Source organism: Scyliorhinus torazame, chromosome 5 (assembly GCF_047496885.1).
Source record: "Scyliorhinus torazame isolate Kashiwa2021f chromosome 5, sScyTor2.1, whole genome shotgun sequence".
Classification (NCBI taxonomy): domain Eukaryota; kingdom Metazoa; phylum Chordata; class Chondrichthyes; order Carcharhiniformes; family Scyliorhinidae; genus Scyliorhinus; species Scyliorhinus torazame.
In genome coordinates, this window is record NC_092711.1 from 132,882,792 (window position 1) to 132,934,351 (window position 51,560).

Here is a 51,560-nt window from a genome sequence, read left to right on the forward strand (position 1 = left end):
CACCCACTCTCTGACATCACTGATAAACACCCACTTCTTAAAGGTACATTTCTTAAACACCCATTTCTTAAAGGTACCCTCACATGACATGTGGGGGAATCGAGAACTGTGGGGGGGGGGAAGAGGTCACTGGGGCGGGGGTTAGAAATAAGGGGGCACCCATTTGAGACAGACATGAGGAGAAATATTTTCTCTCAGAGAGATGTGAGTTTCTGGAACTCTCTTCCTCAAATGGCGGTGGATATTTGAATATTTTAATTTGAATATTTTTAAGGCAGAGCTGGATAGATTCTTGATAAGCAAGGGAGTGAAATGTCATCGGAGGGGAAAGTGGAGCTGTAGTTACAATCACATCAACTGCGACCAATGTAGGAATTTCAGATGCATACTGTATTATATGTATCTGGTGCAATAATAGTCAACGGTCTGGGTTAATGTGCGTGTATGTCTCTACTGCAGTAAGGGTTTTAAATATCCTGGTTTAAAAGGCAAACAGACACTGGGGCTACAGAAGGGGTAATTAAAGCATCGTAAAAGGAAGATCATCATTCACTTCAACCATGTACAATATTTACCAAAATGGGGCTAATGGAATTTTGCATATAGAAAGAAGGTTCCCCAGGGTTTCGATCATTGTCAGGTTCTGGTTAGCCTTTGTATGATAGTCATAATCCAGTCAGCGGAATAGAGATGATGTTGTTAATAGGAGGAGCCAGGGACTGAAGCAGTCAGGTGTCCAGTTTCAGTCTAGATTTTGCTGTGAACAGAATGGGAGCTCTTTTGCCAAATGCTGGGAAGTCAAACAGTAGTTTGACGCAGGCAAGAAACTGCAGGCTGTTTTCTGAAGGGCCTCTCTCTCTCTCAAAGCAGTTTCTCCAACACATCTCTGTAAGGTGAGTATTCACGTGTTTGTTAACCGTATTTAAAAGTGGATTGTGACCCGAGATGGGTTTTGCTTGATTGGAGATAAAAAGATAGCAGTTAGATTAAAGCAAGTTATTTTATTGTTAAGCATTGTTTAACTGGATGGGACACGCTCCCGTTGTCGCTGGCCAGGAGGGTACAAATGGTGAAAATGACGGTCCTCCCGAGGTTCCTATTTGTATTCCAATGTCCCCCCATTTTTATTCTGTGGTCCTTTTTTAAGCGGGTCAACAGGGTGATCACAACTTCCGGTTGCAGCTATGCGGAGCTAAGCCGCACGATTCGGCAGCTCCTGCTATTACGGACTTTCGGGCTCATTAGAGGAGCCCCAACAGAATTTTTTCGAAGACAACCCGTGGGGAAGGGAAGAGCGAGGTCCCCCTCCAACCTTTATGGACCGGACCAGAAGTGCAACGGCCAAAAAAGCGGCATTGGAGCAGCGGGAGAAGAGAGGGGAGAAAAACCAAAATGGCGGCGGCTGGGGACAAAGCGGAATGCGGGCCGGAGCTGCAGGAGTTCATCAAGCTTTGCTTCGAGGAGCGGCGCAAGGAGATGCTGGCGCCTATGCTGTCGGCAATTGAAGGACTAGGGATGACCCAGAAGGCCCACGAGGTAAAGATCCAGGAGGTACAGAAAAGAGTCAGTGAGAATGAGGACGAGCTCTTGGGCCTGGCGGTGAGAGTGGAGCAGCACGAGGCGCTACACAAGAAGTGGGCGGGAAGACTCGAAGACCTGGAGAACAGGTTGAGGAGAAAGAATCTGCGGATCCTGGGTCTCCCTGAAGGAGTGGAGGGGGCCGATGCCGGGGCATACGCGAGCACGATGCTCGGGGCGATGATGGGCGCGGAGGCCCCTTCGAGGTCGCTGGAGCTGGACGGGGCACACCGGGTGCTGGCGAGGAAGCCCCAGGCAAATGAGCCGCCAAGGGCGATGGTGCTGAGATTTCACCGGTTCACGGACAGAGAGAGGGTCCTGAGATGGGCCAAGAAGGAGCGGAGCAGCAAGTGGGACAATGCAGAGATCCGAATATACCCGGACTGGAGTACGGAGGTTGCAAAGCGGAGAGCGGGTTTCAAACGGGCCAAAGCGGTGTTGCACCGGAAAGGAGTGAAATTCGGAATGCTGCAGCCAGCGCGACTGTGGGTCACATACAAGGGCCAACACTATTACTTTGAAACACCTGAAGAGGCGTGGACCTTCATACAAACCGAAAAGTTGGACTCTAACTGAGGGTTTGTGTGGGTGGGGGGGATGTTTGAGGTTTGATGTGTGATGGTTGTTGTATATAGGGGGTCAATCACGCGCAGGAAATGTTACATGGGCTGGGGGAGAGAGACAAGTCCGCAACAGGAGCTGCGCCAGAGGGAGCGGGCTTTGGAAAGCACGGGGTTTTTCCCGCGCGCGGGAGGAAAGGCGGGAAGGGGAACGAAGGAACGCATATTGATTGGGAGACTCCCACACGGGGAGGTCAAAGGGACGGCGGGGGAAGCCAGGGTCAGCAGGTGTCAGCTGACTTACGGGAGCGATATGGGGGGGAGCAAAAAAGCTAGACATGGGTCTAGCGGGGAGGGGGGGAAAAAGGGTTGCTGCTGCACTGGCCGAAAGGGAACGGGACACAGAAGAGGTGGTCGGGATCGGGGGTACCCCGGCTGGGGGACTGGAGGGTGAGGGAGGTGCGGACACGGGACTGGCCCAGAAGAGGAGATGGCTAGTCGGGGGGGGGTTGAGAGCCCCTCCAATCCGGCTGATAACGTGGAACGTGAGGGGCCTGAATGGGCCGGTGAAGAGGGCTCGAGTGTTCGCGCACTTAAAAGGGACTGAAGGCAGACGTGGTCATGCTCCAAGAGACACACCTGAAGGTGGCGGACCAGGTCAGGTTAAGAAAGGGATGGGTAGGACAGGTATTCCACTCGGGACTGGACGCAAAGAATAGAGGGGTGGCAATATTGGTGGGAAAGTGGGTGTCATTTGAGGCCAAGACTATCTAGTGGATAATGGAGGGCGATATGTGATGGTGAGCGGTAAGCTGCAAGGGACGCGGGTGGTGTTGGTAAATGTATACGCCCCGAACTGGGATGATGCTGGATTCATGAAGCGCATGTTGGGGCACATTCCGGACCTGGAGATAGGAGGCCTGATAATGGGAGGGGACTTCAATAGAGTGTTGGATCCAGCACTGGACTGCTCCAGATCAAGGACTGGAAAGAGGCCAGCGGCGGCCAAGGTACTTAGGGGGTTTATGGATCAGATGGGGGGAGTGGACCCATGGCGGTTTGCAAGGCCGCAGGCCAGGGAATTTTCTTTTTTCTCCCATGTGCACAAAGCCTACTCCCGGATAGATTTTTTTGTTCTGGGCAGGGCGCTCATCCCGAGAGTGGGGGGGACGGAGTAATCGGCCATAGCCGTTTCGGACCACGCCCGGCACTGGGTAGAACTGGAGCTGGGAGAGGAGAGGGACCAACGCCCGCTGTGGCGGCTGGATGTGGGACTGCTGGCAGATGAGGTGGTGTGTGGGAAGGTGAGGGGGTGTATCGAAAGGTACTTGGAGGCCAACGACAACGGGGAGGTGCGGGTGGGGGTGGTATGGGAGGCGTTGAAGGCGGTGATCAGGGGAGAGCTAATCTCCATCAGGGCTCATAGGGAGAAGACAGAGGGCATGGAAAGGGAGAGGTTAGTGGGGGAGATTTTGAGAGTGGACAGGAGATACGCAGAGGCCCCGGAAGAAATATTACTTGGGGAAAGACGACGGCTCCAGACGGAGTTTGACCTGTTGACCACCGGGAAGGCGGAGGCACAGTGGAGGAAGGCGCAGGGGGCGACCTACGAGTATGGGGAAAAGGTTAGTCGGATGCTGGCACACCAGCTCCGTAAGAGGATGGCAGCGAGGGAAATAAGGGGAGTAAAAGATGGAAGGGGAGCCACGGTTCGGAGTGCGACGAAAATAAACAAGGTATTTAAGGCCTTCTATGAAGAGCTGTACAGATCCCAGCCCCCAGCGGGGGAAGAGGGGATGAGACGATTCCTAGATCACCTGAGATTCCCGAGGGTGGAGGAGCAAGAGGTGGCTGGTTTGGGGGCACCAATTGGGTTGGAGGAGCTGAGCAAGGGTTTGGGGAGTATGCAGGCGGGGAAGGCCCCGGGACCAGACGGGTTCCCGGTGGAGTTCTACAGGAAGTACGTAGACCTGTTGGCCCCGCTACTAGTGAGGACCTTTCATGAGGCAAGAGAGGAGGGGACCCTGCCCCCGACAATGTCGGAAGCAACAATTTCTTTGATCCTAAAGCGTGACAAGGACCCACTGCAACGTGGATCGTACAGGCCAATCTCGCTCCTCAATGTGGATGCTAAGTTGCTGGCAAAAGTGCTGGCCACGAGGATTGAGGACTGTGTCCCGGGGGTGTGGAAGGAGGCGAAGCCCCCCAGCGTGGAGGCCTGGATAAACGACATGGCTGGGTTCATAAAGTTGGAGAGGATTAAGTTTGCCTTGAGAGGGTCTGCGCAGGGGTTCTACAGGCGGTGGCAACCGTTCCGAGACTATCTCGCGGAACGTTAGAGGAAGGTCGGTCAGCAGCAGCAACCTGGGGGGGGTTGACACGGACATCCTGGGAGGGGGGGGAACACGTCCTGGGAGGGGGGGGGTAGGGAATGGGGGATTGCCTGGGAGGGTGGATGAGCAAGAGATAACATAGAGGGTGGGGGAAACTGGCACGTGCGGGAGAGAGCCAGTGTATAAAGCTATGTAAATATACCATTTTGCCATGTATATATCTTGCTCAGTGCGATTTCTTGTTATTTTGTTACCTGGGGGGGGGGGGGGGGGGGCGTGTATTGTTTGTAAGGGAGAAATGTTGTGTTAAAAAACTTTAATAAACATTTTGATCCAGTACTTACACAATCATTATTATCAAGGCTCGCTTTTTATTTCAGTTTTATTAATCTTGAATTGAAAATTCCCATCAGTGGATTTGAACTTGTCCTTGCTGATCAAGAATCGATCTCAGCCTTAAATGAAACTTGGTGGGATATAGAAGATGCAAGTAATGGGAGGAGCCAGGTTTGTCTGTAGCTTTGCAGTCTGCTAGAATATTTTAAGTTGAACAGTCTGGTCGTCTGGATTATAAGTCCAGCAACATTATTACTGTGCCACTGTCTCCCCATAGTTCACAACTGGTGCAAAGGAAAGGCAGGAGAGGGTTGTGTTCGGACACCGAACCAGACCCCACCTATGCAGCAGGTGTGTACCATCTACAAGATGCACTGCAGCGACTCACCAAGGCTCCTTCGACGGCACCTTCCAAACCTACCACCTCTACCATCTAGAAGGGCAAGGGGCAGCAGACACATGGGGAACTCCACCACCTGCAAGTTCCCCCCCGAGCCCCACACTCACCATCCTGACTGGGGAATATATCGGCCGTTCCTTCACTGGCGCCGGGTCACAATCCTGGATCTCCCTCCCTGACAGCACTGTGGGTGTTACCCACACCACACAGGGACTGCAGCTGGTTCGAGAAGGCGGCTCACCCACCACCTTCTCGAGGGGCAATTTGGGATGGGCAATAAATGCTGGGCCCGGCCAACGAAACCTACGTCCCGAGAATAAACATCAATTGCGCATCTGACTGGCACCACTGTGACTAACGGTGATAGGTTTGCCAGCTCTCACCCCTGTGATCTAAATTGGCTCCGGTGTTGTGAAAAGTGCTATATAAATGCAGGTGGGGGAGACAACCCCCCTTCCGAAGAGGAGCCAGGTTGGGCTCGGAGCTCCAACTCCTTTGTTTCTGAGCTGAGCTTTTCACAGAGCAGAAGAGGCGCCAAGGCCCATCAAGTCTGCACCAACGCATGAAAGAAAATCCACCGGACCACCGACCTAATGCCATTTGGCAGCAATTGGCCCATAGCCTTGAATGTTAAGACGTGCCAAATGCTCATCCAGATACTTTTTAAAGGATGTGAGGCATCCTGCCTCTACCACCCTCCCAGTTAGTGCATTCCAGACTGCCCTCTGGGTAAAAAGGTTTCCCCTCAAATCCCCCCTGAACTTCCCACCCCTCACCTTGAACTTGTGTCCCTGCTAACTGACCTTTCAATTAAGGGTAATAGCTGCTCCCTATCCACCCTGTCCGTGCCTCTCATATTCTTGTACACCTTGATCAGGTCGCCCCCTCAGTCTTCTCTGCTCCAGCAGAAACAACCCAAGCCTATCCAACCTCTCTTCATAACTTAAATGTTCCATCCCAGGCAACATCCTGGTGAATCGTCACTGCACCCCCTCCAGTGCAATCACATCCTTTTCCGGCACTTTCTGTTTGGATCTCCGGCGCCCGTGGTATTTTGCTTTGGAGAGATCTCAGGAGGGTAGGTGAGGCTGGATGTTTTCTCAAGAGATTGAAGAGGGTGTTGAACAGTGGAGGGATCGAAGGATAACAGCTTTTACACATGGGTTTACTTCGTCCAAAAACACCACCGGCGGCACTTTTGCACACTCACCACAAGGCCTGCGAGATATCCTGCGCGTACTCGTCGGAATAAACATTCCACACGCCACCGTCGCCTTCCCATTCCCAGCGGCAGGCCAGTCCGTCGAGTTCCTCCTCCTCCTCCTCCCCATCCTTCTCCGCAATCTTCCGTTTCCGGCCTAGGAAAAGACCACAGTTAGCGACACGTCGAAAAACCGGGTCTCAACCACACCCGGGAGGCGCTGGGAGCAGGTCTGGGCACTGCCCCTCAGGGAAAGGCAGACTGGCCTCCAGAAGGAGGCATGGCAGAGATTTGCCAAGGTTTGAATTACAAGGAGAGGCAGCGCAAATCCGGAGCTGGAATTCTCCGTGGGATTCAGAAGGTGGAGCACCCCACCCTGGCCCATTTCCGCCGTCCTAGCCCCATAACACCACCAAACCTGCACATCTTTGGACACTGAGGGGCAACTTCGCATGGCCAATCCACCTAACCACTATGGAAGGAAACTGGAGCCCCCGGAGGAAACCCACTCAGACACGGGGTGAAAAGTGCAAACTCCACAGGGACAATTACCCAAGGCCGGGTCCCTGGCACTGAGAGGCAGCAGTGCTAACCACCGTGCCACCCAGATCAGTCATGATCTTATTAAATGGTGGATCAGGCTCAAGGGGCTGAATAGCCTTCTCCTGCTCCAGTTCACGCATGGCTGGTCAGGTTTCTGATCAACAGCAACCTATTAATAAAGAACCTTTAATTCCAATATTTTAGGGGCAGCACGGAGGCACAGTGGTCAGCCCTGCTACCTCACGGCGCTGAGGTGCCAGGTTCAATCCTGGCTCTGGGTCACCATCCGTATGGAGTTTGCACATTCTCCCCGTGTTCGTGTGGGTTTCTAGATTCTAGGGTAGGTAGATTCACTAAATTGCCTCTTAATTGGAAAAAAATGAATTAGGTACTCTAAATGCATAAAAGAAATAATTCCAATACTTTTAAATGGGTATTCCTGGCAATTACTTATTCGTTAGCATACATTGTGTGTTCAAACACCACCTGCCCACCACACCCTCCCGTAGCACGCCTTCGGTGATGCTCTACTCTTCCGATACCTCGACCTTTCTTTTTGGACTTCCAAGTCTCCCGCCAACCGAACCCTGCCCCGCTCTATGCCTGATTAATAAAGTCGAGGAGACCGCATGTTTTATTAATCGATCTCTCCACCTGCCATTGATTTCTGCACATATAATGCCCAGGTCCCTCTGCTCCTGCCCCCAACCCCCTAATTTTTTTAACTCATCTCTCCACATCGCCCCGACCAAAATGACGCACTTCCCACTCTACCGCACCGAAACTGCGTCTGCCACCTGCCCGCCCATTCCACCAGCTTTGAATGCTCCTCACAGTTCACAATGCTTCCCACGTTTTGCAATATCGCAGAGCTGTTGCGGGGCAGCAGGAGGCCGTCTCTCCAAACGAGCATCGTGACTTAGTTCCCGTCCCCTGCCTTTTCCCCTCTGCACGTAGTTTCCGTTCAGATAATCGTCCCTCGCCCTCCGGGACGCCCCGATTGAACCTGCCTCCACCACACTCCCGGGCCGTGCATTCCAGACCCCGGCCACTCGCTGCGTGAAAAAGGGGTTTTCTCAAATCACCGCTTATTTCCATACTGCTGCCCAGTCCTCCCCATTGAACTCCAGCTGCCACCTGCCTGCCCACCCCACCTCCTAAAAGTTTACAGCAACTTGTGCCATCTGCAAACTTGGCTGAATTTGTCCCCCCCTCCCAACGTGTTTTTCAATAAACTATGGGAGGGGCAATTGTTGCACTGATCTCATAATTCGCTCCCAAGTTACTTATTTCCACAAGCAGGCCTCTCACCAGCCGGCCCTTCGGCCCGTCTGCCTCTTGCCATCGCTTCAACACAGGAGAAGGGGGGCAAACACTCTGCTCGCGCACTGAGGTTGCGGCAGTCCCGCCTCCGGCGCCGATTGGCCAGTGTCCCCACGTCAATCGGTCGCCCCCCCGGGCAGCCTGCGTCGCTGATTGGCCAGGGGCCGCGCCAATCATCCAGCCAGTCACGCCCTCTGTCGTTGACTGGTGCTTTCCCCACGTCAATCAGAACGCCCGTTCCCTGCCTCCGCCGCTGATTGGTGGGGCGGCCGGTACTGCTTCCTCCACGCCCCGCCCCGCCCCGCCCCACGACTTCCGACTTCCCGTGGGCGCCAGAAACCGACCCCCCGTGCGCGCGCTCCGGCAGGGGCCGCTCCTGATTGGCGGCGCAGGGGAGGGGCGAAGCCGGAAGACGTCCCCGGACGTTTATTGGATACGATGGCTGTCAATCATACACCGGATTCATGCTCCCTCCCAATCCCCTTACCTCCAAGCGATTGGCTTATCCGGTGGGGGCGGAGACATGCATTGGCCTGCCCTCTCTCCTCCAACTGATTGGTTGCCGCCCTTGTCAGTTATAGCAGGGCGATCCTCTGATTGGTCTGCCTGACAGCTGAGGCCCCGCCCTGATTTTAACTGCCCTGATAGGCGGGAGAAGGGTCCCTGGTTGCCATGGGAGGATGAGGCCCCCGGTTGCCATGGGAGTCTGGGGTTCTAGGTTGATATGAGAGTCTGGGGTCCCCGGTTGCCATGGGAGTGTGGGGTCCCCGGTTGCCATGGGAGTCTGGGGTCCCAGGTTGCCATGGGAGTCTGGGGTCCCAGGTTGCCATGGGAGTGTGGGGTCTCCGGTTGCCATGGGAGTCTTCAATCCCCAGTTGCCATGAGAGTGTGGGGTCCCTGGTCGCCGTGGGAGTGTGGGGTCCCCGGTTGCCATGAGAGTGTGGGGTCCCCGGTTGCCATGGCAGGATTGTGGTCCCCGGCTGCCATGGTGGCTTCTCAGTTGTCATGGGGGCTGGTGTGACCGGGTTACTATGGGCTGTTCTGGTTGCCATGGGGTGTTACATTGCCAAAGGGGGTGCCCCGGTTACCAATGGGGGGGGGGGGGGGGGGGTGATGTTGGGTCAAGGGTCTGGGTGAAAATAAATTGACCAACCCTTGATTTCTTTAAATAGGAATTACTAATTATTTTTTAATCATTTCTTCAAGTGATTCATTTTGGTATGAAGGACATGGCGAGCTAATATAAAATCAAAGTGGCAGAGGATATATTGTACTTAAATCATTGTGGGAGGTGGGACATATTGCGAGCGGGGTCAATAAAGCATACTGTTTGCTGGGCTTTATTAATAGCAGATGGTAGCAGTAAAGAGGCAGAAAGGAACACAAAATGCGAGAAAAAAGCTTTATCACACACCGAGTAGTTCGGGCCCAGAATGTACTGCCTGGCCATGTGGCAAAGGCAGGTTCGATTGAGACATTTAATAGTTAGAGGGTTTTTTTAGCACAGAAAGAGGCCCTTTGGCCCATCGCATCTGTGCCGGCCATCAAGCACCTATCTATTCTAAGAGGGCATTCAAGAGGGCACAGAGGGAAGTGGTTATCACCACTGCCTCACAGCACCAGGGACCTGGGTTCATTCTATCCTTGGGTGACTGTCGGTGTGGAGTTTGCACGTTCTCCCTGCGTCTGTGTGGGTTTCCTCCGGGTGCTCTGGTTTCCTCCCACTGTGCAAAAGACGTGGTTAGGTGGATTGGCTATGCTAAAATTGCCCATTAGTGTCCAGGGATGTTCCGGGGGATGAGGGGAGGGTTTCGGAGGGTCGGTGCAGACACAATGGGCCGAACGGCCTCCTTCATCACTGTAGGGTTTCTGTGGATTCCAGAATGATGATCGTTTGAATAGAAACAATGTGCAGCGAGATGGAAAAAAGGAGGGCCTTGCCATAAATAGGTCCAGCCAGCGGACATAGAACATACAGTGCAGAAGAACGCCATTCGGCCCATGGAGTCTGCACCGACCCACTTCAGCCCTCACTTCCACCCTATCCCCGTAACCCAATAACTCACCTTTTTGGTCACTAAGGGGCAATTTTATCATGGGCAATCCACCTAACCTGCACGTCTTTGGACTGTGGGAGGAAACCGGAGCACCCGGAGGAAACCGGAGCAGACACGGGGAGAACGTGCAGACTCCGCATAGACAGTGACCCAGCGGGGAATCGAACCTGGGACCCTGGCGCTGTGAAGCCACAGTGCTATCTACTTGCTGCCAACCAAAAGGGGTTGTTCAATCTGACTGTCCGTCTTCCTCGGCTGGGTGTCCTTGGAGAGGGAGAATGCGGTGTACACAGGCACCATTGAGGCCATCCGTCCCCCGTGGGCACCGCAGATTCTGTTTTTTTATTGACCCTTTCAATCACATTTCAGTTGGATATTTTAAGTTTCATTTACGATTCGTTTTTGGTTTAAGTATCCCTTTAAGGGGCTGCGTCTTTTAATTTGTCCCTCAGATTGTTTAATTTAGTTTATTTGTTCAATCTAAATAGTTGAAAAAAAGCAGGGGAATGGTGGCGAGTCACGATTCTCGTTCAGAGAGACGTCAGTGACAAGAAGGCCTGGATGGCCTCCGACTGCGCTGTGATGATCCGGTGCGCCGTGACCTTCCTGTGCCCGGACATGATCCGTTACGTCCTGACAGTCAGGCGCCCTGTGACGATGTGGTATGTCCTTACGGTCCAGCGCACCATGACGGTCCAGTATGGGCAGCTTGGTGGCGCAGTGGTTAGTGCTGCTGCCTCATGAAATGAAATGAAAATCGCTTATTGTCACAAGTAGAGTTCAAATGAAGTTACTGTGAAAAGCCCCTAGTCGCCACATTCCGGGGCCTGTTCGGGGAGGCTGCCTCACGGCACCAAGGTCCCAGGTTCGATCCCGGCTCTGGGTCACTGTCCGTGTGGAGTTTGCACATTCTCCCCGTGTTTGCGTGGGTTTCGCCCCCACAACCCAAAGATGTGCAGGGTAGGTGGATTGGCCACGCTAAATTGCCCCTTAATTGGAAAAAATGAATTGGGTACTCGAAATTTAAAAAGAAAAAAAAAATAATTTTTTTAAAAATGACGGTCCAGTATGTCCTGACAGTCCGACGACCTGTGACGATCCGGTCCGTCATGATGGTCCGGTGCACCATAATGGTCTGGTATGTCCTGACGGTCCGATATGTCTTGACAGTCCGATAAGTCCAGAAGGTCCGGTGCGCCATGACGGTCCGGTACGTCGCTTGCTGTGCCCTGCATGCCAGCCTCTTGTGATGACGCCAGTCAAGATGGCGCTCCGGAGCCTGGCGACTCTCTCATACAGATCCTCTTTCTACACCTCCCTGCGACGGATTTTCTTTTCATTCACTAAAGGATCTGTTTTGAGCGGCACATGCAGAAAAATACCTTTCACTGTACCCCGGGACCACGTGACAATAAACAAATCCAATCCAACTCATGCGGTGGACCGATCTGCTATGGGACAGGGCAGAAGCACCATCAGGCCCCTCCCCCTCCTTCACCCCCGGAACCTTTACTCAGGGTTGGTGAGGCGGGGGGGAGGTTTCCGAGGTGACGCACGGTTACCATGGCGGCGGGCCCAGGTCGATTTAGGATGTGCGGCCTAGTGCGGGTAAGGTCGCCGCCCGCGGCTGCATTTCTCGCTGTTTCCGCCCGCCCCCCGCCGGTATGTTTGTTCTGTCTCACTCGCTCTCTTTATTATTATTATTATTTGCAGCCTTTCAGCAGCAGCCCGGCCCAGCGCCTGGGGGAAGAGGCCCGACGCCTCCCGGAGCAGCAGGTCCCGCACCGCCGGCACCCGGGGATCGGCCACCTGAAGACCATCCGCCTGCCCCAGGAGCTCTCGCAAGGGGTTCGCCTGCTGCTGGAGCGTAAGGAGTTCGGGGTTCCCTTCGCTGGAGGGTTCAGCTGGGATGGAGGCGCCGCCGGCTGGCTGGCGGCGCATGCGCGGCTGCCTCTCTTCACACCCTCCGCCTTCCCGTGGCTGCAGGTCCTCCGGGCCGCCGGGTGGCGCTGCGGGGGCCGGCGGACACCTCCCCGGCGCCGGGGGGGTACCAGTCCTCCCCGCCGCCGGGTGGCGCTGCGGGGCCGGCGGTCGTCTCCCGGGGCGCAGGCGCGCACGAATGCGTCCGCGGGCTGACAGCTCCTCCCCGCCGCCGGGTGGCGCTGCGGCGCCGGAGGCTCCCCGCCCCTCCCAATTTGAATCCCCCATTCCTGATGGACCCCAACAAGGTCAAGGAGGCCATTCTTGCTCTTCCATTCGGCATTTACTCTTTGAGACTCAAACTCCCCCATTGCTCTCTCCCCCCAACCCTGCCATTGTTCTTATTCCCCTTCCATCATTTAATTCTATTAAATATGATACCAAAGGAAGATCAAGAAACTGATAATTGTAGATTAAGCTAGTTTTTTTTGTCGGTGCAGGCTCCATAGATACATAAAAGATCGGAGCAGGAGGAGGGATTTTGGCTCTTTGAGCCTGCTCAGCCATTCATCACAATCATAGATTATCATAGAATTTACAGTGCAGAAGGAGGCCATTCGGCCCATCGAGTCTGCACCGGCTCTTGGAAAGAGTACCCTACCCAAAGTCAACACTGCCACCCTATCCCCATAACCCAGTAACCCCACCCAACACTAAGGGCAATTTTGGACACTAAGGGCAATTTATCATGGCCAATCCACCTAACCTGCGCATCTTTGGACTGTGGGAGGAAACCGGAGCACCCGGAGGAAACCCACGCACACACGGGGAGGATGTGCAGACTCCGCACAGACAGTGACCCAAGCCGGGAATCGAACCTGGGACCCTGGAGCTGTGAAGCAATTGTGCTATCCACAATGCTACCGTGCTGCACAATCATGGCTGATCATCCACTCAACAGCCTAATCCTGCTTTCTCTCCATAGCCTTTGAGCCCATTCTCCCCAAGTGCTGTATCCAGCCGCCTCTTGAATATATTCAAAGTTTTACCATCAACTACGTCCTGTGGTAATGAATTCCACAGGCTCACCACTCTTTGAAGAAATGTCTCCTTATCTCTGTCCAAAATGGTTTACCCTGAATCTTCAGGCTGTGACCCCTGGTTCTGGATGCACCCCTCATTGGTAACATCTTCCCTGCATCTACCCTGTCTAGTCCCGTTAGAATTTTATAAGTCTCTATGAGATCCCCCCTCATTCTTCTGATCTCCAGCGAGAACAATCCCAACCTGAAAAAAATGAAAATCGCTCATTATCACAAGTAGGCTTCAAATGAAGTTACTGTGAAAAGCCCCTAGTCGCCACATTCTGGCGCCTGTTCGGGGAGGCTGGTACGGGAATAGTCTGGTACCTAATCAATCTTTCCTCATATGACAGTCCCGCCATCCCTGGAATCAGTCTGGTAAACCTTTGCTGCACTCCCTCGAGAGCAAGAACATCCTTCCTCAGAGAAGGAGACCAAAACTGAACACAATATTCCAAGTGTGGCCTTACCAGGGCCCTGTACAATTGCAGCAACACATCCCTGCTTCTATACTCAAAACCTCTCGCAATGAAGGCCAACGTACCTTTAGCCTTCTTTACCGCCTGCTGCACCTGCATGCTTACCTTCAGTGAATGGTGCACAAGGACACCCCAGGTCCCGTTGCGCACTCCCCTCTCCCAATTTACAACTGTTCAGGTAGTAATCTGCCTTCCTGTTTTTGCTTCCAAAGTGAATAACCTTACACTTATCCAAATTATACTGCATCTGCCATTGGTTTGCCCACTCGGCCAACCTGTCCAGATCATGCTTTAGGATCCCTGCATCCTCATCACAATTCACCCTCCCACCTAATTTGGTATCATCTGCAAACTTTGAGATGTTACATCTTATTCCCTCGTCCAAATCATTGATATGGGCCGAAGAGCCTCTTTTCTGTGCTTTATCATTTCCCTAAAATTCCTACACTGCAGGAGGAGGTCATTTGGCACATCGAGACTGTACCGACCCTCCGAGAGAGCACTCTATTGAGGTCCACTCCCCCACCCTTTCCTGCAACCTAACCTGCACATCCCTGGAGGCCGATGGACACTTTTAGCATGGCCAATCCACTGAACCTGCAGGTCTTTGGACTGTGGGAGGAAACCAGAGCACCCACAGGATACGCACGCAGACACGGGATGGATGGCACAGTGGTTAGCACTGCTGCCTCATAGCGCCAGACGCCCGGGTTCCATTCTGACCACAGGTGATTGCATGGAGTTTGCAGTTCAGTCCAAAGATGTACAGGTTCGATAGTTGGCCATGCTAAAATTGCTCCTTAGTGTCTAAAGATGTGTCGGTTTGGTGGGGTTTCGGGGATAGGGCGGGGGGTGTAGGCCTCGGTAGGGTGCTCTTTCAGAGGGTCGGTGCAGACTCAATGACCCAAATAGCCTCCTTCTGCACTGTAGCAATCCTATGATTCTTATGAACGTACAAACTCCACATAGACAAGGCTAGAAATTAACCTTGGTCCCTGGTGCTGTGAGGCAACAGTGCAACCACTGTTCCTTCAGTGTCGCTGGCTCAAAATCCTGGAACTCCCTCCCCGACAGCTCTGTGAGTGTTACCGAAACTACATGGAGACTGCAGCGGGTTCAAAAGGTGGCTCACCCACCACCTTCTCAAGGGGCAATCAGGGATGGGCAATAAATGCTGGGCCCAGCCAGCAACGCCCCATATCCCAGAAAAGATTGTGTGGAAAATAGTGTTCGGCCACCGTAACGATCTTCTCTGTAGCTCAGAACTGTATAACTCACAGCTTTTCTTGGAGAAGCCCCTTTGCTTCACATTAAACTCTGCTTTCAGTTCACCGGTTATTTCCAGCACTCTGCCTTTAGTTATGGGCCAGGGTTTAGAGAACCCCAAAGTGGATCATGGAATGCACAACTTTTACTAGATTGTGGTATGGGGAGCACACGGCCCACTCTACAGGTGTGGTACAGCAGAAATGGAAAAGTATTTTTTAAAGCAAAACAATGTTTATTCTATGAACTCAAGTTAACCTTTTTAAAACATACAGTGGACATCTTAGCAACCATCAATTCAAGTACAACCCCCAAAGAATACAACACTAAGTAATCCTTTAAGCTTTCCTTCTAACATCCATAAGACTTAAAACACCTTTTAACAGAAAGACATCAGGCTTAACTTCACTACTGAGAACAGTTACCACGTTGAAATCAGCAAATGAACATTCATAAGCTTGCAGAGATTCACAAACATCCTGCTGTGATTGCAGCTTCTCCAAAATTAAAATGAAACCAAACCCACCCTGCAGCAAAAAGCCTAAAGCGAAAGTAAAAAGTTGACAGACAGCCCAGCTCCACCCACTCTCTGACATCACTGCAATAATAAACACCCATTTCTTAAAAGTACTCTCACTACAGATATTTATATACACACCCATTTATAAACACCCATTTTTTAAAGATACTCTCACTGCAGATATTTATATACACACCCATTTATAAACACCCATTTCTTAAAGGTACTCTCACTACAGATATTTATATACACACCCATTTATAAACACCCATTTCTTAAAGGTACTCTCACTGCAGATATTTATATACACACCCATTTATAAACACCCATTTCTTAAAGGTACTCTCACTGCAGATATTTATATACACACCCATTTATAAACACCCATTTCTTAAAGGTACTCTCACTACAGATATTTATATACACACCCATTTATAAACACCCATTTCTTAAAGGTACTCTCGTATGACACTTTTCTATAGAGAGCATTGGTCTGTTCACATCAGCCTTCTCCGCAGAGAGCTGGTCGGTTGTAGACTCTGCACAGCCTGTAATGATTCTCCTGTACATAGATTCATACAGGCTCCCTGCCAGTTCAAAAACACAGCCTTACTGGAGAAAACAGAGAGGAGATCGGACAGCAGTCCTTCCTCGGGTCTGCCAGGTGTCAAACTGAATCCAAAAACACAGCCGTTGAAGCTCTGAAGAATTCCAGCAGACTCTGATCCAATCACCACCTGTTACCGGGCACAGCACAGCCCTTTGGGCCAAATCAAACAGAGTCATCACTGATGCTGGCCAATCGCTGTTATTGGTGCTGGTCCATCTGCAATCACCAATTTAAACTGGATCCTTCTGTTTGAATTAAAAGCATAGGCTTTGCCTTAAAGTCACAGGTCCATTAAACATCCATGGATCAAAAATGCAACGGCAAAAATAAAAGAAAGTGGGAATAAGGGAATGAACAGGAACAAACAAGGAACCTTACAATAGTCCCTCTGTTTCCTTGTGTTTGGAGAGGGAGTGGGGTGAAGCATGGTTCCATGTTGGTAACCCGCTTTGTTTCTTTGGTCCTTGCCCTCCGACCCACAGAAACCCCCATCAGGCGGATGGAAGAAAGCGCCCGGGAGCTGAGCGACTTTCTGTGGAGCCGCAAGAGGGCGATGGAGGCCCGGGAACTCCAAACCCGGGCCCAACACCTATGGGAAAAGTTAGCGGGGAGTGCACAGCGCGACCGGACAGGTAATGGAGCAACGTCATTGGCTGGAGTGTGCTTCCTCATGTTGGGAAGGGGGGGGGGTTTGTGGGGAGGGACAAGTTTGATTCATGATTGTCTCATCTCTCCCGTCTTCCCTCTCTGAACTCATCCTGTCCATGAGACCCACCTCGTGTCCATCTATCCTATCTCCACTAAACTGTGGACCACCAAATGATCTCCTCCAGGTCCCCTATGTTAGCCAGTACTCTTAACGATTCTCTGCCTTCAGGTATATTTCCCTTCTCCTCTGTTACTGTTGCAGAGTGTTCCTATTAGCCTACCTCCTATGTAGTTGTTTTACTGGCGTCTGTTGAGGGTTCTGAGCATGTGCGAGCCTTGGGCGGGCCTTTGCAGCCTACAAGAGGGTGACCTGTAAGCAAAACCTGTTTTACTAGAGCTCCTGTTTTCATAATTATTACTGTTCTGCTGGTTACTGTTATTGTTAAACTTCGCTATTTATTTATATAAAGAAGTTGCTCCTTCTAAACAACGCATTCGTTGTAGTATCGAGTTACCACAGTTTCCATGACCACCAACCCCCAACACCCGCCAATTAAAATACCTACCGTTGACCCCTCTGTCACTGAAACTGCTGTTCCATTTCCAATCTCCCTTTGCTCTCCGAGCTCCTTGGACGCATTGTCTCCTCCCAAATCCGTTCCCGCCCTTCCCAGAACTCCGTATTCGAATCCCTCCAATCAGATTCCCGCCCTCTTATCGAAGTCCCCAACCACGAGGCCGTGACAGAGGGTAAACGTTCCCTCCTCGTACTTTCATGCCCCCTCCCGCAGCCTTCGACGGGGCGGACCGCAGCATCCTCCTCCGACGCCTCTCCACGGTTGTCCGGATGGGTCTCGGCCTGCTTCTGTCCTTACCCATCTCATCATTGCCAGAGAATTGCTGGCAACGGCTTCTTTTCCTGCTCCCTTACCCCTAATGTCCCCTGAGAATTCATCCTTGCTTCCCCCCCCCTCACCCCCATTCCTATATACAAACCACTCAATTTGGTGGGAGGGTGAGCTGTGAGGAGGATGCAGAGATCCTTCAGTGTGATTTGGACAAGTTGAGTGAGTGGGCACATGAATGGCAAATGCAGTATAATTTGGAGAAATGCGAGGTTATCCAATTTGGTAGCAAAAACAACAAGGCAGACTACCAGTGCGGTAGATAACGGGGAGCCAATGGATGTGGTATATCTGGATTTCCAGAAAGCCTTTGACAAGGTGCCACACAAAAGGTTGCTGCATAAGATAAAGATGCATGGCATTAAGGGTAAAGTAGTAGCATGGATAGAGGATTGGTTAATTAATAGAAAGCAAAGAGTGGGGATTAATGGGTGTTTCTCTGGTTGGCAATCAGTAGCTAGTGGTGTCCCTCAGGGATCAGTGTTGGGCCCACAACTGTTCACAATTTACATAGATGATTTGGAGTTGGGGACCAAGGGCAATGTGTCCAAGTTTGCAGACGACACTAAGATGAGTGGTAAAGCAAAAAGTGCAGAGGACACTGGAAGTCTGCAGAGGGATTTGGATAGGCTAAGTGAATGGGCTAGGGTCTGGCAGATGGAATACAATGTTGACAAATGGGAGGTTATCCATTTTGGTAGGAATAACAGCAAACGGGATTATTATTTAAATGATAAAATATTAAAACATGCTGCTGTGCAGAGAGACCTGGATGTGCTAGTGCATGTGTCGCAAAAAGTTGGTTTACAGGTGCAGCAGGTGATTAAGAAGGCAAATGGAATTTTGTCCTTCATTGCTAGATGGATGGAGTTTAAGACTGGGGAGGTTATGTTGCAATTGTATAAGGTGTTAGTGAGGCCACACCTGGAGTATTGTGTTCAGTTTTGGTCTCCTTACTTGAGAAAGGACATATTGGCACTGGAGGGTGTGCAGAGGAGATTCACTAGGTTAATCCCAGAGCTGAAGGGGTTGGATTACGAGGAGAGGTTGAGTAGACTGGGACTGTACTCGTTGGAATTTAGAAGAATGAGGGGGGATCTTATAGAAACATATAAAATTATGAAGGGAATAGATAGGACAGATGCGGGCAGGTTGTTTCCACTGGCGGGTGAAAGCAGAACTAGGGGGCATAGCCTCAAAATAAGGGGAAGTAGATGTAGGACTGAGTTTAGGAGGAACTTCTTCACCCAAAGGGTTGTGAATCTATGGAATTCCTTGCCCAGTGAAGCAGTTGAGGCTCCTTCATTAAATGTTTTTAAGATAAAGATAGATAGTTTTTTGAAGAATAAAGGGATTAAGGGTTATGGTGTTCGGGCCGGAAAGTGGAGCTGAGTCCACAAAAGATCAGCCATGATCTCATTGAATGGCGGAGCAGGCTCGAGGGGCCAGATGGCCTACTCCTGCTCCTAGTTCTTATGTTCTTATCAGTCATGATCATAATGAACAGCGGAACAGGCTGAAAGGGCCGAATGGCTTCTTCCTGCTCCTATTTTGTATGTTTCTATGAATTAGATGCAGGCGCATCGGCCCCTGGAACCCCTCAGTAAGACCATGGCTGACCTGATTTGTGGCCATCTCCCAACTTTTCCTGCCTTTTCCCCCCCCCCCCCCAATAACCCTCAACTCCCTTTGTCAGTCAAGGTTCTAGTAACCCAGGCTTGGAATGTATTCAGTGACCCGCAGCCTCCGCTGCTTCTCTGGGGGAGTCGATTCCACAGACTGGCCTCCCTCTGAGAGAAGAAATTCCTCCTCATCGCCGAATTCAATTGGAGACCCTCCACCACTTATTTTTCAACTAGGTCTCCCGTAAGGATCAACATCCATTCAGCAGCCGCCCTGTTCAAGCCCCCTCAGGATCTCATTTGCTTAGTCAGCTCACCTCACGTCCTTTCTAAACTCCAATGGGTACCACCCCAATCTGTCCAACCTTTCTTCAACAGATTCCTTCACACCAGGAATCAGTCGAGTGAACTGCTTCTAATACATAATAGGCTCCCAGACCAGGCCTCAACAGTTGCTAGGCTACTGGACAAAGACCTCCATATTTAATTTAATTTTGTAAGACTGTGAGGAAAGAAAAGCTCACTCCAGGAGTGATTTCACACAAAAATAAATAGGGATTGTGGTATATCAAAACAAACTTTATTACTAACCTACGATTAAACTAACTTTAACATCACACAAGAAATAGCTTTCAATTTCCAGTAAACATTGTTTAACAATAAAATGAAACACTGAATCGTAACTGCTACCTTTTATCTCCACTCAAACAAAACCCATTTGCAGTCAAAATACACTTTTAAATATATTTAGCCGACTCAGGAATACTTGCTGTGAAGAGACATCTTGGCTAAATGAGAGAGAGATTGAGAGACCTTTCAGGAAATGAGCTTGCAGATTCTTGCCTGTGTCAAACAACTGTTTAACCTGCCAGCCTTTTCGGAAACTGCTGTTTTGTTCACAAAAAGTTTTTTTTAACTTGACTGTTTTGGGTGAAGCTGCTGGTCTGTCGAGATTCCAATCTTTAACTGAACCGAAACTCAACTCCTGACTCCTTCAGTCCCTGGCTCCTGCCATGGACTACATTATCTTACTAAAGCTAAACACAGTGCCTCTAATTATCTGCTCCCCAGGGGACGTTCTTCATATAAACAAAATTCTGTTAGCCCAATGTTTACGATGCCTTAATTATCCTTTGGAGCCAAAGTGTTTCTTGACTTGTAAACCAAGATAAAAAAAATAGTACTGCAGCAGTCAAACACATGCTAACCCAGGCTTTTAATGCTCATTGCACCAAATACATAGAATACAATATACCTGAAATTCTGACATTCATCACATGCAATAATGTCCTTCCTTAATTGAGGAGACCAAAGCTCTGCAAAGTACTTCAGATATGGTCTCCACCCACACAGCTGCTGAAAACTTCCTTAACTGTTACACTCCATTCCTCTTGCAATAACGGCCAACGTTTGCCTTCCTAATTACTTGCTGGAGCCACGTGCTAACATTTTTGTGATTCACATACCATGGCACCCAGATCCCTCTGCACCTCGGGAGTTCTGCAGGCCCTCCCCCTTCAAAATAATGTACCACAGTTTGCACTTTCCGCATTGTATTCCACTTGCCTCTTATTATTTCCCCCCCCCCCCCCCCCCACCACCTCTCGCTCACTTAACCCACCTACACATCCTTTCGCAGACCCCTTACGTCCTCTTCACAACTTACTTTCCTGCCTACCTTAGTGTCGTCAGCGCATTTAGCAACCATATGTTCGGCCCTTTCATCCAAGTCACGAATGCCGATTGCAAATGGTTGAGAGCTCCGCGCTGATCCCTGCGGCGCCCCACTGGTTGCAGCTTGCCAACCCGAAAATGACCCGTTGCTGTCCTCTACGAGCGGCAACTGACGAAACAGACAAATCAGTCCTCACAAGAAGAGTTGAATTAATACAGCCTTTATTTAACACAGCCGGACTTCTTTTTGAACAGTTACATAAGTTTCAAGACTCAGAACTTGAACAAAAATACTACCCGCCAGAGAGAACTTGACCAGGCTCGCTCTGGAGGGTGTCTGCTGTAGGCTCCTAAACGCAGGGTCCGATCTTGTGAATGTTGACCCCAGGATGGGCATTGAATCTCGAAAGTCCCTGCTATTTTAGGATGTTTTAGCTTGTAGTTTATAGTTCATTCAGACAAACAATCCAACAGCCCACAGGCTTTGAAAGAGAATTGTCCTTAATGTTCCAAAACAAAGTGTGATCAGCAAAACGTCCATTTGCAAGCTGCCAATCTGTCTGTTCCCATGAAATTTCATTCTGCAGAGAGGCAGGTTTTCACCCTCTCCAGATTAATAAACCCTGCCATATCGTTGATCCAGGATTCCACCAGCATTGTGAAATTAAGCCTATGCAGGGCCCCACAGCTCCTGGCCACCTGGACCCCCAAATACCTAAAGCTTCCTCGTAAAAGTCCCTGAAGACCCCATTGATGCCAACCCCACTCCGCACCACACTCCCTCCCCTATCCTTAACTCCCCCGATCTCCCTAGCTGCGTCCCGCTTCCGAAGCTGATGCGCCAGCATCCGACTTGCCTTTCCCCCATATTCATAAATCGCCCCCTGGGCCTTCCTCCACTGCGTCTCCGCCTTCCTGGTGGTCAACAGGTCAGATTCGGCCTGGAGGCTACACCTCTCCCTCAACAGTCCCTCCTCAGGCACCTCCGCATACCTCCTGTCTACCGTCACCATCTTCCCCACCAGCCTCTCCCTCTGTTCTCTCCTCTCCTTGTGAGCCCTAATGGAGATCAGCTCTCCCCTAACCACAGCCTTCAGCGCCTTCCATACCATCCCCATTCGGACCTCCCCGTTATCGTTGGCCTCCAGGTATCTCTCTATACTTCCTCAGACCCGTTCGCTCACCTCCTCGTCCGCCAACAGCCCCACCTCCAAGCGCCACAGCGGCGCTGGTCCCTCTCCTCCCCCAGCTCTAGGTCTACCCAATGCGGGACATGATCCAAAATGGCTATCGCGGAGTATTCGGTATCCTCTACTCTCACTATCAGCACCCTGCTCATAACAAAAAAGTTGATCCAGGAATAGGCCTTATGAACGAGCGAGAAGAATGAAAATTCCCTCGCCCCCGGCCTTACAAATCTCCAAGGGTCCACCCCTCCCATCTGGTCCAGCTCCTCCAGCCCAATCGGGGCCCCTAATCCCGCCACCAGTCCCTCCTCCACCTTCGGGAACCTCAGTTGGTCTAGAAAGTGGCCCATCCCTCCCTCCTCCCGTGGGGGCTTGGACCGATACAGTTCCTCATAAAAGTCCCTGAAGACCCCTCAGCACTTTAGCCGCCGCCGGCCTTTTACCCGTCCTAGACCTGGAGTGATCCAGTGCCGGATCCAACACTGTGTTAAAGTTCCCCCCCCATTATCAGGCCCCCCACTTCCAAGTCCGGGATCCGACCCAACATGCGCCGCATAAAACCCGCATCGTCCCAGTTCGGGGCGTACACGTTGACCAGCACCACCCTCTCCCCTTGCTGCTTACCACTTACCATTAAGTACCTGCCACCATTATCTGTCACAATGCTCGACACCTCGAACGACATCCTCTTTCCCACCAAGATCGCCACCCCCCGATTTTTGGCATCCAGCCCTGAATGAAACACCTGACCTACCCACCCCTTCCTCAGTCTTACCTGGTCTGCCACCTTCAGGTGTGTCTCCTGGAGCATGACCACATCCGCCTTCAGCCCCTTCAGGTGCGCGAACACCCGGGCCCGCTTGACTGGCCCGTTCAGTCCCCTTACATTCCAGGTTATCAGTCTGTTCAGGGGGCTACCCGCCCCCCCTCCCCCACCGACTAGCTATAACCCCTCCTCGGCCAGCCACGCCCGGCCCGTTCCCCACGGCGGCAGACCCCCGTCCCAACCCCTTCTACTCGCTCCAGCTCCCACTCGACCATACCAGCAGCAACCCGGTTCCCCCCCCACCCCGAGCTAGGACCCCTCCTAGCCGCATTACTCCCCCCATTGCACTCCCGCAAGTCAGCTGACTCCTGCTGATTCCGGCCTCTCCCGCTTCTCCTTCGACTCCTCCCATTGTGGGACTTCCCCTCCCCCTCTATTACCCACCAGCAGGACTCCGCCTCCCCCTTCCATCCCAAGCGTGGGAAAAAAAACACACTTCCCCGCCCCCTCCAGCCTTCAGCGCGGGAAAAAGCCCGCGCTTTCCACCTGCCTGGCCCCGCCTCCTCTGGCGCAGCTCCTTTTACAGGCCCAGTCCCCTCACCCCCGACTCGGGCCTCCCCTCCCCACGGGGCCCCATCCCCCCTACCGGCCATCCACCCCCTACTCCGTTTACTTACCCCCCTCCAAGAGCCCACCTGACAGATCCAACCAAAACAGTGCCCAACCCACCCTAACCACCCTCACCGAAACAAAAATAAACAAGAACAAAGAACCCCCCCCTCAAAATGTAACTCAACAACAACAATCCCCGACCATCCCCACCCCCGACTCCCCATCCCGACCCTCAGTTTGTGTCCAGCTTCTCGGCCTGAACAAAGGCCCACGCCTCATCCGGGGACTCAAAATAATGGTGCCGGTCCTTGTAGGTGACCCACAGTCGCGCCGGCTGCAACATGCCAAACTTCACCTCCTTCCTGTGCAGCACCGCCTTCGCTCGATTGTACCCGGCCCTCCTCTTCGCCTCCTCCGCGCTCCAGTCCTGATATATTCAAACCTCCGCGTTCTCCCACCTGCTGCTCCTCTCCTTCTTGGCCCACCTGAGCACACACTCCCGATCAGCGAACCGATGAAACCGCACCAGCACCGCCCGCGGAGGCTCGTTAGCCTTGGGCCTCCTCGCCAACACTCTATGGGCCCCTTCCAGCTCCAGGGGCCCCTGGAAGTACCCCGCTCCCATCAGCGAGTTCAACATGGTGACCACATAAGCCCCCATGTCCAACCCCTCCGGGAGGCCCAGGATCCACAGATTCTTCCGCCTCGACCGATTCTCCATCTCCTCGAACCGTTCCTGCCATTTCTTGTGGAGCGCTTTGTGCGCCTCCACCTTTACCGCTAGGCCCAAGATCTCGTCCTCATTATCTGAGATCTTTTGTCGGACCTCGCGGATCACCACCCCCTGGGCCATCTGAGTCTCCAGCAGCTTGTCAATAGAAGCCTTCATCGGCTCCAGCAGGTCCGCTTTGAGCTCCCTGAAGCAGCGCTCGATAACCTCCTGCTGCTCCTGCGCCCACTGCATCCCCGCCACCACCTTGCTCTTCTTCCCTCGCACTTTCTTTGGCTTCACCACCACTTTCCTAGTCGCCCCGCTCCTGGTCCAAGCCATACACTGTCGGGGGAATGTTACAATCTTCTTCCCACACCGGGAAATGTCGAGAAAATGCTGTTGGGGGCCCTGAAAAGAGCCCAAAAGTCCGTTCCAAGCGGGAGCTGCTGAACGTGCGGCTTAGCTCTGTATAGCCGCAATCGGAAGCCCCTGAAGCCATCACATCTACTTGTTCCCCTTTAACCCACCCTGTTGCCCCACCATCCAAGGACGCTGGTAAATTTGTGGAAGTTGATTTCCCTTTCACAAAGCCACGTTGACTCCACCTCATTGCGTTCTGATTTTCCCAAGCATCTTGTTATTACTTTAATAATGGACCCTGGCATTTTCCCCAAGGACAGATTGTCCGACTAACGGGCCTATAGGTTTCCTGCTTCCTGTCTCCCTCCTTCCACGTTGCATTTAGACCATTAAGATATAGGAGCAGAATTAGGCCACTCGGCCCATCGAATCTGCTCTGCCATTCAAACATGGATGATATGTTTCTCATCCCCATTCTCCTGCCTTCTCCCCATAACCCCTGATCCCCTTATTAATCAGGAACCTATCTATCTCGGTCTTGAAGACACTCGGTGATTTGGCCTCCACAGCCTTCTGCAGCAAAGAGTTCCACAGATTCACCATCCTCTGGCTGAAGAAACTCCTCATCATCTCGGTTTTAAAGGATCGTCCCTTCAGTCTGAGGCCGTGTGGTTTTCCAATCCATTGGGACCTTTCCCGAATCTAGGGAATTTTCGGATATAAGAATCCCCACAGTGCAGAAGCAGGCCATTCGGCCCATCAAGTCTGCACTGACCCTCCTAAAGGGAACCCCACAAGGACCTCCTTTCCCGCCCTATCCCCGTAACCCCGCGTATTGATCCAGGCCAATCCACCTAACCCGCACATCTTTGGACTGTGGGAGGAAACCGGAGCCCCCGGAGGAAACCCACGCAGACACGGGGAGAAGGTGCAGACTCCGCACAGACAGTGACCCAAGCCGGGAATCGAACCTGGGACCCTGGAGCTGTGAGTGCCGCCCTTGGAAAATTTAAACCAATTTCTTTCGAAAGCTAAAAGGTGCCATTTTTGACGAAGTCCATCAGGACCCGGGGGAACTTCTCAACCTTCAGTTCAAATAATTCTCTCAGTACCCTTTCCCTGGTGATTGTTATTGTTTTAAGTTCCTCTTGCACCCCCTCTTTCACCTTTTGATTTCCCAGCATTTCAGAGATGTTATTTGTGTCTTCCACAGTGAAGACAGCCACAAATATCTGCTCAACACATCGGCCAATGCCTTATTCCCCATTGTTAATTCCCCCAGACTTGTGCTGTAAACGACCCACACTTACGACAGCTACTCTCTTCCTTTTTAAAATACCTCCCAGTGTGCGCGTGGGTTTCCTCCGGGTGCTCCGGTTTCCTCCCACAGTCCAAAGATGTGCAGGTTAGGTGGATTGGCCGTGATAAATTGCCCTTAGTGTCCAAAATTGCCCTTCGTGTTGGGTGGGGTTACTGGGTTATGGGGATAGGGTGTAGGTGTTGACCTTGGGTAGGGTGCTCTTTCCAAGAGCCGGTGCAGACTCGGGCCGAATGGCCTCCTTCTGCACTGTAAATTCTATGATAATCTATGATGACCTGTAGAATCTCTTACTGTCTGTTTTCTACCTAGCTTTCTCTCGTACTCTAATTCCTTGCTCCTTATTTTGTTCTCAATCGCTCTTTGCTGGTTTATAAGTGAAGACCACAAGACGGAGGCCCATTTAGCCCTCCGAGCCTGCTCCGCCCATTCAATGAGGTTGTGACCGATCTGATGTGATAATTCTTGTGATGAATGATATCTGTATACACATGTACCTTTAATGCGTAGGCCCCTTTAAGACCGGGTTTGGAACCCTGGGGGACTCCGGCTCCGCCCCCAGGAAGCTGTATATAAGGTTACGTTCAGTAGGCAGCGTGCAGTGAGCACACTTCTCGGCAGCTGTCTGGTTCTCTGGTAATTAAAGCCTTTGTATTATCAAACTCATCTCCTGAGTCGTAATTGAGGGTCTCAACTCTACTTTCCTGCCTTATCCCCATAAACCCTCGATTCCCTCACAATGTTGGGGGTTTATTACAGGCCCCCCAACTGCCAGCGGGAGATAGAGGAGCAGATAGGTAGAGAGATTTTGGATAGGTGCAAAGTAACAGGATAGTTGTGGTAGGGGATTTTAATTTCCCCTATATTGACTGGGACTCACTTAGTGCTAGGGGTTTGGATGGGGCAGAGTTTGTAAGGTGTATCCAGGCAGGCTTCTTGATGCAATAGGTAGTTAGTCCAACTAGGGAAGGGGCAGAACTGGATCTGGTATTGGGGAATGAGTCTGGACAGGTGGTTGAGGTTTCAGTAGGAGAACATTTTGGGAGTAATGATCACAATTCCATAAGATTTAGGGTACTTTTGGACAGGGATGAGAGTAACCTTCACGTTAAGGTGCTAAACTGGGGAAAGGCAAATTACGAGAACATTAGACAGGAATTGAAGAATTTGGATTGGGTGCGGCTGTTGGAGGGTAAATCGACATCGGACATGTGGGACTCTTTCAAGCGATAGTGGATTAGGATTCAGGAAAGTAAAGTTCCTGAGAGAATGAAGGATAAGCATGGGAAGTTTAGGGAGCCTTGGATAACGAGGGATATTGTGAACCTCGTCAAAACACGGCTTGGGTCACTGTCTGTGCGGAGTCTGCATGTTCTCCCCGTGTCTGCGTGGGTTTCCTCCGGGTGCTCCGGTTTCCTCCCACAAGTCCCGAAAGACGTGCTGTTGGGTGAATTGGACATTCTGAATTCTCCCTCTGTGACCCGAACAGGCTCCGGAATGTGGCGACTGGGGGCTTTTCACAGTAACTTCACTGCAGCGTTAATGTAAACCTACTTGTGACAATAAAGATTATATATTTTTTTTTTAACGCATTTTATTCAAACGTGTATCAAAGTAGTTACAGCAAATAAACACTCCGGCAAACATTCTTCCCAACATTAAACTATAGTTTCTTTTGTGCAGATTTCCCCCCCCCCCCCCCTCTCCTTGCAATGAACAGCTCCTCAAACACGGTCACAAACGTCCCCCACCTTTTCTCAAACCCCTCTGCAGAGCCCCTGAACTCATACTTTATCTTCTCCAACCGCAGGAAGTCGTACAGGTCACCCAACCAAGCTGCTACCCCCGATGGCGATGCCGACCGCCACTCCAGTAAAATTCACCGCCGTGCAATCAGAGAGGCGAAGGCCACGACATAGTCTTTCCTCCTCTCCATGAGCTCCGGCTTCTCTGAAACCCCAAATATCGTCACCAAAGGGTCCGGGTCCACCTCCTCCTCCACTATCCTGGCTAAGACCGCGAACACTCCCGCCCAGGATCTTCCCAATTTTACACAACCCCAAAACATGTGCAGGTGATTCGCTGGCCCCCGCCCACACCTCTCACACTCAACTGCTACCCCCTGAAAGAACCCACTCATTCTCACCCAAGTCATATGCACCACCTTAAACTGTCTCAGACTCATCCTTGCACAAGAGGAGGTCCCGTTTGCCCTTTGCAGTACCTCACGCCATACTCCCCAATTGATCTCCATTCCCAACTCCGCTTCCCATTTCTCCTTGATCTTCACCACCCGTTTGCCGCCCTGCTCCCCCAGCCACTTATACATATCCCCAATTCTTCCCTCCCCTTCCACATCCGGAAGCTGCAGTCGCTCCAGCAGGGTGTATCCCGGCAATCTAGGGAGCCCCCTCCAGACCTTTCGTGCAAAGTCCCTAACCTGCAGATACCTGAACTCACTCCCCCTCGGCAGCTCTACCCTCCCCCTTAGCTCTTCCAGACTGGCGAACCCTTCCTCCAAATACAGATCCCTCACCTTGACCAGCCCCACTTCCCTCCACCTCCTGTATACACTATCCATCCCCCCGGCTCAAACCCATGATTCTCGCACAGCGGCGTTAGCACCGACATCCCTTCCACCCTAAAATGCCTCTTCAACTGATCCACATCTTCACCGTGGACTGCACCACCGGGCCCCCTGAATACCTACTCGGAGCCATTGGCAACGCTGCCGTGACCACAGCCCTCAAACTGGACCCCTTACAAGGTTCCTCCTCCACCCTAATCCACTCTACCCCTTCTCCTTCCCACCACCGCCACACCTTGAGTACATTCGCCGCCCAATAATAATGAAACAGGTTTGGCAACATCAATCTCCCCTGCTGCCTCTGCCTCTGTAGCAGGGTCCTCCCCACCCTCGGCACCTTCCCCGCCCATACAACGTCAGAGATGATTGTGTCCACTTTCCGAAAAAAGACCTTTGCTATTTGCTATAAAGATCGGGAGAGCCTGAAAGATAAACAAGACCCTCGGCAGAATATTCATTTTCACCACTTGGACCCTCCCCGCCAACGTCAAGTGCAGTGCATCCCACCTCTTAACATCCTCCCTGGCCTCCTCCACCAGCTTCGTTAAGTTCCACTTATGGAGCCCCGTCCATTCCCTCGCTACCTGAATCTCCAAATACCTAAACCTATCCCTCGCTCCCGTAAATGGCATTCCCCCTAAATTAGCCCGCTGTGCCAGCTCATTCACAATAAAGATTATTATTATAAAAAAAGAAAAAGGAGACTTTTGTATGGTTTAGAAGGGTGGGGACAGTCGGAACCCTTGAGCAGTATGAAGAAAGTAGGAAGGTACTTAAACGGGAAATTAGGAGGGCTAGGAGGGGTCATGAAAAGTCCTTGGCAAGTAGGATTAAGGTGAATCTCAAAGCTTTTTATTCACATGTAAAAGGGTGGCCAGGGAAAGGATAGGACCACTTAAGGACAGTGGGGGGAATCTATGTCTTGAGCCAGAGGAAATGGGCAAGGTACTAAATGAATACTTTTCATCAGTGTTCCCTAAAGAAAGAGACTTTGTGGGAGATGATTCTTGGGTAGGATGCGTGGACAGTCTGGACCATGTGAACATCGAAAAGGAGGAGGTATTGGGTCTTTTAAAAGATATTCAGGTAGATAAGTCCTGCGCCGGATGGGATTTACCCCAGAATACTGAGGGAAGCAAGGGAGGAAATTGCTGGGGCCTTGACTGACATCTTTGTATCCTCATTGGCTACAGGTGAGATCCCAGAGGACTGGAGAATAGCTAATGTGGTACCGCTGTTTAAGAAAGGTAGTAGGGATTATCCTGGAAACTATAGGCCGGTGAACCTAACGTCGGTAGGAGGTAAATTATTGGAAAGAATTCTCAGGGACAGGATTTATACCCATTTGGAAACAAATGGACTCATTAGCGATAGACAGCATGGTTTTGTGAAGGGGAGGTCGTGCCTCACTAACTTGATTGAGTTTTTTGAGGAGGTGGCAAAGATGATTGATGAGGGGAGGGCGGTGGATGTTGTTTACATGGACTTCAGTAAAGCTTTTGACAAGGTGCCTCATGGTAGACTGGTACAAAAGGTGAAGTCACACGGGATCAGAGGTGAGGTGGTAAGATGGATACAGAACTGGCTCGGTTACAGAAGGCAAAGGGTAGCAGGAGAAGTCTCCTGCAGCCCCCACAACTCTCCGATACCTCCGCACTCCTCCAATCCCGGTCTCAGGCATCCAATGATATTTAATTGATCTGCCATTGGAGGCCGTGCCTTCAGCTGCCTGGGCTCCGAGCTCTGGAAATCCCTCCCCCCCCCCTAAACCTGTCCTTGCCTCGCTCCCTCTCTCTCTTTCTCTCTCTCCCTACCCCCCCCCCCCACCCCCACCCCTCTCTTCTTCCCCTCTCCCCTCCCTCCTCGCTCTCTCTGTGATTAAAAAGGCAGCAGATTCATGCACCGGTGCCTGGGCCTGAATTGCTTCCCGTCCGCTGTTCCAGAATCGGCCTCCGACGCCCACGGGGACCAGCAGCAGCGGGAGGAGCGACTGCGGGGGCGCGTGCTCGCTGAGCTGCGACAGACCACCCACCGCTGGAAGCCAGTCAGGTGAGTGCGAGGGGGGGGGGGTCGGCCGTGAGGTGAAACGCTGCCGCGGTGAATCAGGGGAAGGCTGCGGCGTATCTGCAATGCCACCGGGCCGGTAATCCAGAGGGCCCCAGGCTGGTACCCCCGCCCTCAGCATCCACGTAAAATTGCACTCAATTGTCCCCTCAATGGACCCAACTTCACTTCTTGCTCGGCGGCGGCCATGTGCAAGAGTCGGGACGCGCCTCCCACGCAATTGTGCCTGCTTTCAGATCGGGCGCCCAGCAACGGGCAATCCTGACCCTAATCCCGGTAATGATGATCCTGACAACAATCGCGGGTCGCCCCCTTTAGGGAAGGGGGAAATCTGCTGTCGTTACCCGGTCTGGCCTACATGTGACTTCAGAACCACTACTAATTCTCCCCCCCCCCCCCCCCCCCCACCCAACACACAGCAATGTGGTTGACTCTTAACCGCCCTCTCGTCCCCTCCTCCAAAATGGCCGAGCGAGTCGCCCTCAGCCCGAAGACGACGACGGGAGCCCGGGGGGGGGTAACAGATGCTGGGGCGCCGCCAGCGGTTCCTGCTTCCCTTAAAGGAATGGAAGGTAAACGTTAAACATGGCCCACTCAACCCCAGCAACCAGGCCGGTCGAGATGCCTATACCCCGTGAAACATTTCTTCTTTAAACCGTGTCGTACCCACTTGCAGTTATACCACTGCCCGGAAAGGCCCGGAGCTTCAACAGCCGTGTTGTGTCGGCTGGATGTTCGACTGCAGTGTCATCACAGTGAGCCCTCCCTCTTTCCTAACCCCATCAGAAAACAGGAGAACTTGATCAGGGTTGGATTTCACCCCCGGGGTGATCGAGGGGATTTGTGGGGGGGGCGGGGGGGGGGGGGTTCTAATTTCTCTGTGCTGCGTTTCTGATTGGGATTTCTGTACCAAAGTCTTCATCTTTTCACTTTCCTTGTTCCCCATCAGTTACGACGCACATCTGAGTCAGGTTTACGTGGCGGCAAGACTCGACGGTGGATACGCAGCGGTAACGAGAGTAATGCACGAGGCGAGTCTGTCCTTAACTCTGTGCTGTACCTGTCCTGGGAGTGTTTGATGGGGACAGTGTAGAGGGAGCTTTACTCTGTATCTAACCCCGTGCTGTACCTGTCCTGGGAGTGTTTGATGGGGACAGTGTCGAGGGAGCTTTACTCTGTATCTAACCCCGTGCTGTACCTGTCCTGGGAGTGTTTGATGGGGACAGTGTAGAGGGAGCTTTACTCTGTATCTAACCCCGTGCTGTACCTGTCCTGGGAGTGTTTGATGGGGACAGTGTCGAGGGAGCTTTACTCTGTATCTAACCCCGTGCTGTACCTGTCCTGGGAGTGTTTGATGGGGACAGTGTAGAGGGAGCGTTACTCTGTATCTAACCCCGTGCTGTACCTGTCCTGGGAGTGTTTGATGGGGACAGTGTAGAGGGAGCTTTACTCTGTATCTAACCCAGTGTGTACCTGTCCTGGGAGTGTTTGATGGGGACAGTGTAGAGGGAGCTTTACTCTGTATCTAACCCTGTGTTGTACCTGTCCTGGGAGTGTTTGATGGGGACAGTTTGGAGGGAGCTTTACTCTGTATCTAACCCCGTGCTGTACCTGTCCTGGGAGTGTTTGATGGGGACAGTGTAGAGGGAGCTTTACTCTGTATCTAACCCCGTGCTGTACCTGCTCTGCGAGTGTTTGATGGGGACAGTGTAGAGGGAGCTTTACTCTGTATCTAACCCCGTGCTGTACCTGTCCTGGGAGTGTTTGATGGGGACAGTGTAGACGGAGCTTTACTCTGCATCTAACCCCGTGCTGTGCCTGTCCTGGGAGTGTTTGATGGGGACAGTGTAGAGGGAGCTTTACTCTGTATCTAACCCTGTGTAGTACCTGTCCTGGGAGTGTTTGATGGGGACAGTGTAGAGGGAGCTTTACTCTGTATCTAACCCCGTGCTGTACCTGTCCTGGGAGTGTTTGATGGGGACAGTGTAGAGGGAGCTTTACTGTGTATCTAACCCCTTGCTGTACCTGTCCTGGGAGTGTGTGATGGGGACAGTGTAGAGGGAGCTTTACTCTGCATCTAACCCCGTGCTGTACCTGTCCTGGGAGTATTTGATGGGGACGGTGTAGAGGGAGCTTTACTCTGTATCTAACCCCGTGCTGTACCTGTCCTGGGAGTGTTTGATGGGGACAGTGTAGTGGGAGCTTTACTCTGTATCTAACCCCGTGCTGTACCTGTCCTGGGAGTGTTTGATGGGAACAGTGTAGAGTGAGCTTTACTCTGTATCTAACCCCGTGCTGTACCTGTCCTGGAAGTGTTTGATGGGGACAGTGTAGAGGGAGCTTTACTCTGTATCTAACCCCGTGCTGTACCTGTCCTGGGAGTGTTTGATGGGGACGGTGTAGAGGGAGCTTTACTCTCTATCTAACCCCGTGCTGTACCTGTCCTGGGAGTGTTTCATGGGGACGGCTTAAAGGGAGCTTTATTCTGTATCTAACCCTGTGCTGTACCTGTCCTGGGAGTGTTTGATGGGGACAGTGTAGAGGGAGCTTTACTCTGTATCTAACCCCGTGCTGTACCTGTTCTGGGAGTGTTTGATGGGGACAGTGCAGAGGGAGCTTTACTCTGTATCTAACCCCGTGCTGTACCTGTCCTGGGAGTGTTTGATGGGGACAGTGTAGAGCGAGCTTTACTCTGTATCTAACCCCGTGCTGTACCTATCCTGGGAGTGTTTGATGGGGACAGTGTAGAGCGAGCTTTACTCTGTATCTAACCCCGTGCTGTACCTGTCCTGGGAGTGTTTGATGGAGACAGTGTAGAGGGAGCTTTACTCTGTATCTAACCCCGTGCTGTACCTGTCCTGGGAGTGTTTCATGGGGATAGTGCAAAGGGAGCTTTACTCTGTATCTAACCCCGTGCTGTACCTGTCCTGGGAGTGTTTGATGGGGACAGTGTAGAGGGAGCTTTATTCTGTATCTAACACCATGCTGTACCTGTCCTGGGAGTGTTTCATGGGGACAGCTTAAAGGGAGCTTTATTCTGTATCTAACCCCGTGCTGTACCTGTCCTGGGAGTGTTTGATGGGGACAGTGCAGAGGGAGCTTTACTCTGTATCTAACCCCGTGCTGTACCTGTCCTGGGAGTGTTTGATGGGGACGGTGTAGAGGGAGCTTTACTCTGTATCTAACCCCGTGCTGTACCTGTCCTGGGAGTGTTTGATGGGGACGGTGTAGAGGGAGCTTTACTCTGTATCTAACCCCGTGCTGTACCTGTCCTGGGAGAGTTTGATGGGGACAGTGTAGAGGGAGCTTTACTCTGTATCTAACCCCGTGCTGTACCTGTCCTGGGAGTGTTTCATGGGGACAGCTTAAAGGGAGCTTTATTCTGTATCTAACCCCGTGCTGTACCTGTCCTGGGAGTGTTTGATGGGGACAGTGCAGAGGGAGCTTTACTCTGTATCTAACCCCGTGCTGTACCTGTCCTGGGAGTGTTTGATGGGGACGGTGTAGAGGGAGCTTTACTCTGTATCTAACCCCGTGCTGTACCTGTCCTGGGAGTGTTTGATGGGGACGGTGTAGAGGGAGCTTTACTCTGTATCTAACCCCGTGCTGTACCTGTCCTGGGAGAGTTTGATGGGGACAGTGTAGAGGGAGCTTTACTCTGTATCTAACCCCGTGCTGTACCTGTCCTGGGAGTGTTTCATGGGGACGGCTTAAAGGGAGCTTTATTCTGTATCTAACCCTGTGCTGTACCTGTCCTGGGAGTGTTTGATGGGGACAGTGTAGAGGGAGCTTTATTCTGTATCTAACCCCGTGCTGTACCTATCCTGGGAGTGTTTGATGGGAACAGTGTAGAGTGAGCTTTACTCTGTATCAAACCCCGTGCTGTACCTGTCCTGGGAGTGTTTGATGGGGACAGTGTAGAGGGAGCTTTACTCTGTATCTAACCCCGTGCTGTACCTGTCCTGGGAGTGTTTGATGGGGACAGTGTAGAGGGAGCTTTATTCTGTATCTAACCCCGTGCTGTACCTGTCCTGGGAGTGTTTGATGGGAACAGTGTAGAGTGAGCTTTACTCTGTATCAAACCCCGTGCTGTACCTGTCCTGGGAGTGTTTGATGGGGACAGTGTAGAGCGAGCTTTACTCTGTATCTAACCCCGTGCTGTACCTGTCCTGGGAGTGTTTGATGGGGACAGTGTAGAGGGAGCTTTACTCTGTATCTAACCCCGTGCTGTACCTGTCCTGGGAATGTTTGATAGGGACAGTGTAGAGGGAGCTTTACTCTGTATCTAACCCCGTGCTGTACCTGTCCTGGGAGTGTTTGATGGGGACAGTGTAGAGGGAGCTTTACTCTGTATCTAACCCTGTGCTGTACCTGTCCTGGGAGTGTTTGATGGGGACAGTGTAGAGGGAGCTTTACTCTGTATCTAACCCCGTGCTGTACCTACCCTGGGAGTGTTTGATGGGGACAGTGTAGAGGGAGCTTTACTCTGTATCTAACCCCGTGCTGTACCTGTCCTGGGAGTGTTTGATGGGGACAGTGTAGAGGGAGCTTTAGTCTGTAGGGATATTTATTCTCTTTGCCCTACGCCTGCGACATTAATGCTCTTCCTCCTGGTCACAGATTAAGAAGCGTGTCCCTGAGTTTCAGCCTCGTGCACTGTTGGACTTTGGATCCGGCGCTGGTACTGTCACTTGGTGAGTGTCGCTGACCCGATTCCTGCCCTCCCACCTCCTGCCGGCAGCATCATTTCTTGCTTGTTGTATTTACATTGGGTTTCTGGCCTTCGCCCCCTAGCCCTGGCGACCTGACGGAAATGCTGGCTCCTAGCAGCCTGTGGGAGGGGCAGAGCTGTGAGAGCCTCACGTGCGCTCACTGAAGCACACCTCCCACAAAATGTATTTCATTCCATTGGGTCATATGTGGCAGAGGAGGACGCTGTTCGGCCCATCAAGACCATGCCAGCTCTCTGCAACAAGCCCGTCTTCCCCACCGCACCAGCCACGTTCTGTGCCTCAAGTGCCCATCCAGTCTCCTTTTAAAATCGTTCATCGTCTCTCCTTCCACCACTGCTTTATTTCGCGGAGGATGTGCGGCCTCGTTGTCCGGGCCCAGCGTTTGTTGCCCGTCCCTAATTGCCCCTTGGGGAGGTGGTGGGCGAGCCGCCTTCTCGAACCGGCTGCAGTCCCTGTGTGGTGTGGGTAACACCCACAGTGCTGTCAGAGAGGGAGGTCCAGGATTGTGACCCGGCGACAGTGAAGGAACGGCCGATATATTTCCCAGTCAGGGTGGTGAGTGTGGGGCTTGGAGGGGAACTTGCAGGTGGTGGAGTTCCCCATGTGTCTGCTGCCCCTTGTCCTTCTAGATGGTAGAGGTGGTGGGTTTGGAAGGTGCTGTCGAAGGAGCCTTGGTGAGTCGCTGCGGTGCATCTTGTAGATGGTACACACGCTGCTGTCACTGTGCGTCGGTGGTGGAGGGAGTGAATGTTTGTGGATGGGGTGCCGATCAAAGCGGGGCTGCTTGGTCCTGGGGGGTGTCGAGCGGGATGGGGTTCAGCAATGTCCGGAGAAACGGCTGGACTGGGATCGGACGTTCTGAAGCAGAGCTGGGAGAGGGAGTGTGTATTTTCATCCCGGTTTGTGTCTGTCAACAGGGCGAGTCGCTCGGCCTGGGGAGCCTCGTTGCGGGAGTACCTGTGCGTGGACTGCTCAGCAGCAATGCACCAGGTTGCAGAGTTCCTGATGAGAGGTGAGGCCTTTGTGACGCACCCCCCCCCCGGGCGGTGTTCTTTATTTATTCTTACCCTGAAAGTGGGTGTCGCTGGCGACTCGTTGGACCATCCTTTGAATCGAGTGTGAATTGAGAGAGAGAGGGGTTAAGTGTTAACCATATCGCTGTGGGTGTGGGATCATCTGGGGCCACATGTAGGCCAGACCGGGTAGGGACGGCAGATTTCCATTCCCCTAACGGAGGGCGTAAGCGAACCAGATGGGTTTTCACAACAATCGACGACACATATCACGGTCATCATTACCAGGATTAGCGCCAGATTTATATTCTGAACCCACCACCTCTACCATCTAGAAGGACAAGGGGCAGCAGACACATGGGGAACTCCACCACCTGCAAACTCCCCTCCGAGCCCCACACTCACCATCCCGACTGGGAAATATATCGGCCGTTCCTTCACTGTCGCCGGGTCACAATCCTGGACCTCCCTCCCTGACAGCACTGTGGGTGTTACCCACACCACACAGGGACTGCAGCCGGTTTGAGATGGCGGCTCACCCACCACCTTCTCAAGGGGCAATTAGAGATGGGCAATAAATGCTGGAATGGGCAAACCACATTCAAATCTCATTAATTAACTTTAAAATATATTTATTAGTTGGCTTTATATTCTACCAGCTGCTGTGGCAGAGCATTCCCATACTCGGATAACAATGACATTATGGGATATGGGGAGAGTGTGGGAAGATGGCATTGAGATCCTGGTCATGATCTTGGTAAATGGCAGGAGCAGTCTTAGAGGGTTGAACTCAAGGCCACAGGAACAGAAGGAGGCCCATTCAGCCCCTTCTCCAGCCTGTTACACAGGAACAGGAGGAGGCCCATTCAGCCCTTCTCCAGCCTGTTACACAGGAACAGGAGGAGGCCCATTCAGCCCCTTCTCCAGCCTGTTACATATCAACAGGAGGAGGCCCATTCAGCCCCTTCTCCAGCCTGTTATACAGGAACAGGAGGAGGCTCATTCGGCCCCTTCTCCAGCATGTTACACAGGAACAGTAGGAGGCCCATTCTTCCCCTTCTCCAGCCTGTTACACGGGAACAGGAGGAGGCCCATTCGGCCCCTTCTCCAGCCTGTTACACAGGAACAGGAGGAGGCCCATTCAGCCCTTCTCCAGCCTGTTACACAGGAACAGGAGGACGCCCATTCAGCCCCTTCTCCAGCCTGTTACACAGGGAACAGGAGGAGGCCCATTCAGCCCCTTCTCCAGCCTGTTATACAGGAACAGGAGGAGGCTCATTCGGCCCCTTCTCCAGCATGTTACACAGGAACAGGAGGAGGCCCATTCTTCCCCTTCTCCAGCCTGTTACACGGGAACAGGAGGAGGCCCATTCGGCCCCTTCTCCAGCCTGTTACACAGGAACAGGAGGAGGCCCATTCAGCCCTTCTCCAGCCTGTTACACAGGAACAGGAGGACGCCCATTCAGCCCCTTCTCCAGCCTGTTACACAGGAACAGTAGGAGGCCCATTCAGCCCTTCTCCAGCCTGTTACACAGGAACAGGTGGAGGCCCATTCAGCCTCTTCTCCAGCCTGTTACACAGGGAACAGGAGGAGGCCCATTCAGCCCCTTCTCCAGCCTGTGACACAGGAACAGGAGGAGGCCTATTCAGCCCCTTCTCCAGCCTGTTACACAGGAACAGGGGGAGGCCCATTCAGCCCCTTCTCCAGCCTGTTACACCGGGAACAGGAGACGGCCCATTCAGCCCCTTCTCCAGCCTGTTACACAGGAACAGGAGGTGGTCCATTCAGCCCCTTCTCCAGCCTGTTCCACAGGGAACAGGAGGAGGCCCATTCAGCCCCTTCTCCAGCCTGTTATACAGGAACAGGAGGAGGCTCATTCAGCCCCTTCTCCAGCCTGTTACACAGGAACAGGAGGAGGCCCATTCAGCCCCTTCTCCAGTCTGTTACACAGCAACAGGAGGAGGCTCATTCAGCCCCTTCTCCAGCCTGTTACACAGGAACAGGAGGAGGTCCATTCAGCCCCTTCTCCAGCCTGTTACACAGGAACAGGAGGTGGCCCATTCAGCCGCTTCTCCAGCCTGTTACACAGCAACAGGAGGAGGCCCACTCAGCCCCTTCTCCAGCTTGTTACACAGCAACATGAGAACAAAGAAAAGTACAGCACAGGAACAAGCCCTTCGGCCCTCCAAGCCTGCGCCGATCATGCTGCCCGTCTGAACTAAAATCTTCTACACTTCCGGGGTCTGTATCCCACTATTCCCATCCTATTCATGTATTTGTCAAGATGCCCCTTAAACGTCACTATCGTCCCTGCTTCCACCACCTCCTCCGTCAGCGAGTTCCAGGCACCCACTACCCTCTGTGTAAAAAAACTTGCCTCGTACATCTCCTCTAAACATTGCCCCTCGCACCGTAAACCTATGCCCTCTAGTAATTGACCCCTCTACCCCGGGGAAAAGCCTCTGACTATCCACTCTGTCTATGCCCCTCATAATTTTGTAGACCTCTATCAGGTCGCCCCTCAACCTCCGTCGTTCCAGTGAGAACAAACCGAGATTATTCAACCGCTCCTCATAGCTAATGCCCTTCATACCAGGCAACATCCTGGTAAATCTCTTCTGCACCCTCTCTAAAGCCTCCACATCCTTCTGGTAGTGTGGCGACCAGAATTGAACACTATACTCCAAGTGTGGCCCATTCTTCCCCTTCTCCAGCCTGTTACACGGGAACAGGAGGAGGCCCATTCAGCCCCTTCTCCAGCCTGTTACACAGGAACAGGAGGAGGCCCATTCGGCCCTTCTCCAGCCTGTTACACAGGAACAGGAGGAGGCCCTTTCAGCCCCTTCTCCAGCCTGTTACACAGCAACAGGAGGAGGCCCATTCAGCCCCTTCTCCAGCCTGTTATACAGGAACAGGAGGAGGCTCATTCGGCCCCTTCTCCAGCATGTTACACAGGAACAGGAGGAGGTCCATTCTTCCCCTTCTCCAGCCTGTTACACGGGAACAGGAGGAGGCCCATTCGGCCCCTTCTCCAGCCTGTTACACAGGAACAGGAGGAGGCCCATTCAGCCCTTCTCCAGCCTGTTACACAGGAACAGGAGGACGCCCATTCAGCCCCTTCTCCAGCCTGTTACACAGGGAACAGGAGGAGGCCCATTCAGCCCCTTCTCCAGCCTGTTATACAGGAACAGGAGGAGGCTCATTCGGCCCCTTCTCCAGCATGTTACACAGGAACAGGAGGAGGCCCATTCTTCCCCTTCTCCAGCCTGTTACACGGGAACAGGAGGAGGCCCATTCGGCCCCTTCTCCAGCCTGTTACACAGGAACAGGAGGAGGCCCATTCAGCCCTTCTCCAGCCTGTTACACAGGAACAGGAGGACGCCCATTCAGCCCCTTCTCCAGCCTGTTACACAGGAACAGGAGGAGGCCCATTCAGCCCTTCTCCAGCCTGTTACACAGGAACAGGAGGACGCCCATTCAGCCCCTTCTCCAGCCTGTTACACAGGGAACAGGAGGAGGCCCATTCAGCCCCTTCTCCAGCCTGTTACACAGCAACAGGAGGAGTCCCATTCAGCCACTTCTCCAGCCTGTTACACAGGAACAGGTGGAGGCCAATTCAGCCTCTTCTCCAGCCTGTTACACAGGGAACAGGAGGACGCCCATTCAGCCCCTTCTCCAGCCTGTTACACAGGGAACAGGAGGAGGCCCATTCAGCCCCTTCTCCAGCCTGTTATACAGGAACAGGAGGAGGCTCATTCGGCCCCTTCTCCAGCATGTTACACAGGAACAGGAGGAGGCCCATTCTTCCCCTTCTCCAGCCTGTTACACGGGAACAGGAGGAGGCCCATTCGGCCCCTTCTCCAGCCTGTTACACAGGAACAGGAGGAGGCCCATTCAGCCCTTCTCCAGCCTGTTACACAGGAACAGGAGGACGCCCATTCAGCCCCTTCTCCAGCCTGTTACACAGGAACAGGAGGAGGCCCATTCAGCCCTTCTCCAGCCTGTTACACAGGAACAGGAGGACGCCCATTCAGCCCCTTCTCCAGCCTGTTACACAGGGAACAGGAGGAGGCCCATTCAGCCCCTTCTCCAGCCTGTTACACAGCAACAGGAGGAGTCCCATTCAGCCACTTCTCCAGCCTGTTACACAGGAACAGGTGGAGGCCAATTCAGCCTCTTCTCCAGCCTGTTACACAGGGAACAGGAGGAGGCCCATTCAGCCCCTTCTCCAGCCTGTGACACAGGAACAGGAGGAGGCCTATTCAGCCCCTTCTCCAGCCTGTTACACAGGAACAGGGGGAGGCCCATTCAGCCCCTTCTCCAGCCTGTTACACCGGGAACAGGAGACGGCCCATTCAGCCCCTTCTCCAGCCTGTTACACAGGAACAGGAGGTGGTCCATTCAGCCCCTTCTCCAGCCTGTTATACAGGAATAGGAGGAGGCTCATTCAGCCCCTTCTCCAGCCTGTTACACAGGAACAGGAGGAGGCCCATTCAGCCCCTTCTCCAGCCTGTTACACAGGAACAGGAGGAGGCTCATTCAGCCCCTTCTCCAGCCTGTTACACAGGAACAGGAGGAGGCCCATTCAGCCCCTTCTCCAGCCTGTTATACAGGAACAGGAGGAGGCCCATTCAGCCCCTTCTCCAGCCTGTGCACAGGAACAGGAGGAGGCCCATTCAGCCCCTTCTCCAGCCTGTTACACAGGAGGAGGCCCATTCAGCCCCTTCTCCAGCCTGTTACACAGGAACAGGAGGAGGCCCATTCAGCCCCTTCTCCAGCCTGTGCACAGGAACAGGAGGAGGCCCATTCAGCCCCTTCTCCAGCCTGTTACACAGGATGAGGCCCATTCAGCCCCTTCTCCAGCCTGTTACACAGGAACAGGATGAGGCCCATTCAGCCCCTTCTCCAGCCTGTTACACGGTAACAGGAGGAGGCCCATTCAGCCCCTTCTCCAGCCTGTTACACAGGAACAGGGGGAGGCCCATTCAGCCCCTTCTCCAGCCAGTTGCGCAGGAACAGGAGGAGGCCCATTCAGCCCCTTCTCCAGCCTGTGCACAGGAACAGGAGGAGGCCCATTCAGCCCCTTCTCCAGCCTGTTACACAGGAGGAGGCCCATTCAGCCCCTTCTCCAGCCTGTTACACAGGAACAGGAGGAGGCCCATTCAGCCCCTTCTCCAGCCTGTGCACAGGAACAGGAGGAGGCCCATTCAGCCCCTTCTCCAGCCTGTTACACAGGATGAGGCCCATTCAGCCCCTTCTCCAGCCTGTTACACAGGAACAGGATGAGGCCCATTCAGCCCCTTCTCCAGCCTGTTACACGGTAACAGGAGGAGGCCCATTCAGCCCCTTCTCCAGCCTGTTACACAGGAACAGGGGGAGGCCCATTCAGCCCCTTCTCCAGCCTGTTACACAGGAACAGGAGGAGGCCCATTCAGCCCCTTCTCCAGCCTGTTACATGGGAACAGGAGGAGGCCCATTCAGCCCCTTCTCCAGCCTGTTACACAGGAACAGGAGGAGGCCCATTCAGCCCCTTCTCCAGCCTGTTACACAGGAACAGGGGGAGGCCCATTCAGCCCCTTCTCCAGCCTGTTACACAGGAACAGGAGGAGGCCCATTCAGCCCCTTCTCCAGCCTGTTACACAGGAACAGGAGGAGGCCCATTCAGCCCCTTCTCCAGCCTGTTACACAGGAACAGGAGGAGGCCCATTCAGCCCCTTCTCCAGCCTGTTACACAGGAACAGGAGGAGGCCCATTCAGCCCCTTCTCCAGCCTGTTACACAGGAACAGGAGGAGGCCCATTCAGCCCCTTCTCCAGCCTGTTACACAGGAACAGGGGGAGGCCCATTCAGCCCCTTCTCCAGCCTGTTACACAGGAACAGGGGGAGGCCCATTCAGCCCCTTCTCCAGCCTGTTACACAGGAACAGGAGGAGGCCCATTCAGCCCCTTCTCCAGCCTGTTACACAGGAACAGGGGGAGGCCCATTCAGCCCCTTCTCCAGCCTGTTCCACAGGGAACAGGAGAAGGCCCATTCAGCCCCTTCTCCAGCCTGTTATACAGGAACAGGAGGTGGCCCATTCAGCCCCTTCTCCAGCCTGTTCCACAGGGAACAGGAGAAGGCCCATTCAGCCCCTTCTCCAGCCTGTTATACAGGAACAGGAGGTGGCCCATTCAGCCCCTTCTCCAGCCTGTTACACAGGAACAGGGGGAGGCCCATTCAGCCCCTTCTCCAGCCTGTTACACAGGAACAGGGGGAGGCCCATTCAGCCCCTTCTCCAGCCTGTTACACAGGGAACAGGGGGAGGCCCATTCAGGCCCTCAAGTCTGTTCTGCCACTCAGTCAGTTCATGGCTGCTCCCGGCCTTGCCTCCACCTTCCTGTGCCATAGTACCCGTCCCCAAACTTTTCAAATTGAGCAATTGTCTTGTTTCCTCTTTTCCACCCGTTAGGAGGGAACGACGAGGACACAGAACAAGTCAGCGGAGTTTACTTCAGACACTTCCTCCCCGTTTCACCAAAGGTTTGTGTGCGATATTTAATTTCTGTGAGTGGGGCGAGAAGGAGGGCAACCACGGCAAAAAACTGGACATCCCACGGTCTCTGTGGGTAAGTGGGCAGCACGGTAGCGCAGTGGTTAGCACTGTGGCTTCACAGCGCCAGGGTCCCAGGTTCGATTCCCGGCTTGGGTCACTGGCTGTGCGGAGTCTGCACGTTCTCCCCGTGGTCTGCGTGGGTTTCCTCCGGGTGCTCCGGTTTCCTCCCACAGTCCAAAGACGTGCAGGTCAGGTGGGTTGCCCATGATAAAATTGCCCCTTCGTGTCCAAAAAAAAAAGTTTAGGTGGGGTTATTGGGTTACGGGGATGGGGTGGAGACGTGGGCTTGGGTCGGGTGCTCTTTCCAAGAGCTGATGCAGACTCGAAGGGCCGAATGGCCTCCTTCTGCACTGTAAATTCGATGATTCTAAGTGACTGAATGTGGGGATCTCTGAGAGACAGAAATTGTGTCCCGTGGTCCGGCCCCAATTTGATTTATCTTTTTGCCAGACTTGTGTTTCGGCCTTTACCGGATAGCTTCCCTTCGCTCACAGCCAGCTGCTCAACCTGCACTGTCATCTGCTATTGCAGCCCAGATGATGTGTTAGGTTTTTCAAAAAGAAAGCTATTTTTGGGACTTCCATAAAGTTCCTGGCACCTCTGGGGACCCTCACCCTGTTTGCTCTTTTACTGATTTACTGGGGGGTTTTCTAACTCCTCTTCTTAAGCTCCCTGCACGCCATAACCTGAAGATTAAATACCCCTTAAGGGCAGAATACATCAATCTAAGGGCGGCGATAACTTGTGAAGGATTGGTTAAGCACCTTGTGGGTTCATTAATGAAGACTCGGCGCAGGTGACAGTGGGCGGCACAGTGGTTAGCACTGCTGCCTCACAGCGCCAGGGACCCGGTCTCAATTCCGGCCTCGGGTGACTGTCTTGTGTGGAATCTGCACGTTCTCCCCGTGTCTGCGTGGGTTTCCTCCGGGTGCTCTGGTTTCCTCCCACAAGTCCAAAGATGTGCAGGTTAGGCGGATTGACCGTGCTAGATTGCCCCTTAGTGTCCAAAACAAAATGCAGTCTAGATGGGGATAGGGCGGGGAGGTGGGTTCAGGTTTCAGAGGGTCGGTGCAGACCCGATGGGCCGAATGGCCTCCTTCTGCACCGCGGAGGTTCTCTGCGCTTGCGTGTGAAGCTTGAAGACGTCGGCCGCAGAGCTGTCTGCGCTGCGCTCTGCTCAACAGCAGAAAGTGAGACTGGAGCTCGCGGTCACGCTGCCCTTCAAGGCGTGTCACAACAGCCAGCCTCCACCTCGTTGGTCAGGGTGAAATTCCGGCTGTCTCTCGTGTTCTCTTCCACTCTCTCAGATAAAGTTTGACGTGGTGGTTTCGGCGTTCTCGTTGTCCGAGCTGCCCTCCCTGGCTGAACGCCTGCGTGTGGTCGAGACCCTGTGGAGAAAAACCCAGAGCTTTTTGGTGAGTTGCGCGACGGACCTGGTTGTTGGGGGTTGTGCTTTTCAGTTGAGGGAGGGTGGGCAGGGGGGGGGGGGGGGGGGGGGGGGGGGGGGGGGGGGCTGTGTATGGTTTACCTTTCATTCTTTCATGCAGGCAAGACCCCAGCATTTGTTGCCCTCATCCCGTACATTCCCCCGTGCACTGCACGTTGACTTGCTCGCCCATTTCCGAGAGGAGTGCAGTTAAGAGTCGATCCCGTTTTACTGTGTGTGGGGAGGGTTCTGGCGTCACCTGTATGCCACACCGGGTAAGGATGGGAGATTTTCCCTCCTCTAAAAAGGGGGGACATTAGTGAACCAGATGGTGTTTTTTTTTAACAACAATGGGTGATGGTTGTTACGGTCATCATTCCCGAGATTAGCGCCACATATTCCAGATTTTATTAATCGTCGTGCTGGGATTTGAACCTGTGACCCCCGGAACATTAAGCTTGTGTTTCTGGGTCACCAATCCAGCGACACGGCTACTACACCATCGCCTCAACACTCTCGCACGCGAGCTTGCACACACTCACTGACACACGTACTCATATGCACACATGCCCCCATTGACATGCTCGCACATACTCTCGCTCACGCACAGTCTATAAGATGTAAGAGCAGAAGGAGGCCCATTCGGCCCATCGAGCCTGCTCCGCCCATTCATAATAATCTTTATTGTCACAAGTACATTAACAGTGCAATGAAGTTACTGTGAAAAGCCCATTCAGTGAGATTGTGACCGATCTGATGTGATAATCCCTAACTCTACTTTCCCGCCTTAGCCCCATAAACCCTCGATTCACTCACTGATTAAAAATCTGTCTGTCTCGACCTTGAACATACTTAACGGCCCAGCCTCTACAGCTCTCTGTGGGAAAGAATTCCACACATTCACCCCCCTCCGACAGGGGAAATTCCTCCTCATCTCTGTCTGAAATGGGGCGGCCCCCTCACTCTGAGATTCTGCCCTCTGGTCCGAGACTCTCCCACAAGAGGAAACATCCTCTCAGCATCGACCCTGTCGAGCCCCCTGAGAATCCTGTCTGTCTCAATACGGTCGCCTCTCATTCTTCTAAACTCCAATGAGGACAGGCCCCAACCTACTCAACCCCTCCTCATAAGAAAATCTCTCCCTACCCGGGATCAACCGAGTGAACCTTCTCGGGACTGCCTCCAATGCCGGGATATTGTCCCTTAGATAAGGAGACTAAAACTGTTCCCTCACACACCCAGGCACACTCACTCTCTCACACACCCAGGCACACTCACTCTCTTACACACCCAGGCACACTCTCTCTCTCACACACCCAGACACACTCACTCTCTCACACACCCAGGCACACTCTCTCTCACACACCCAGGCACACTCACTCTCTCACACACACCCAGGCACACTCACTCTCTCACACACACCCAGGCACACTCAATCTCTCACACACACCCAGGCACACTCTCTCTCTCACACACCCAGGCACACTCACTCTCTCACACACACCCAGGCACACTCTCTCTCTCACACACCCAGACACACTCACTCTCACACACACCCAGGCACACTCTCTCTCTCTCTCACCCAGGCACACTCACTCTCTCACACACACCCAGGCACACTCACTCTCTCACACACACCCAGGCACACTCACTCTCTCACACACCCAGGCACACTCTCTCACACACACCCAGGCACACTCACTCTCTCACACACACCCAGGCACACTCACTCTCTCACACACACCCAGGCACACTCTCTCTCTCACACACCCTGACACACTCACTCTCTCACACACCCAGGCACACTCAATCTCTCACACACACCCAGGCACACTCACTCTCTCACACACCCAGGCGCACTCACTCTCTCACACACCCAGAGAGCTCTCTCTCGCTTGTGCTCTCTCTCGTGCTCTTGCGCTGGCTCTCTCTCGTGCTCTCTCTTGTGCTCCCTCTCGTGCACTCGCTTGTGCTCTCCCTTGTGCTCTCTCTCGTGCTCTCACGCTTGTGCTCTCTCCCGTGCTCTCGTGCTGGCTCTCTCTCGTGTTGGCTCTCTCTCGTGCTCTCGCGCTGGCTCTCTCTCGTGCTCTCGCGCTGGCTTTCTCTCGTGCTCTCTCTCGTGTTGGCTCTCTCTCGTGCTCTCGCACTGGCTCTCTCGAGCTCGCGCTGGCTCTCTCTCGTGCTCTCGCACTGGCTCTCTCGAGCTCGCGCTGGCTCTCTCTCGTGCTCTCGCGCTGGCTCTCTCTCGTGCTCTCGCGCTGGCTCTCGCTCGTGCTCTCGCGCTGGCTCTCGCTCGTGCTCTTGCGCTGGCTCTCGCTCGTGCTCTTGAAATTAAATGAGCTCTCGCTCGTGCTCTCGTGCTGGCTCTCTCTCTTGTGCTCTCTCTCTCGTGCTCTCGCGCTGGCTCTCGCTCGTGCTCTCGCTCGTGCTCTCTCTCGTGGTCTCTCTCGTGCTCTCACGCTGGTTCTCTCTCGTGCTCTCTCTCGTGCTCTCGCGCTGGCTCTCTCTTGTGCTCTCTTGCGCTGGCTCTCTCTCGTGCTCTCGCTTGTGAACTCTCTCTCACGCTGGCTCTCTCTCGTGCTCTATCTCGTGCTGTCGCTTGTGCTCCCTCTCGTGCTCTCTTGTGCTCTCTCTCGTGCTCTCGCTTGTGCTCTTGCGCTGGCTCTCTCTCGTGCTCTCGCGCTGGCTCTCTCTCGTGCTCTCGCGCTGGCTCTCTCTCGTGCTCTCGCACTGGCTCTCTCTCGTGCTCTCGCGCTGGCTCTCTCTCGTGCTCTCGCGCTGGCTCTCTCTCGTGCTCTCGCGCTGGCTCTCTCTCGTGCTCTCGCGCTGGCTCTCTCTCGTGCTCTCGCGCTGGCTCTCTCTCGTGCTCTCGCGCTGGCTCTCTCTCGTGCTCTCGCTTGTGCTCTCGTACTGGCTCTCTCTTGTGCTCTCGCGCTGGCTCTCTCTCGTGCCCCCGTACTGGCTCTCTCTCGTACTCTCGCTCATTCTCTCCCTCGTTCTCTTGCTCGCTCTCACTTGTGCTCTCGTCCGTGCATTCGCTTGTGTTCTCGCTCGTGCACTCACTTGTGCTCTCGCTTGTGCGCTCACTTGTGCTCTCGTGCCCTCTCTCGTGCTGTCGCGCGGGCTCTCTCTCGTGCTCTTGCTTGTGCTCTCTCTCGTGCTCTCGCTCGTTCTTTCTCGTGCTCTCGCTCGCTTTCACTTGTGCTCTCGCCCGTGCATTCACTTGTGGTCTCGCTCGTGCTCTCGCTCGTGCATTCACTCGTTTTCCTCGCTCGTGCACTCACTTATGCTCTCGCGCTTGCTCTCGCTTGTGCTCTCGTGCCCTCTCTCATGCTCTCGCTTGTGCCCTATCTTGTGCTCTCGCTTGTGCTCTCGCTCGTGCTCTCGCTTGTGCTCTCTCTCGTGCTCTCGCGCTGGCTCTCTCTCGTGCTCTCGCGCTGGCTCTCTCTCGTGCTCTCTCGCGTTGGCTCTCTCTCGTGCTCTCCCTTGTGCTCTCTCTTGTGCTCTCATGCTGGCTCTCTCGTGCTCTCGCGCTGGCTCTCTCTCGTGCTCTCGCGCTGGCTCTCTCTCTCGTGCTCTCTCGCGCTGACTCTTTCTCGTGCTCTCTCGCGCTGGCTCTCTCGTGCTCTCTCTCGTGCTCTCGCGCTGGCTCTCTCTCGTGCTCTCCCTTGTGCTCTCTCTCGTGCTCTCGCGCTGGCTCTCTCTCGTGCTGGCTCTCTCTCGTGCTCTCCCTTGTGCTCTCTCGTGCTCTCGCGCTGGCTCTCTCTCGTGCTGGCTCTCTCGTGCTGGCTCTCTCTCGTGCTCTCGCGCTGGCTCTCTCTCGTGCTCTCGCGCTGGCTCTCTCTCGTGCTCTCGCTTGTGCTCTCGCGCTGGCTCTCCTCTCTTGTGCTCTCGCGCTGGCGCTCTCTCGTACTATCGCTCGTGCTCTCTCTCGTGCGCTCTCTTGCGCTGGTCTCTCTCGTCGTGCTCTCGCTCGTGTTCTCTCTCGCGCTGGCTCTCTCTCATGCTCTCGCGCTGGCTCTCTCTTGTGCTCTCGCTTGTGCTCTCTCTCATGCTCTCGCGCTGGCTCTCTCTCGTGCTCTCGATTGTGCTCTCTCTCATGCTCTCGCGCTGGCTCTCTCTCGTGCTCTCGTGCTGTCTCTCCCTCGTGCTCTCGCACTGGCTCTCTCGTGCTCTCACGCTGGCTCTGTCTCGTGCTCTCGCTTGTGCTCTCTCTCATGCTCTCTCGTGCTGGCTCTCTCTCGTGCTCTCGATTGTGCTCTCTCTCATGCTCTCGCGCTGGCTCTCTCTCGTGCTCTCATGCTGTCTCTCCCTCGTGCTCTCGCACTGGCTCTCTCTTGTGCTCTCACGCTGGCTCTGTCTCGTGCTCTCTCGCGCTGGCTCTCTCTCGTGCTCTCGCTTGTGCTCTCTCTCATGCTCTCTCGTGCTGGCTCTCTCTCGTGCTCTCGCTCGTGTTCTCTCTCATGCTCTCGTGCTGGCTCTCTCGTGCTCTCACGCTGGCTCTCTCTTGTGCTCTCGCTTGTGCTCTCTCTCATGCTCTCGCGCTGGCTCTCTCTCGTGCTCTCGCTTGTGCTCTCTCTCATGCTTGCTCTCTCTCGTGCTCTCGCTTATGCTCTCTCTTGTGCTCACGTGCTTGCTCTCTGGCTCGTTCTCTCATTCGCGCTGTCGCTCGTTCTCTTGCTCACTCTCGCTTGCTCTCACTCATGCTGTCGCTCTGTCGCTCTCCCTCTCGGCTCGGTCACACACCCTCGTTTATGTTCTCTCGCTCGCCCTCTCTCTGTCCTTCAATTCGCTCCACCGAAGCAACTCCTTTTGGAGCAGGTTTTGGTCGTCAGAGACTCGGTGTCACGTTTAATCCGAGGCCGGCTTTTGCAAGATGAATGCCAGTGGTCATTACAAAGCCCCGGTGTGCTCGGCAGGAACAGGGCGCGTCGAGCGAACGGCTCCCCAAAGCTCCCTGGCCTCACGCCAGAGTCTGTTGTGAAGCAACTGACAGAGATTGATGGGCTGCCGTCCCCCTCACCCCCAGGCTGGGCTGCCGTCCAACTCACCCCCAGGCTGGGCTGCCGTCCCCCTCACCCCCCTCAGCCCAGGCTGGGCAGACACCCCCCTCACCCCCAGGCTGGGCCGAACCCTCCCCTCACCCCCAGGCTGGGCTGCCGTCCCCCTCACCCCCAGGCTGGGCTGCCGTCCCCCTCACCCCCCTCAGCCCCAGGCTGGGCAGACACCCCCCTCACCCCCAGGCTGGGCTGCCGTCCCCCTCACCCCCAGGCTGGGCTTGCCGTCCCCCTCACCCCCCTCAGCCCCAGGCTGGGCAGACACCCCCCTCACCCCCAGGCTGGGCTGCCGTCCCCCTCACCCCCAGGCTGGGCTGCCGTCCCCCTCACCCCCAGGCTGGGCCGACACCCCCCCCCCTCACCCCCAGGCTGGGCTGACACCCCCTCACCCCCAGGCTGGGCTGACACCCCCTCACCCCAAGGCTGGGCTGACTACCCCTCACCCGCAGGCTGGGCTGACTCCCCCCCTCACCCCTAGGCTGAGCCAACACCCCCCTCACCCCCAGGCTGGGCTGACACCCGCTGACACCCCTCACCCCCAGGCTGGGCTGTCACCCCTCACCCCCAGGCTGAGCTGACACCCCCTCACCCCCAGGCTGGGCCGACACCCCTCACCCCCCCTCACCCCCAGGCTGGGCCGACACCCCCCTCACCCCCAGGCTGGGCTGCCGTCCCCCTCACCCCCAAGGTGGGCTGCCGTCCCCCTCACCCCCAGGCTGGGCCGACACCCCTCACCCCTCTCACCCCCAGGCTGGGCTGACACCCTCTCACCCCCAGGCTGGGCCGACACCCCCCCTCATCCCCCTCACCCCAGGCTGGGCCGACACCCCCCTCATCCCCCTCACCCCCAGGCTGGGCCGACACCCCCCTCATCCCCCTCACCCCCAGGCTGGGCCGACACCCCCCTCATCCCCCTCACCCCCAGGCTGGGCCGACACCCCCCCTCATCCCCCTCACCCCCAGGCTGGGCTGACACCCCCCCTCGCCCCCAGGCTGGGCTGACCCCCCTCGCTCCCAGGCTGGGCCGACATCCCCCTCACTCCCAGGCTGGGCTGACACCCCCCTCGCCCCCAGGCTGGGCTGACCCCCCCTCGCTCCCAGGCTGGGCCGACATCCCCCTCACTCCCAGGCAGGGCTGACACCCCCCTCACCCAGGTTGGGCCGACACCCCTCACCTCCCTCACCCCCAGGCTGGGCTAACACCCCCCTCACCCCCAGGCTGGGCTAACACCCCCCTCACCCCCTGGTTGGGCCGACACCCCTCACCTCCCTCACCCCCAGGCTGGGCTGACTCCCCCTCACCCCCAGGCTGGGCGACTCCCCTCACCCCCAGGCTGGGCCGACACCCCCCTCACCCCCAGGCTGGGCCGACACCCCCCTCACCCCCAGGCTGGGCCGACACCCCCCTCACCCCCAGGCTGGGGCCGACTCTCCCTCACCCCCCTCACTCCCAGGCTGGGCCGACTCTCCCTCACCCCCCTCACCCCCAGGCTGGGCCGACTCTCCCTCACCCCCCTCACTCCCAGGCTGGGCCGACTCCCCCTCACCCCCCTCACTCCCAGGCTGGGCCGACTCCCCCTCACCCCCCTCACCCCCAGGCTGGGCCGACTCCCCCTCACCCCCAGGCTGGGCCGACACCCCCTCACCCCCCTCACCCCCAGGCTGGGCCGACACCCCTCACCTCCCTCACCCCCAGGCTGGGCCGACTCTCCCTCACCCCCTCACCCCCAGGCTGGGCCGACTCTCCCTCACCCCCCTCACTCCCAGGCTGGGCCGACTCCCCCTCACCCCCTCACTCCCAGGCTGGGCCGACTCCCCCTCACCCCCCTCACCCCCAGGCTGGGCCGACTCCCCCTCACCCCCAGGCTGGGCCGACACCCCCTCACCCCCCTCACCCCCAGGCTGGGCCGACACCCCTCACCTCCCTCACCCCAGCTGGGCCGACACCCCCCTCACCCCCAGGCTGGGCTGACACCCCCCCTCACCCCCACAATACGATCGTACGAGGACCAGGATGTGAGAAGCAGAATTTGAAAGGGCAATTGCTTAATTGTTTTCATCGTCTCTTCTGGCTTT

The 51,560-nt window shown here is 54.2% G+C and overlaps 2 protein-coding genes across 2 annotated transcripts in view; one reads left to right on the top strand and one right to left on the bottom strand.

Annotated features, from left to right (window-relative positions):
- parp2 (poly (ADP-ribose) polymerase 2) overlaps positions 1 to 8,391 on the bottom strand; it is a 113,631-nt gene extending 105,240 nt beyond the window's left edge. Inside the window, 2 exon segments of the mRNA XM_072501356.1 lie at positions 6,418 to 6,565; positions 8,263 to 8,391. Of these exon segments, the coding sequence (XP_072357457.1) occupies positions 6,418 to 6,565; positions 8,263 to 8,296 (182 nt within the window). The 5' untranslated portion in view covers positions 8,297 to 8,391.
- A 3,446-nt stretch (positions 8,392 to 11,837) lies between these two features.
- Positions 11,838 to 45,226, top strand: mettl17 (methyltransferase like 17). The gene is made up of 10 exons (XM_072501357.1): positions 11,838 to 11,939; positions 12,045 to 12,198; positions 16,691 to 16,840; positions 30,543 to 30,648; positions 31,613 to 31,694; positions 35,284 to 35,357; positions 36,314 to 36,408; positions 42,858 to 42,928; positions 44,309 to 44,447; positions 45,219 to 45,226. Exons 1-10 carry the CDS (start codon positions 11,895 to 11,897, stop codon positions 45,224 to 45,226), a joined length of 924 nt encoding a protein of 307 aa, XP_072357458.1. The 5' UTR covers positions 11,838 to 11,894.
- Positions 45,227 to 51,560: the final 6,334 nt, after the last annotated feature.

Bases quoted from the DNA above. Each gene is read 5' to 3' on its own strand.
- mettl17 (XM_072501357.1), top strand. From the start codon at position 11,895: ATGGCGGCGGGCCCAGGTCGATTTAGGATGTGCGGCCTAGTGCGG. The intron at 16,841-30,542 runs GTAATGGAGCAA...CCGCTGTTCCAG, and splicing joins TGCACAGCGCGACCGGACAG to AATCGGCCTCCGACGCCCAC. The intron at 31,695-35,283 runs GCGAGTCTGTCC...TCCTGGTCACAG, and splicing joins TAACGAGAGTAATGCACGAG to ATTAAGAAGCGTGTCCCTGA.